We start from the raw sequence: 72,089 nt of genomic DNA, 5'->3' as shown, positions 1-72,089 counted from the left end.
AGCTGTTTATCTTGATGGGGGAGGGAGCGGTGGGGCTTGGCACATTGACGAGCAGGAGGATGTATTGTCACTGAACAGGGTCAGTGTCCAGAGGACTGTGAATGAAGGAATTTAATGAAATGCAGCACTTGTGTGCAGTAAATTCACAGAATACTGCAGAAAACCGACGGATCGAGCGTTAACTGTGGAAAGAGAAACAGAGATGACATTTTGAGAGTGATATACTTGTGATCAAGCACTCGACTTTCCAGCGCACTACACTGCCAGCGAAATTACAGCCATTCAAGTGTTTTTGAAGAAGATTCAGGTCTATTTGTTCATTCAAAAGTCAAAAAAGACAATGCGGCAAACACTCAGAGCTGGCACTGGACAGAGCAGACCGACCTTGAGGGTTTTTTCTGCTCTGATATACACCTGGGATAATGTGGCACCAGAAGGCCTCATCACAGCGGAAGGGGCCAATTATGTAAGACTGAGGTGTGGAGGATATTTTCTCTTTCAGAGGGTAGCAAATCTGTGAAGTTGTTTTCAACAGAGGGTTTTCAAGGCTGCACACATGCAAGGCTGAGAAAGACAGGCATTTGGTCACAGATATGAGGCCGAAAGGGGATTTGAGGATTAACCAAATCAGCCGTGATCGCATTGAAACTTGTCGCTGACTTGATTGGTTAAATTGCTTCCACCTGCTCAAATGTCTTTGTTGTCATTTCGAAAATGTGAACTACCATTGCAAATTAAGAAAAGCAGAAAGTTTAGAAGAGATGATTACAGTCAAACTGAGTCAACATCATTTTTGAAAGGAAAATCACACGATGACAATCTGACTGATTTCTTTGTTAGCATGACCTGCAGACTTGGTAAAGGACGATGCTCAGTAAAGTTCTTTTGAATTTGAGCAAGCAATCAATAAGGGGCTATGTAAATGTCCATTGCAGAAGAAAGGATTTCTCGGTGTTGGATAATAAAGCAGCATTGTCTGTCCGTTGTCTATTTAACAGAAATCACCGAATCAAGATTAATGAGCAGTTTTCAACTTGGAAAGATATATTTAGTGAAATCCAGATTGTTCTGTCATCGGATTTAATGTTTTATCTGACTGAATGACTTGGAGGAAGTGGCAGAGTGAAATGCTGCCGATACACAATAGGTGGGTGAACATATTGTGATAAGGATGTGGAATTTTGCAAACAGGTATCGATAGAATGAGTGAGTGGAGAAGTCTTGGCAGATGCAGTTTCATGTAGGGGCATTTTTATCTGTTAATAGGTTCACAGCTCTCCATTCAATTTGCTATGTTGCAACCCCACACAAGAGCGCAATCGCTCGCTGTTGCAGATTTTGTTGACACATTGTTACCACTGTTTTTGATCATGTGTTGGTTTCTGAGTGAAAATTGTTTCCACTGTACCGGAGGTACCAGATACACGTTTATCAGTTCAGCCGAATATACGATAAACAATGTCCCTTTCAAAACGTGAGGTTCCATTCCAACCATGCACCAACCAAAATATCCAGGGCCGTGGAATGCAAATGGCCACATGCTCGGGGGATTGAGAGTGACGGCTCAATGTCAAATCGTGCTGAAACAAAAGTAACGGATTTAGAATGCTCTGAATGAAACCGAACGGAACTCTCCCTAAACTTTTCCCAATTCACTCGGAAAATGATGCTGTTGCTGTTACGGTTTATTGACAGTAACAGGAGTGGGGTGGGGCAGGATAGTGAGGTTTTCGTGTGGCTGAGATGTGATCTGGTCGAACGGGGAATTCAAACGCCCACAGAACAGAGAGCTGGTTGATCCAGGAACTCCTTCCCATCTTCTGTTTCAGTACCAACAAAAGAAATTGCGGGAAAATCTCAGCAGGTCTAGCAGAATCTTTCAAAGGAAAATAGAGTTAAGACTTCAACACCAGTGACACTTCTTTTTCCATGTCCATCTCCCTCTGCCTTACGCGCCCTTCCTTTTTATTGAATGTCTCAGTGACTTCCAACTTTATACTCAGATCCTCTTTTATTACTTCGTCTCCAAACATTTGCCCAGTCTCTAAACTTACATCAGACGTGTTCCATCTCTCACCTCACCTCACAGAGCCCATCTCTGTGTCCGCAAGTAGTCCCTGTCAGTGCTACCTTCTCCACAGCCTCCCTACAGTCTTGGGCATCCTGACACACAGCTAGCTTACTTGCTGGACTACAAGTCCGGATCCCATCCCCCTGCCAAATTAGTTTAAACCCCCCCGAAGAATGCTAGCAAACCTACCCCCCAGGATATTGGTGCCCTTCTGGTTCAGGTGCAAACCGTCCTGTTTGTACAGGTCCCACCTTCCCCAGAATGCAGTCCAATTGTCCAAATATCTGAAGCCCTCCCTCCTACACCAGCCTTGCAGCCACGTGTTCAACTGCACTCTCTCCCTATTCTTTGCCTCACTGTCACGTGGCACCGGCAACAACCCAGAGATGACGACTCTGTCTGTCCTAGCGTTTAGCTTCCAGCCTAACTCCTTGAGCTCTTGAATGACCTCCCCACCCCTCTTCCTACCTATGTCGTTGGTGCCAATGTGCACCACGACTTCTGGCTGCACACCCTCCCCCTTAAGGATTCTGAAGACACGGTCTGAGACGTCTCGGACCCTAGCACCCGGGAGGCAACAAACCATCCGTGAGTCTCGCCCATGTCCACAGAACCGCCTGTCCGTCCCTCTAACTGGAGAGTCCCCTATAACTAGCGCTCTCCTCCTCTCCCCCTTTCCCTTCTGAGTCTCAGAGCCACAGACCCCTTCACTGCAGCTTACACCTGCAACGCTGTCCCCCCCAACAGTTTCCAAAGCTGTATACTTATTTTTTAGGGGAACGACCACAGGGGAACCCTGCACTGCCTGCTTCTTCCCCTTCCCACCTCTAACTGTTACCCAGCTACCTCTGTTCTCCGGCGTAACTATGTCCCTGTAGCTTCTATCAATCACCCTCTCAGCCTCTCGAATAATCCTCAGTTCATCCAACTCCAGTTCCAGTTCCCTAACACGTTCGGTGAGGAACAGTTGCAGAAAATAAGTTTGCTCCAGTGTATAAATGATCCTTGATTCAGAAATCAAAGATGTGAAAGGAAATTGCTGGAGAGCTGTTCTTTAGATTGTTCAGGGGCTGCATCTTGAAAGCATGTGACAGCAGTGCAACAAGCCCCTTTGCAGACCAAACCACAGCAATCGCACTAAATTTGCATCCCTAATGCTTGCTTTGTTCCCACTGATTGATGCTCTTATTTAACTAGAACAACAGAAAGCATCCAAATAAAACCAGAAAGAACTGCGAATGCTGTAAATCAGAAAGAAAAACAGAGTTGTTGGAAAAGCCATTGCTTTAAAACATCCACATCTCTTCAGTGAAACGTTTCCCCTTCATCAGCCTGGTCCTGAACGTTTTACCTCCCATTGACCTCTCTGATCTATACTGCAAGGAAAAATCCATCTCCCCGACATTCGTTGCCTCTCCCCCGACCTGTGCTCTGACTTCTTGCAAACCAGTTATGTAAGTTTGACAAAAAAAAATCACCAATTCATGCAGTTATCCTTCTGCAGTGTGAGCAGTTTTTAAAAAAAAACAAACAGCTGAATAAGTGCTGTAATACTGAATCCAGATCCTTCAACCATTCCAGCAGCTGGCACACAATTGTATATGCAGACAAATGCTGATTTCAGTGACTAAACTTGCCTGTTCAATTGCAAGCCTGGTAAACGTGACAGCCTAAACTGCGATGGAGATGGAAAACCATGCCTTCCAAATCTAAGGCGGTCTCGAAAAAGTATGTTTCATACGATATGTGACCATGATTGTGCTTCATTCAGAGGACAAGAAAGTGAAAGTAAGTTGCTGGTGGGCAGGCAGTTATGGTAAGATAACGTACAGGCCCCTCATGAAAACACCACACGGCAGTGCAGAGATTACCATTCCCGACCATAGCAATCACATACTGCCTCTCCATTATCCATATTGTTCTTTGGGTTGGAGAGTTCTTTTCAAAACAAACAGTTTTAGGAGAGGACATCAAGGAAGCTTGAATTCAAAATTGCTTGCAAATTTGGGTTACTTATTCCTGATCATTTTAGAACATAGAACATAGAACATAGAAGAATACAGCGCAGTACAGGCCCTTTGGCCCTCGATGTTGCGCCGATCCAAGCCCACCTAACCTATACTAACCCACTATCCTCCATATACCTATCCAATGCCCGCTTAAATGCCCATAAAGAGGGAGAGTCCACCACTGCTACTGGCAGGGCATTCCATGAACTTACGACTCGCTGAGTGAAGAACCTACCCCTAACTTCAGTCCAATATCTACCCCCCTTAATTTAAAGCTATGCCCCCTTGTAATACCCGACTCCATACGCGGGAAAAGGTTCACACTGTCAACTCTATCTAACCCCCTAATCATCTTGTACACCTCAATCAAGTCACCCTTAAACCTTCTTTTCTCTAATGAAAACAGCCCCAAGTGTCTCAGTCTTTCCTCATACGATCTTCCTTCCATACCAGGCAACATCCTGGTCAACCTCCTCTGCACCCGTTCCAGTGCCTCCACATCCTTCCTATAGTATGGCGACCAAAGCTGCACACAATATTCCAGATGCGGCCGCACCAGAGTCTTATACAACTGCATCATGACGTCAGGACTCCGGAACTCAATTCCTCTACCAATAAAAGCCAGTACGCCATATGCCTTCCTCACCGCACCATTTACCTGGGTGGCAACTTTCAGAGATCTGTGTACATGGACACCAAGATCCCTCTGCTCATCCACACTACCAAGTACCCGACCATTAGCCCAGTACCCCATCTTTTTGTTATTCTTCCCAAAGTGAATCACCTCACACTTAGCTACATTGAATTCCATTTGCCACCTTTCTGCCCAGCTCTGCAGCTTCTCTATATCCTGCTGTAACCTGCCACATCCTTCCTCACTGTCAACAACTCCTCCGACTTTCGTATCATCCGCAAACTTGCTCACCCAACCTTCTAACCCCTCTTCCAGGTCATTTATAAAAATGACAAACAGCAATGGTCCCAAAACAGATCCTTGCGGAACACCGCTAGTGACGGCACTCCATGAAGAAACTTTGCCATCAACTACTACCCTCTGTCTTCTTCCATCCAGCCAATTCCTAATCCAAACCTCCAACTCACCTTCAATGCCATATCTCCGTATTTTCTGCAGCAGCCAACCATGGGGAACCTTATCAAACGCCTTACTAAAATCCATATATACCACATCTACCGCTTTCCCCTCATCAACCTCCTTCGTCACCTTTTCAAAGAATTCAATAAGGTTTGTGAGGCACGACCTGCCCTTCACAAAACCATGCTGACTATCCTTGATCACATTATTCCTATCCAGATGTGCATAAATCCTATCCCTTACAATTCTCTCTAAGACTTTGCCCACAACAGAAGTGAGACTCACCGGCCAAGAGTTACTAGGGTTATCCCTACTCCCCTTTTTGAACAAGGGAACCACATTTGCTTTCCTCCAGTCTTCTGGCACTACTCCTGTAGACAAAGAGGACATAAAAATCAAGGCCAATGGCTCTGCAATCTCCTTCCTTGCTTCACAGAGAATCCTAGGATAAATGCCATCAGGCCCAGGGGACTTATCTATTTTCACCTTTTTCAGGATTTCCAACACCTCTTCTCTACATACCTCAAAGCCATACATTCTACTTATTTGTGACTCAGTATTCGCATCGACGACAATGCCCTGTTCCTGAGTAAATACTGAAGAAAAGTATTCATTCAGTGTCTCCCCAATCTCTTCCGCCTCCACACGCAACTTCCCACTACTATCCTTGACTGGACCTATTCCTACCCTAGTCATTCTTTTATTCCTAACATACCTATAGAAAGCCTTAGGGTTTTCCCTCATCCTACCGACTAAGGACCTTTCATGTCCCCTCCTTGCTGCTCTTAGCTCTCTCTTCAGGTCCTTCCTGGCTACCCTATAACTCTCAATCGCCCCAATTGAACCTTCACGTCTCATCTTGAGATAGGCCGCCCTCTTCCATTTAACAAGGGATTCCAATTCCTTATAAAACCACGGCTCCCTCGCACGACCCTTTCCTCTCTGCCTGACAGGTACATAATTATCAAGGACACTCAATAGTTGCTCCTTGAACAAGCTCCACATATCATTTACACTCTTGCCTTGGAGTCTACTTTTCCAAGCCACACATCCTAAGTCATGCCTCACCGCATCATAATTTCCCTGACCCCAGCTATAACTCTTGCCCTGTAGTACACACTTATCCCTCTCCATCACGAGAGTAAAAATCACCGAATTATGGTCACTATCCCCAAAGTGCTCACCTACCTCTAATTCTAACACCTGGCCTGGTTCGTTACCCAGAACCAAATCCAGTATGGTCTCACCTCTTGTTGGCCTGTCTACATATTGTGTCAGGAAACTCTCCTGCACACATTGAAGAAACACTGACCCATCTAACGAACTTGAGCTATAGCTTTCCCAATCAATATCAGGAAAGTTAAAATCCCCCATAACAACCACCCTATTACTGTCACTCATCTCCTGAATCACCTTCCCTATCCTTTCTTCAATGATTCTAGGACTATTATGAGGCCTGTAAAAGACTCCGAACAGGGTGAACTCACCTTTCCTATTCCCAACCTCAGCCCAAACTACCTCAGATGGCAAGTCCTCATCCATCGTCCTTTCCACCACTGTAATACTATCTTTGACAAGCAATGCCACACCTCCCCCTCTTTTACCCCCACCTCTGACCCTACTAAAACATTTAAATCCTGGAACCTGCAACAGCCAATCCTGTCCCTGTTCTAGCCATGTCTCTGTAATAGCCATAACATCGAAGTCCCAGGTACCAACCCATGCTGCAAGTTCACCTACCTTATTTCGTATACTTCTTGCATTGAAGTATACACACTTCAAGCCACTTTCCTGTTTACAGGCATCCTCCTTTGAAATTGGTGCCATGTTCCTAACCTCCCTACACTCCAGGCCCTGCACCCTGAAGCTACAATCTGGGTTCCCATGCCCCTGCAGAGTTAGTTTAAACCCCCCCCCCCCCCCCCCAAGAGCACTAGCAAACCTCCCCCCAAGGATACTGGTGCCCCTCAGGTTCAGGTGTAGACCATCCTGTTTATAGAGGTCCCACCGTCCCCAGAAAGAACCCCAGTTATCCAAAAACCTGAATCCCTCCCTCCTGCACCATCCCTGTAGCCACGCATTTAAGTGTTCTCTTTCCCTATTCCTCGAATCTCTATCACGTGGCACGGGTAACAAACCAGAGACAACAACTCTGTTCGTTCTAACTCTGAGCTTCCAACCTAGCTCCCTGAAAGCATGTCTAACATCCTCGGCACTCCTCCTACCTATGTCGTTGGTGCCAATATGGACCACGACTTCGGTCTGCTCCCCCTCCCCCTCCAGGACCTGGAAAACACGATCAGAGACATCATGTACCCTTGCACCTGGGAGGCAACATACCAAACGCGAGTCTCTCTCGTTCCCACAAAACCGCCTATCTGTGCCCCGAACTATCGAGTCCCCAATTACTACTGCTCTGCTCTTCTTCACCCTTCCCTTCTGAGTAACGGGGACAGGCTCCGTGCCAGAGACCTGAGCCCCGTTACTTACCCCTGGTAAGTCATCCCCCCCACAAGTATCCAAAACGGTATACTTGTTCTTGAGGGGAACGGCCGCAGGGGGTCCCTGCACTGGCTGCTTCCTCCCAGTCCCCCTCACTGTCACCCATCTATCTGCCATCTTTGGAGTTACTACTTCCCTATAACTCTGATCTATGACCCCCTCTGCCTCCCGAATGATCCGAAGTTCATCCAACTCCAGCTCCAGTTCCCTGACACGGTCTTGGAGGAGCTGGAGATGGGTGCACTTCCTGCAAGTGTAATCGGCAGGGACGTCGATGGCATCCCTCACCTCATACATGTTGCAGGAGGAACATTGCACTGCCTTCACTGCCATCCCTCTAAAGCTAACTTTTATTTAAAAAAAAAACTGGGTCTAAAGAATACAACAAGCAAAATTCAGCACTTACCTACTTACCACAACAGATGTTATTATTAGGTTAGAGGAGGATGGCGGGTGGGAGGCACTACCCGTGTAGTGCCTCGGGTTCCTCTCCTTCGTGCTTTTAAAGGGGGAAAAAACCTACCCAGGTAAGCTTACACTAACTGCTTCCGGGTCTCGGCTGCCCCTCTGGTCGTCGTCACTTCCCCCTGGTCCTCCCGCTCTTTCTGTGAAGAGAGAGTGAAAGAGAAAAAAAAAACACCGCTGCCCGCTACCGGTAAGTACTTTTAAAACCAAACGGTCTTACCTTCGCTGCTGCTCGCACTGGAAATGACCGACGGCTTCGAAGGGTGAGTATAAATACTCACCGCTTTCCTTCCCGGCTGCCCCTCTGGTCGTCGTCACTTCCCCCTGGTGCTCCCGCTCTTCCTGTGAAGAGAGATTGAAAGAGAAAAAAAACACCGCTGTCCGCTACCGGTAAGTACTTTTAAAACCAAACGGTCTTACCTTCGCTGCTGCTCGCACTGGAAATGGATATTCCCAGTCTCTTAAAATGAATATATTCAAGAAATATGTATCCCATCACACACTCACCCTCATCACCAGCTATAGTGTCCTATGAAAGGGGTTGAAGAATAAAATCAGTATTGATTGCAGTATCCGTCTGGATTGTAAGAAGTTTAACAAAAGCAGCTGAACTCCAGCTGCACGACTGAATCCAGAGTCTTCAACCATTCAAGCAGCTAGATTAGATGAGATTACTTACAGTGTGGAAACAGGCCCTTCGGCCCAACAAGTCCACACCGCCCCACCGAAGCGCAGCCCACCCACAGCCCTAACCTAACTCTACGGGCAATTAAGCATGGCCACTTCACCTGACCTGCACATCTTTGGACTGTGGGAGGAAACCGGAGCACCTGGAGGAAACTCACGCAGACACGGGGAGAACGTGCAAACTCCACACAGTCAGTCGCCTGAGGCGGGAATTCAACGCGGGTCTCTGGCGCTGTGAGGCAGCAGTGCTCACCACTGTGCCACGTTCCGCACGTCAATAATGCTCAATAGCTGGCACTCAATAGTAGCTGGAGGCAAATGCTCACATAAGGATTTAATTTATCTTGCCTGACCAGTTACAGGCATGGCAAGTTTGACAATCCAAACTGCTTGGGATATGGAAAATATAGTTCTCCAGGATTGTTTGCAATAACTACAAAATATGTTTGATCTTTTATGTAATTCGTGCTTCATTTGATATTATATTCTCCAAGGCAATTACTGGAGAACAAGCAGTTCCTGTGAAGTTATGTAGATATTTTCTTCTGCATCCAGGAACCATGGAGCAGAAGTTGGAAGATGATGTTCTTTCTTACACAATACCTTTGCAGTCCTAATTTTATGAATTCTGGTGAAGCCTGCTGGTTGAACTGCGAGCTGGATTATAACGCGATGGTTGGCAGTGCCAAGAGTGGCATGGTACTGACAGTAGCGAATACAGAAGTTGCTGCCTGGTCACAAACCATTATTGAAATGGCATGATCTCAGGAGCTAACAGCAATAACAGAGCGAAGGCAGGGCAACTACGTTTCCTTTGCTGTCATTAGTGATGGGTATTGCTGAGCCTGTACTAAAGAGATTTGCAAGCAAAAGCTCACTGTGGGAGTTGAGGAGCTCTATTGTTCACAACATAGACAGACATGAGTCGCTCTCAAATGGTGCCTTCATTTGCCCACCACTGACAAGATAATATAATGGTGCAGAAGGGATTGGGCTTTGCTCCTGAACCCCCCTCCACTTGGCCTGACTCATCAGAATCTTGGCAAGAGCAAGTTGACGTGGAAAATTCAGCCCTGTATGTCGAGACAGTACCAAAGGTCCTCATTGGAGTCATTGGAAAATTGGTTGCCTCGTCTCCATTTGGGGTTGGAACTCTTCAGTTGAGATATTTTGAGTAGTTTCAACAAGTATAAAGTATTGAAGAAATGAATTGGTTGCATCGTATCTCCCTTTCTTTGCTCCCACACTCCAGCCTCATTACTTTGTTTTGCAAACAGCCAATGAGGGTTTTGGGGTAATAAATCACCATCTACTGTAATTGTGCCTTGAACTAGTTTTACAAAACTAGCTGTCCATGGCTTGAAATACTGACTCAATGTTTCAGGTTAATAATGATGATTTTATTGTGGATGTAGATGTACGCTTAAAATGACTGAATAGCACTTTTCTGACTATTAGCAGACCACCTGACTATCCATACTACCAGGTCGATGGAAAATTGTACACTCCAAAATCTATCATGAAAAAAGTAAGTTTGAAAACAATATGTGATTAATGTTTTGTTTCATTCAGAGTACAGAAAATAGAAAGGAAATTACTTTCTCGGTACTCTTCAGGAAACATCACACAGCAGCGCAGGGAACACTACTCCAGGCAAGAGCATTTGCATTACTGTCTCTCTGTTATCTGCATTAGAATTAGGGCTACAGAATTTTCGTTCAAAAATATTGTATTTGGAGAGGACATCAAAGACACTTCATTGTAAGTTTGCTTGCATTTTGTTATTGAGGTTTCTAAACTCTGAATATGAATACATTCAAGAACTTGATATCCCCTTTCTGTTGCTAATCGTCATCACCAGCAACAAAGGTTTTGAAGAACAAATTCGCCATCTATTGCAGTCACCCATCTGGAGTGTGACCAGTATCACTCAAACGGCTTAATGCAGGCTGCAGTTCTGAATCCAGAATCTTCAGTCTTTCAAACAGCTGTCACACAATTGTGGGATGGAGCCAAATGCTCATTTAAATAACTTCATTTATCTTTTATGACCAATTGCAGGCATGGTAAGTGCGACAATCCAAACTGCGCTGGAAATGAAACCTATAGTCCGTCAGGAACAATTGAAGAAATTAAAGAGTCAGTTTGATCCAAAGTGCAATTTAATTCCTGATTCATATTGTATTTGGAATAAAGGTTATTGCTGGAGAACCAGCAATTCCTGTGAAGTTATGTGGATAATTCCTTCTGCACACATGCGAGAACAATGTCAAATACGCTATTCCAGGCCATAGTTAGCACATGACGGAAACTGCTGGGCTCTGCCTCCCAAGTGTGTATTTTTTCTCGAAGTCAGATTGTGGTGGTTTTTCTTAAAAACAAGCCATTTGCATTAATAATGTGAATTGTGGTGGAGCCCTGCTGCTTGGACTGAGAGCTGGACCCTGCGCTGCTGTGAATGATGGTACCACTAATGTTGGCATGCTGCTGATGCGGACTGATCAAGAAGCTGTTGCTGGGTCACTATCCCAAGAAGGAAACGGACAAATCTAAAGAGCTGGTGGATCAATTGGAGCAATAGCAGAGTGGCAAACCTTTCTGTGCCACTATTAATGTTTGCAATTGCTGAGCCAACACCCTTTGATGAGGAAAAATCAATCCTGTATGTAGAACCAAATTTCAAAGCTCTTAAATGCAGAAATTGGACAGTTAGTTGCCCTTCTCTAACTGCCATAAGCTCTTTATTTGAGACTTTTCTAGACTATGCAACACGTGAAAAGTATTGAAGAAATGGGTTTGTCACATCCTTCATTTCCATGTTCCAGCCTGAATGTCAGTGGCTTGAAATCCTGACACTCCTATTCAAGTTTCTAAAAATGTTTTTATTCTGTACGTAAATGTTTGCTTCAATTGACTTAATGGCCCTTGAAGACCATTTGCAGCTCTGAAAACATCAACTGCTGAAAGTGCAAGGGAGCTGGTGTTTCTGCTTCTCCAGAAACTAAGAAGGTCGTTGAAAAGTAAGCTGAGCACAATGTGTGACTGTCTACTAACAGCTCGCAGATCTGGCTGCATTTGTGGAGTGAAAGCAGAGTTAATGTTTTTCGTTGAATGACTCATGTTCACAACTTCAGATCTCTCTGAAGAAGGGTCACTTGACTCCAGGTGAACTCTGCTTTCTCTGCGCAGATGCTGCAAAATATGTTGAGTTTCTCCAGCAACTTCTGTATTTCTTTCAGATTGTCAACTTCCACAGTTTGTTATTTTACATTGAAAAAATTATTGACTGGCATATAATTTTTGCTCTATCGTTAGTCTTGTAAAAAAAAAACATTTTAGGTGAAGCTTGCAGTGAATGCTGCAGACCTGATGCTGGGACTGAAACCTGGAGGTTTTGGAGTATGCTAAGGATGGTATATTGCCAGCAGTGACCAATGAAGAGATTCTTCATTGATGAAGGGCTTTTGCCCGAAACGGCGATTTTACTGCTCCTCAGATGCTGCCTGACCTGCTGTGCTTTTCCAGCTCCATTCTAATCTAAAACGAAGAGATTCTTGCCAGGGTTACTCATCAGTTGACAGCGCAGCTTAGTTTCAAGAGTTGCTACACCAGTAAGAGGAGGACAGATCAACACATTTCTGAGCCCTACTGTTCATACTGATCATTGCTGAGGCTGCAAAGGTGGGCACAATCAGGGAAATGAGGGAGGAAGGCTTGAGAGATCATGGAGAGTCAAGATGTCAAAGAGAACTGGTCTATGTCAGCATGGCTTAGCAATGAGAAGGTGCCAAAGTCCCTACCTGCCATTTTCTAAATCCTACCACCTCCCAGTTAAAAGCCAGTGAATAATTGAGCATGCATTAACACAAAGTCATTCAATAATCATTTCCAGCCCTTCAATGTTCAGGCCTTCAGTTGTTCACTTCAAAGCACTGGACTGTGCAATGAGGCTAAACATATTGAAAACACATTGACTACCTAATTCTCTGCTTCCCAATACTATTACATCGACCACCTCCCCTCATCCCCATCTCTTCAAAAAGAAATGACAATGGTGTCCTGCAAACTTCTGTGCAAGTTTTAAAAAAGGCAACATATATTGCAGTCATAGCTTTTGAAAGTGGCCTTTTTTAACAGAATGTAATGTAAACAGGAATTTCTGGAAAGCCGGAATTTCCGTAAGATTCCTCTTGACAACATCTCCCAGTGCTATAGGAAACACCACCATTCCAGACTACAGCCCCTCCCAATATTTGCATTACTCCTGGTGAGTAGAGTGATTCCTCTTTTTAAAAAAAATGTTGCATCAGATCAACAGAGCCTTTTGATCGTCAGGGTTTATTTTCAAATGTTTGCAAGTTGTTTATAGGTGTAAGCCTTTTGCTTAATTTGTGCTTCATGATGACTTGTGACTGGAGACGTTTTGACAGACCAGATTGTCAGGAGGATGGGAATCAAAGTTTGCCAGATGTGAGGGCAACCATGAGGAAGCAAGTTTGATTTGATCTGATTTTGATGTGGTTTAATTATGCTTCATTTGGAATACAACAATGTGAAAAGGGAATGTTGGAGAACCTCTGACACTTTTAAAATGTTTTGTGCAATGCGACAAATGCCAGTTCAGACAACAGCAGCTATATTAACGAGGCTGCTAGACTGGCTTCCAAGGAATTTAATATTAGTGACAGAGTTGTCTTAAACAGTAGTACCACCATCCGAAATGCTGAGACGGGAAATTACTTGCTGATCAATATTGAGGTTCTGTTTCTGGCCATTGGAGCTATAGTGAAAATACTGAAGAATTGGGTTCCTCTCCTTCACCCCACCTCATCGCCTCTCTTTGTTTCTCTTTCCTGCTCATCCTCACTCCCCCACCCACCATTCCACACTCCCTCCAAAACCATTGCCATGGCCTCCAGACTTTGGTGACATTTGATGAAATATGGCTAGGGATTGGGACCAGCTCCTGGTCTCCTCGCCTTGTCTATCTACCATACAATGTCGCCAGTGAATGCTTCGCACTTTTTATAATTTAAGTTGACCAGAGGCCATGTGTATCCACGGAGTCAGGCACATTCCCTAGTAATAGTTATTTGTTTGAATCAAACTTATAAAGTGCTTTCATGGTGAATTCAATTCAGGCAGCATCACATCAACACCGTTTCACTGATGTCATCAATTAATCGAAGCCTAAATACTGAGGTCATGACACTGCTCTGGGTCAGAGACCAATAATTACTTCTGGGTTTATTATGGTCAGATCTTGCAGTAAACTCCGAATGGATGAAGAAGCAGGAAAGGAAAAGGAATAAAATTTTCTTTTCAACAATACAGCCAATACTGACTAATATGACATGAACCTTCAGTGAATTTAAAAAATGAGAAATTACTATATTCGGATTCTGAATCAAACATTGAGTTACAAATTGTGCTTGTAAGGGTTAAATTAGCAATAGTATGTGAAGAGCTTGAGTTTCTTTTTCTAAGATCAGGAAGTTAAACTTAAATCCTTGCATTTGGGATGTTTTTCCTCTGTCCTAGTGCAGAAAGTCTTTATTTGACCTCTTTACTCCCCAACCACGAGCTCCTGCCCTCACAGCCAAAACTCTCGATGTTGATAAGAAGTGCCAAATATTAACTTGGTGATCATGCATATATTTAAAATGATCTAACTGGTACTTTATGATGAGTCGCAGCTGTGAAAATGTTGACACCTCACACTGTGAATTAGGTGGAAACCTAAGTTTCTCAGAAACAAAAGGAAACAGATTGACAAGTAAGTCTGGTATAATGTCAGATTTAAATCTGCTATGTTAGGGATCCAATATTGTGAAAGGGAAGTGCTGGGAGTTGTTGTAAGATTATGTCAGGGTTGCCTCACGAAGGCATCCAATGGCATTGTGGTGAACACTAACACAGATGAGAACAATCACAGAAAACAACTGCTTGACTGGTTCAGAAATGCTTGGCTTATTTTGAGAGACCAATCTTGAATCAGCATAAAATATCCAAAGTTTTTCAATGGTCGGTTGAATTTTGCTTGTTTTTTAGTATGAAGGTCTTGCATAACCCAGAAATGGCTATAAACAATGGTGACATACTAAATAAACGGTTTACTCTTCTTTTCACCCTGTACTGTCTCTTCCACACCCCAACCCCAGCATTCCCTCAGTGTGGTGTACTGTATAAATCCTGTGGAAGTCAAAAGAACCACATACCAACACGACCACGATGGTTCATGTTGCAACTTGAAAACAAATAAAGTCCCAGCAACATTTTCCAGATCATAGGACAGCATTGCCAATACACTCCAGGGGGATGGGTGGTGAAGGCAGCAATAACTAATAACATTAGCAAGATTACAGGAATAGGATTCAAGGTATACTGCTTTGTCATTACCCCCTCATTAACTTCACCATTACAAGGCTAAACTCGGGAGCATTGGAATCTTCACTGCTCACCTGGTGATTGGTTTAATTGCAACAATAGTCAAGAAGCTCAATATGATCAAAGAGAGAGCAGTTTGATTGCCTGCCAAAAGAACTAACGTACCTAATTTCCACTCCCTTCACCATCACTGAGCTACTATGTTGGGCTACCAAGCACTTACACTCCACGGAATGGACTACAGCAACTCATTACACTTACACTGAAAGGATATTTCCTGTCTGTAATCTCTATTTCTGAAGAGAACAACGATCAGCTAAAGGTCTGTTGCACCTGATTCTCACTTTGCATGGATATCTCTGTTCTTTCTTATCACTATGGCAAAATAATGCGATTTATTAAAATTGGACAGTCATTGACTAACTTAAGAAAACTAGTCGATCAGGCTTGGAAGATTGAATCTCAAGTCTGCGATTTTTTTTGTTAAATTGCTTTGGACTTAATTCTGGATAAGGTTACTGATGTTAAATGACTGAATTTGTGCTCTTTGATGAATTGCAGTTCTGGAAACATTGTCAGTGCAAACAGTGATGGAAATGGGAATGCAGGTTCTCCTGCATCAAGTGAAGTAATTGCAAAGTACGTTTAGTTGCAGGCATGGCTAAGTTAGTCATTATATCAGAATATGACAAACAATTAGGAAATAACTGGTGAGCTGGTCGTTTGTGCAATGTTATACAACGATCAATGGTAACAGATCGGACGCAATGATTTGATCAGCTCTCAAAGAGGAACTTGCATATGTTCAATCCCATGTCATTTTACTATGTGATACTGCAAAACCTCTCCTTATGAAAATTGTAGATTCCTTTTGAAGACCTCAGTTGAAGCTGCCTCCTCCAGTATACCATTAGGCAGTACATTCCAGTTTCCGAACTATGCTGTTTTTTGTATAAAGTATTCCTTGTTACCACTGATTTATTTTGCTGATCATCTTAAATCAGTGTCCTTTTCTTCTCAAGCCTTTTTAAAATAGAATCCGCTCAGTATGGAAACAGGCCATTGGCCCAATATGTCCACACCAACCCTCCACAGAGTAACCAATCCAGATGCATTCTCCTACCCTTTACCCTACTCTATTCAAATCCCTCATCATTTTGAACACTTGTAAAATGTCTTATTTATCTTCAGTTCTCCAAAAAGAGCAGCCCGAGCTTCTTCAAACTATCCAAATAGTTGTCCAGTTGCTCATCTCTGGTACCAATTTTGTGTACCTTTTGTGCACCATCTCAAATCCCTTCCTGAAGCGTGCTGCATAAATACTAGACATGAGGGAAAAGCAGGACTGTTTATAACCATTTGTCATAATTTCCTTATTTTGCATGCCACGGTCCTATTTATAATGTTCAGAATCCTAATGATATCTTCAATCTGCACTGCCAACTTCATAATTTGTGTGCATACACACAATATGTATAAAATGCATTAAATATTAGACTGGGATCATTTAAGGAAGCATTGATACTTGTATCGAAAGAATTTAGCTTGTGTATAAAACGAACAAGGAACAATCCAGAAAACTTCTGAGCTGGAGGAGGGTTGAATTTAATGGGCCAAGAGGGCATTTGAGCACAAATCTGGGCAATGTTCAGCTTCAGCTGTACAGTACAGCTTAACATTTCCACAAGCAGGAAATGGTGGCAAATCAATACTCTAATTCCCTGCATGATGTTGCAAAGAATATGGATTATTGTTAACCCCAGTGAGAACCCATACTAAATACAGACATTTCAGAGGGGAAATAAAGATTAACGGAGACTGACAGCTAACTTTAAAACGGAATCTAAAAGTTATCGTTCGTCACAAACAGTGAAAGGGTGGCAAAAGAATGATTGGGGGCAATTATCATGAATCCCCTGTTTAAAATTCACAGGTGCAGGGGCCTGGCTGTGGTATTATGAAGAGGAAGTTCATGCCCAGTTCATGGTGAAAAAAAGTAGTTGAGACTTGGATGAGATGAAGTTTGACAGAATTTTAGAAAGGCTAAAATAAATCAAGATTGCAGATGCTGGAAATCTGAAACAAAAATGAAACTGCTGGAGAATCTCAGCAGGTTTGGCAGCATCTATGGCCGGAAAGCAGACTTAATGTTTTTGAGTCCTGTGACACTTGAACATCTCCAGCTATTTCTGCTTCATTTAGAAAGGCTGATTGTCATTGAGTGTTGGTAACTGATAACAACTGAATTGAAGACATCTGAGGATACAGAGAAGAGGAGCATTGAAACTGCCGCGGTAATATCCATAACAACCTAATCCTGTTCAAATAGAGGCATGGAATCAGAGACTGGAGAATCACAACATTTAAAATATTTTTGTTCAAAATTGTCTGGATAAATCCAGCAACCAGATTCATCTTAGTGGTGAGAAAGCTTCTAATGAACGGTAATCACAGCATCAAGCAACAATATTGGGAAATCATATGGACTAACTTTATATTCTGACGAGAAAATCTAATGTGTAACCTGTTTACCTAAAGCATCTGATGACGGCTTATAATTCTGAATCTCCAGTTTTCTTGGGTATTTAAGCCGGTTTAGAAACGTAGAAAATAGGCTCAGGAGGAGGCCATTCAAACTTTCGAGCTTGCTCTGCCATTCATCACGATCATGGCTGATTGTCCAACTCAATGGCCTAATCATGCTTTCTCCCCCTAACATTCGATCCCATTTGCCCCAAGTGCGATATCAAGCTGCCTCGTTAATTGTAGTTGAAAGTGCTTGCTTGAAGTGTCTTAATTTGTCCTTACGTTCAATTGAAGCTGAGAAACAAACATGGAGTCCAAACTGTGGACAAATTCTGAGGAAGATTAGATTATTTTAGATTACATTACAGTGTGGAAACAGGCCCATCGGCCCAACAAGTCCACACCAACCCGCCGAAGCGCAACCCACCCATACCCCTACATTTGCCCCTTACCTCACACTACAAGCAATTTAGCATGGCCAATTCATCTGACCTGCACATCTTTGGACTGTGGGAGGAAACCGGATCACCCGGAGCAAACCCACGGAGAACGTGCAAACCCCACACAGTCAGTCGCCTGAGGCGGGAATTGAACCCGGATCTCCGGCGCTGTGAAGCAGCAGTGCTAACAACTGTGCCACCGTGCCGCGCACACGCCCAAACGGAAGTTGACGAGAAAAGAAAGTGACAGTCAAAAAGTAAGTTTGATCCAATGTACGACCATGTTATGCTTCAGCATGTGTTCAGTCTCTTTCTGAACCTGTGCCAATCTTCAATGTTTTCGTCTGTATGATGTTGGATTGGCTTGATTGGAACAGCATTTCCTCAATCAATATTATGTGTAGTGAGATTAGTAATTCCCAGGTTATTCCCATATAACTCCCCATGTAATTATACCAACTCTTTCAGGTCATTTCGATTTTCATCTGGAAGTAACTCAGCAGTTTATCCCAGTTTTCCAGAACTTCATCATTGTTCAATTTAATTTGAGGAATGTCTAATTCACAAACATCTTGATTAGCTTTTGAAAATAATACATCTCTTCAAGCCACAGAATGGTCACAGAAATAGGTGGAGCAGGAAGCCATTCAGCACATTAAGCATGCGCTGCTGTTCAAAATGATGATGGCTGATTATCCAACTCAGTACTCTGTTCTATCATTCTTTGATCCCTTTAGTCCGCAAAAGAATTATTATGTTTTGGACTCAATCAATTTCTATGACAGTGAATTCCAAATAGTCACCACTGTCAGGGTGAAGAAAAGTTTCCTCATCTCAGTCCAAAATGCCCGAGCCAGTATCCTTAGACCGTGAGCCCTGGTTCGGAACTCCCCAGTCGTGGAGAACATCCTTCCTGGTTATCGAATTCTGGGCATAAACACTGGCTTGTGCTGCATCTTGTGATCTTAGTCTGGGTCATGTACGGGGAGGGTTGTTATCTGTATTGCCACACTTTGACAGTGCAAGTTAACCTCTTGCTGATAGCAAGCTGGAAGCAAGGTAGCCATTTGTTGCTAAAAAAAAAGAGATAGGACTGAGGGCTCACTGCCCATATTCAAAAGGGAAGAATGACCTACTGAGGAGAGATATTAGAAAACTTTTAGTAGCTTTAACGATGGACACTGCTAGAAATTACTGACTCCCGTAGAACACACAGGGAATCAGCAAAGGTGACCCAAAGTGTTGGTTCCTAATTACACATGTTGCACTTTCCAAATGACAACAGCCCATTGGTTGAGAGGTTTTCCTTTTTTTTAAAAATTAAAATAGTCAGCGATGTATGTCACACCTCTGGAGTAGGTGGGACAGGAATCCAAGTCTACTAAATCTAATTTAGGAACTTAAGCCTACTGACCAAGGGTAGGGAGACTATCATTCTATCATCAGAGGTCTGTTTTGTATCTCATACAGAATTGATGCAATTGCCCTTAATTGCTTCATTAATCACTGGGGATGTAAATAATAAGCCACTTGTCAGAACATTGTGTGTTGCTCAGGTGCCACTGAGTATAATGCTGATCTTTGAGTCGGAGGGTTCAAGATCTATCCTCGGGGTTAGAATACACTAATTGATACTGCCACGGCAGTGTAATCCAGAGATAATCCTGCACATCAGACGTGTATGAGGCATTAAACCAAAGCCACTCTGCACTCTAAAGGGACCCTTATTATTTTGAATTAAAGTGTTATTATGTCTGGTGGCCCGGCCAATATTTATCGCTCAATCCCGATGAGTAGACCATCTGGTCATCATCTCCTTCCTGCTTTTCTCAAGGTACACAAATTAGATATCACATTTCTGACATGTGACTACATGATCAAAAGTACTTCGGTTGTTGAATAGAACATCTCTGACTGAAAATTGGCTTTGTCAGGACCTGCATGTATTATTACTCAACTTGGCCGTTCATTTTTCACTCTCTTGACCCTCTTTTGTAAGAAAGCGCTCCTTTCCAACTTCCACCAAAGGAGAATGAAACAAAGCTCAGTGCTGTAATATTTCACTTTATACTAACATCTAGATCAAACTGAAATACCATTCAATGCAAATATAAAACGAACTGAACGGGTTTTAAAGGATTAAAACAAATTATATTTTTCACCAAAGGAGTGTATTGAAATATTTCAATAGTTCTCATTGTGTCAAGTACAAGCAAACAGTGGAGTCTGTTGCAATCTATTTTATCTTGTCTAAAGAATAGGCTGAGGAAAAGCATTGCAGGCTCTTTAAATTCGAGAATGAGGAAAGGAGTACAGTGTGGAACAGTGACTAACAGCAGGAAAATTATTCTTCAGATTAGAATAGATGTGGAGTGGGATATACTGAAATGATAGAATGAGAGAAGCTAAAGTGGGATATTGTCAGCGGAATGTTTTATAAGCTTGTTAATATCGGGTCAGTCAGAATCTTATTGAATGGTGGAACAGGCTCGAAGCGCCAAGTGACATATTCTCATTTACTGTTCATACATCGAAACAATTTTGTTAGTTACTCGAGCGGAGGTATTAAACACATTTTAAACTGTTACATGGGCACATGCTGATATTTCCGTCTATGATTCCCTGGGTTTGATAGTATGTAGTTGTCTATGGCCCCAGGGGTTCTGCACTTGTTTCAGAGATCTGGAAAGAGATGTTTAGGATACTCTGAGGTGGCATTAAGATGTTATATAAATGCGCAACTTTTCTACTCTGCTGGGGTTGAGAGGATTTTGCTCTCTATCAAACCTGTGCATCATTTGACTTCAATCTGCTTTTCTTTGTTGCATTATTGTATGGAGTTTATTCTCTTAAGTCAATAGCCTGGGCCTGGCCAAAGTTTAAGAGGTTTTTACTCACATTGGTGAGTTTCTGTATCCCATGAGGTAGATTCATTGCAGTCAGTAATGGAAAATATAGCAGATCAAATATAATGTTGTTAATTGTTATTACATTTTTTAACATGGATAACTATGTGCTGTTCTATGAACCTCAAGATTTAAAAGCCTTTTCAGTGGAGCCACTGCTGATTTAACCAATGCTCTATACTGGTGAACTCACTGATACTGAAACATACTTATGCGGAAACATACTTATGCGGAAAGTCAGGAGGCATGGGATAGAGGGAAATTTGGCCAATTGGATAGAAAACTGGCTAACCGGTCGAAGTCAGAGAGTGGTGGTAGATGGTAAATATTCAGCCTGGAGCCCAGTTACAAGTGGAGTTCCGCAGGGATCAGTTCTGGTTCCACTGCTGTTCGTAATTTTTATTAATGACTTGGATGAGGGAGTCGAAGGGTGGGTCAGTAAATTTGCAGATGAGACGAAGATTAGTGGAGTTCGGGATAGTGAGGAGGGCTGTTGCCGGTTGCAAAGGGACTTAGATATGATGCAGAGCTGGGCTGAGGAATGGCAGATGGAGTTCAACCCTGCCAAGTGTGAGGTTTTCCATTTTGCAAGGACAAATAAGAATGCGGAATACAGGTTTAACGGTAGGGTTCTTAGTGAGGTGGAGGAACAGTGGGATCTTGGGGTCCAATTTCATAGGTCTTTGAAAGTTGCCACTCAGGTGGATAGAGCTTGTAAGAAGGCCTATCGTGTATTAGCGTTCATTAGCAGAGGGATTGAATTCAAGAGTCGTGAAGTGATGTTGCAACTGTACAGGACTTCGGTTAGGCCACATTTGGAGTACTGTGTGCAGTTCTGGTCGCCTCACTTTAGGAAGGATGTGGAAGCTTTGGAGAGGGTGCAGAGAAGATTTACCAGAATGTTGCCTGGAATGGAGAATAGGTCGTACGAGGATAGGTTGAGAGTGCTAGGCCTTTTCTCATTGGAACAGCGAAGGATGAGGGGTGACTTGATAGAGGTTTATAAGATGATAAGAGGAATAGATATAGTAGACAGTCAGAAACTTTTTCCCCGGGTACAACAGAGTGTTACAAGGGGACGTAAATTTAAGGTGAAGGGTGGAAGGGATAGGGGAGATGTCAGGGGTGGGTTATTTACCCAGAGAGTGGTGGGGGCATGGAATGCGCTGCCTGTGGGAGTGGTAGAGTCAGAATCTTTGGTGACCTTTAAGCGGCAATTGGATAGGTACATGGATGGATGTTTAAGCTAGGACAAATTTTCGGCACAACATCGTGGGCCGATGGGCCTGTTCTGTGCTGTATTGTTCTATGTTCTAGGTTCTATGTTCTATCTCTCATCTGGGACAATGATGAAATAGAAACTGACTGGAACTGCAACTTATCAAGAAAACTAGGGTTCAGCGAGAGGTTGAGGCCGAAGCTCAGAATACAGAGGCACTGCAAACCCAAACACCCATTGACAGTTTCTCAAGATGAGTTATGATGTGGTTCTGCACTGTTCGTTTCTGATCTCTGTAGTTTGTGGAAAAAAATGATATCTGCTAGAAGACAACTACAAAGCTCTCTTGCGATAATGTGACACAGAATCAAGTGAAATTTGGAGTTCTCCTTATGGGGCTTCTTTCATCCTTTCAAGTGGCAGCTGAATTTGGTGATCAGGTGTCAGTTACTATCAAATTGGATGAAATCTTGATAGTGATTCCTTTATTGACATTTCCCTATCTCTGAGGTTTGCCCCATTTCTTTATTAAAGGGCCAATGTGTGTGAGATTTCTTTAGTGCTGTCCCTAGGATAGCCGTGCTCCTGCCACTGATATCTGCCTTTAAAAACAATCTGAATCTATGGTCAAATACTGGTGTCGGAACTAACCGGGGTTCCTAATAGAATGACTAATTCTTCAACTGCTGCAAACCAATATGGGCTAGATTTTCAAACTGTCATTATCACAAAGGTGCTTTTGGTGCCACATTCAGTATTCAGAATGAAAATTAGGTTTTCTGTTAGTGTAGAATTTCTCTCTATTACTTTAAATAATAGTGTGCTGTGTGTATGTGCATGTGGTTTGTTTCTATTTATTTCTGTTTCCTCAATGACATTGAAATTGCTGCTGTATAGGATCAAAGGCAAAGTATTGTCTCCACAAGGACATTGTTGCTGGTTTAACTCTGAGACCAGTGCAGAACTTTACCAGTTCATTGTAGGCCTGATACATTATAGTTAAGTGTCACCTCTGCCAGCTTATAGAACATGGACATTTGAGCATTGATGAAAATAAAGTTATTTTATTTTAGTCTTTAATATTGTACTTATCAGGACACTCTCAAGAATTCCAATGGAAAGGGAGAAAGCATTTAATCTATCTGGGTAATGAGTGCTGATTGGTAAAGGTATGGAGAGTGGACCAGGTGATGGTTGGCAGTTAACTGCCAATGCTTGTTGTGATTCGACTAAGTTGGTGATGGACATTCTCTGCCTCATTTGGCATGACAATAGCTTGACCACTCAGGTAACCTGCCAATTGAAAACATAACAAAGTTCGGTTGTCAACTGTCCATCACCATTTGACCAGTCCATTTTTCCATTGGGAACATCTCGATCAAGCATTGTGCACTTTCCAACGCATCAGAACTCTTTTCCTGTTCAGTATAAAATGTTGTTTCCCTTTAGGTCAAAATATTTCTGTATTTGCAAACAATCGTTTGAATTTGGGAACTTTTTGTTAATGGAGTATCCAACATCCAGCTGATATGATTAAAATGGAATCTAGTTTTCGAATTTGAAATGATTTAACCCCCTGACAAGCCCACTTTGTATCAGTCTGGCTGTTGAAAGACAGCTTTGGAAAGTTGTTTACTTTGGTCAATTTCTATTTAATGAATTGCTGAAACGGTGCAAAATGCATTCTTTTGCATTTACAAAACTAAGATATCTTGTGAAATCAGGAGATGTGCACAGTGCAAATAAAAATCCAATTTACTGCTGGCCTGGACAAGACTGGTAAACTTAAACTTGTACTTACAGAGAAAGAACTGAGATCCTAACTTGCTCATTATCAACTAATGTATTGAGTTTAAACTTATGTCTATCTCTACATTCTTCAAGTCCTTGATCCACGCTGACTCTTGTACCCCTTATATACACACTCTGTTCTTTGGTTCTCTGGTTGCTTTATATCTTTTTGTCCATGGGTATTGCCAAGCCCCCTTAATTAGCTGTACTTTACTGATAAACTTCCTCAGATGCCCTCTGGTTCTCATTCTTTCTTTGAAAGCTTGCTTAAAAGCCGGTTTCATGTTTTTGGCATTGGTCCTAACTCTTCTGATACATGCCAATAAACTTCTCCTGTTTGGCATTCGTTGCATCCTTTTCTCGTTTGGAAGGTCGGACTCGAATAAATATAGGGTTAAAGACAGGATTCTTGGCAGTGTGGAGGAACAGAGGGATCTAGGTGTGCAGTACATAGAGCCCTCAAAGTTACCACCCAAATGGATAGTGTTGTTAAGAAAGCATTTGGTTTTTGGCTTTCATTAACAGGGGGATCGAGTTTGAGAGCTGCAAGGTTTTGCGACAGCTCTACAAGTCCCTGGTGAGACCACAGTTGGAATATTGTGTCCAGTGCTGGTCGCCCTACTATAAGAGAGATGTAGAGGCTTTGGAGAGCATGCAAAGAAGGTTTACCAGAATGCTGCCTGGACTGGAGGGCTTGCCTTATGAAGAAAGGTTGAATAAACTGAGACGTTTCTCTCTGGAGAGGAGGAGGAAAAGAGGAGACCTGATTGAGGTATACAAGATAATGAGAGGAATAGATAAAGTCAATAGCTAGACACTTTTCCCCAGGACAGGATTGACTGGTACAAGGGGTCATATTTTTAAGATATTAGTAGAAAGGTATAGTGGAGACGTCAGAGGTAGGTTCTTTACGTAGAGAGTTGTGAATGCATGGAATGCATTGCCAGTGATGGTGGTGGAAGCAGAGTCATTAGGGACTTATAAGCGACTGCTGGACATGCACATGTTTAGCAGTGAGTTGAGGGGTGTGTAGGTTGTTATTATATTTTACATTAGGATTAAACCTTGGCACACCATTGTGGGCCAATGGGCCTGTTCTGTGCTGTACTTTTCTATGTTCTATGTTAAAGCATCTCATAAATGTGAGTATTTAATGTCCACTTTGGCAGATTTAATTGATTCTAATTGGAATGTATCTGCCAAAGCTTTAGCAAAACTGAATCAGCAAACAGATTCAAACTGTGCACACATCCACCATGTAATATTGCTGCTCCACATTAACGTTTCAAATGCACTGCTCCATTCCAAATAGCGGACCACCCGTTCCCATTCATAGAAATTTGTTTCTAATGGATGGAAGTGGTTGTTTCGGTACTTCTGCCATTTTTATTGAACTCATCTCAAGTTACACTTTAGAATTTAACACTGAGGGCAAGACTGTTTGTGTTAAGCTTTATCAATTTTGACCAGTTTGCCAGCTCTTCATGTTCTTGAAGATTGGAATGGGACTGGGTTCTATCAGCCCTCTTGGGAGAGGCTGCAAGGTCATTAGGTGGATAATAATAAGGGAAGGAAGGAGTTTCAGTGGCTCTCATATTTCCACCTCCGTAGTATTTTATTGATCCAAAATTAGGGAAAGGATGGCCACTCAGGTGGTCAATGTAGAGTCTGTTCGCCAATGCTGGCAGTTTGTTAGCAGTAGGTGGGTCCTCCATTGTGTGGGAGACCTCCTCCTGCATCCTAGAGACAGGCCTGCAGGATGTTCCTCCTAATGAAGTACCTTATGGCTCATAACAGGGCATCCCATCTGCATACTGGAACAGTCTCCTGTCCATGGTGGCGATCATTACAGGAACTGGAAATCAGAGTAAGTGAGTGAAAGAAGCCGTGAGGGCTACAGTGTTCATAACATTCCCAGGACCAGGTTAGCAGGTCCTACTGAGACCATTAAGAAGTCATTAAGATCCCCCAATTGGTGCATGGACACTGGGTTACTCCTACTCCTAGTAAGAGTACTGTGATTACTGCTGTTATAGTGCTATCAAGCAAATAGTGAAGTGTGGCCATCTGATAAAATCATTTTCATTCAGTGCTGAATACTTGAGACTTTTTTGTGAGAAACTTTGTAATTCTTCTTGATGTTCTTAATACACTTTTTGTTTCATACAATGGTGTTTTTCTACATAGGATTACAGAGGAAAAACAGACCATTTGGCACAATCAGTTCATGCCAGCGCTTATGTTCCACTCAAGATGTTTCATATCTTTCCTCATCTAAATCGCCCATTGTAATTCTCTATTCCCATCCCTTCCAAGTGCTCGCCTTGAAATACATCTAAACAATTGATTTCTACTATTCCGACTGGTCACATATTCCCCGTTCTCATCATGCTTTCAGTGAAGAGGTTTCTTCTGAATTCCCTTTTGGATTTCTTGAGGTACTGTCTTATATTGACAGTCTGCAGTTACGTTCTACCCCGTAGTGAAATGTTTTCTCTGTACCTTCTCTTTTCAAAACCTTTCATAATTTTAGAACTGTCATCCTTCTTTTCAAGAGAGAAGTGAACAGCACAACAATTCTTCCTTGATATACACAGCCAGAAACTTGTGTAGCATTCTTATAAATCTTCTCTTCACTCTCTCTCATACATTCTATAATATGTCAACTCGAACTGCATGCAATACTCTTTATTATAGTCAACCTAATTTCTATAGTGACCCTACTTTCAAATCTATGCCTTTAGAGATAAAGCTTAGAGCCTTGTTTGCATTTTTATGGCCTTTGGAACCTGTGGTGAAATTGTTAGTGACTGATGTAATTGTCTGAAATCCCTTTGTTTGTCTCCCTCACTTAGCCGTGCATCTTTGAATAAATGACCTGCACATTATTCCTACCAAGATGTAACACCTTACGTTTATCTGTGTGGATATTCATTTGCTAATTATTTGAACATGCCATAAATTAATTAATGATCTCTTGCAACTTCTTGTAGTCCTCCGAATTGGCTACATTTCAACATTCCTTTCCAATTTGGTGTCATTGAATTGCTAATTATTTTTCTCGGAATTAGATACAATATTAATTTGCCGTTTTACATTATTTTGTTTTGAATTTTTAGAGAGATGCAGTAATCCACACGGTAACTATAACAACTAAATGTAGAATGACAGATAGATGAAAAATATTACACACTCAGGACTAATTAATAGACTCTATTAACTTCAAGGTCAAAACAGGGAATTATTTTTTACACGAATGATATGGTGAGATTATCCGTAGTGCAATCACTTTTGTCCATTTTTTTTGTTGCAGTTTATTTCCCCAGGTCTTTCTGTGCTACTGGTATGAAATTGAAAAGGCACCCATCCTCCATTTTAAACTCAATGATAATAAAAAAAACAGCGTTTATATAAATTGTAACATGATTTATGAAACCATCCCTCTCGGCTTATACATATTCACAGCCATGTAGAGTTATATAGGGAGATGCTGAATGAGCTGGGGCTGATTTCCCTGGAGCGTTGGAGGCTGAGGGGTGACTTTATAAAGGTTTATAAAATCATCAGAAGCATGGATACAGTGAATAGACAAGGTCTTTTTCCCTGGGGTGGGTGGAGTCTCATCTAAACCTATACTCGTGAGTATAGGTTTAGAGTGAGAGGGGAAAAAGTTGAAAGTACCTAAGGAGTAACTTTTTCATGCAGGGGATGGTGTGTATGGAATGAACTGCCACAGGAAGCAGTGGAGGCTGGTGCAATTTCAACATTTAAAAGGCATCTGAGTGTGTAGACGAATAGGAGGGTTTCGAGGGATATGGGCCAACTACTGGCAAATGGGACTAGATTAGTTTAGGATATCTGGTCAGCATGGGCAAGTGAGACTGAAAGATCTGTTTCCAAGTTGTACATCTCTATGACTCTATGATCTACCCCTTTGCTCTTAATGTACTAGTCGAATCTCTTTGGATTATCTTTAACATTATCTCCCAAGGTTATCTCATTTTCCTTTCTTGCCCTCCTCATTTCCCTCTTTACAATGTCCCTGCACCTCTTCGGGATTCACTTGATCTTATTTCTCTATATCTAATAAACGATTCATTCTTAATCTGAACCAGAGCCTCAATATCTTTATTCCTCCAGTGTTCCCTCCTCTTACCAGCATTATCTTCATACTAACAGGAACATCACGCCTCCGAACTCTCGTTATCTCACTTCTGAAAGCCTCACTCTTGCCGGCCGTTCCATGAGCTGCAAACAGTCTACTTCAATCAACTCTTGAAAGTTTTTGTCTCATACTATCAAAATTTGCCCTCGTCCAATTAAGAACTTTAACTTATATATAATGCCAATCCTTTCCATAAATATTTTACAACTAATCGAATTATGACCCCGGCCCCAAAAAGCTCCCCTACCAACCATTCAGTCCCTTGCCCTGCCTTATATTACAAGAGTAGGTGAGGTTTGCTCCTTCTGTGATAGTTACATCTGCATATTAATGAAGAAAATTGACTTTAGCACTTACCAAATTTCCCAGGTAAGCACTTACCAAATTCCTCACCATCCAAGCTCTTAAGTCCATGGCTGTCCCACTTTATGTTCGGAAGGTTGAAATTTGCTATTATTACAATCCTATTATTCTCACGTATAAACAAGATCTTTCGACATATTTGATACTCAATTTCACTCTGACTGCTGGGGGGACTATTACAATCGCATCAAAGTAATCATGCTTTTCTTATTTCTGAGTTCCATCCACATAGCTTCACTAGACCATCCCTCAGAAATACCTTGTGTTAGAAGAGTAGTAATGTTTCACCACAAGAAAAATTGACTCCAATCTCCTTCTAGCTCTTCCTCCTTCTGCCGTACCTTTGATGGTGGGAGGGGCTTTGAACATAAATTATTCAATTTACTGGTGATGGTTAGTAGCTGAAAATAAAGATACTATGGGTGACTTGGGTGATGGGAAATATAAGGTTACATTGTATGGAAGGAAAATTCTGGATAGAAACAAGAATTTTAAAAAACGAACTCCATTCAGTGTTTGGAGTCCTTGTTGGTTCAACCTGTGCTTTGGTCTATAATGCAAAATTACAGAAAAATATTAATATCAATTTAAAATAAAATGTTAGGATATTGGAAGAACAGCTAAGAGCTTCAAAGCTTGACAGACGGCTTGTGGGAAAGGGCATGGAAAGCAGTCGGGTTTCCAGAACTTCTCATCTCTGCCTTCCGTAATCGAAATCAACCTGTGATCTATAATTTTTGAGGATTGTTATTCGTTAATATCGGTGTGTCAGATAGATCTCAGTCTCAGGGAGCGGTGACCTGCTTCTTTGTTTTGTTATGAACTCAGGGGAACATACAATAGTAAGGGGTTAAACCCAAAGGGGTGCAGGAGCAGATGATCCCCCGTGTGTACGTGCACAAATCAGGGAATGTTCCATGACACGTGGACAGAAGAGCAAACAAACCCTACTTCATCACCCTACGCTGTAGAGAACAAACACACAGCAATTATGTTAAACTGAAATAAAGCAGTCTCTTGTCTCACCTGGAATGTTGCATCTAGTTTCAGGTGCCATGTTTTTGAAAAAATGCAAAGTTATGAGATTGGGTGCGTGACTGATTAACAACATTATTCCCGGGATGATACACCTCACCAACTCTGATAAATTGAGAATGTTCTCCTCTGCTGATAGATTCCTGACTCTGTGAACAGTTGCTATGATTGGTTCTCAATTCTGTCTTGCGTCATATAGATCTCAATGGCTGAATATTTCAAGTACTCATGAGCTGTTCCTTGCCTGATCACAGCCTCTGATTTATTATTTTTGAGGGTTGCTGTTCAGTAATATCCCTGTATCAGACAGATCGCAGTCTCATTCCCTGGGATTTGACAGGTGTGGTGTGACAAGTAGATCCCAGGAATTGTGCTCCATGAGATTTATGTGTGAGAAAAACTCCAGTTCTGAGAATCCGCCCTTGGATTGTGCACGTGTTGTTGTCTGAATACCTGACTGAATGTAGATATATTTGGCTGATGAATGTTTCGTTGGGCGCTTTAGGTGGCGATTTCTGCATTACTAACCCAGGCTGCCCTGACATTGGGAGTACTTTTAGTTTAGACAGTGTAGAGTAAACTTTCAAACTCAGTTGGCTGCCTTTTATAAGATTCTGGTGGAGCCTATAAAATTATCATTAGGTGACCCGAGGCCGTGACCCTTGGTGCATAAGCGGAAATGTTCTCTAATCATTCTGCCTCTGGAGAGTTCCATCAGGCATATCGTGCGAACGATGTATTTACATTAGTGGGCTGCATGGTAGCGCAGCAATAAACTAAATGACTGGATGAAACACAACCAAACAGAACAAGTGAAAGTATTTGGCTGGGAAAGGAGGAGGATGTGGGAAAATGTATTATTACTGACTGGCCTTGAAGAAAGAATTCAGCAAACTCAAGGTTAGTGCATATTCAAACGAGATTTATTAACCATTTCAGAAAGCATTTTTATCCAAAAGTTGATGTAAAAGCTAACAGAAGTGAATATAATGGCTGGATGCCACATTGAGACGAGAACACATGCGCTGTGAGCTGGGAATTTTCTGTACTTCAGTAACAGTCACAAGAAAGGGAATACAAAGGCTCATCAGAAAGGGTAGGCAACCATTCTGAGTAAGGAACAAATAAAAACAAAACAAATGGGCTTCAAACAACTGGGAAGCTAAAAATTCTCCAACCACAACCATCTCAAAGATATCAAAGTAAAAAGGAAAATCCATCAATAATTGTCTCAGTTACACGCTGACAAACTGAAGTAATCTCACTGTTAGAGTCAGCAACCCCAGGACAGATTGGTGATTGGGAATTCAGACCTTGATAAGCAGATCAGGAAAATCATAGGGGTCCACAACTCATTCACTTAACCTGGAAAAGAGAGAGAAAGCAATGACGCAGATATTTATGATCAGGGACTTTCAGATATAATGTTTATTCAATGGCACACTTAGAGATTTCACAAAACATATTGAGCTGCTTGGCGTGAGAAAGATGTGATTATTCTCACCTACACCAGAGTGACGGCAGCGCTGTAGAAAATACTCAGGAAGAACAAGGTGATGAACGTGGAAGTTGTCCAGATGTTGCTGTTATCATCCTCATAGTCTTCAATCCAAGTGCGATCTATTGAATCTGTGAATATAAAGCCGAGAGAACGCATTTAGATTGTATATTGATCCAGATCGATCTATCTGCATCCAAGTCATGTAAATTGAGAGCATTACATCTTCATAAAGCAGTCAGGTATTTCTCAAGTGTGACTCTTATCTGTATCTATTAGTACGTTATTGACTCTCAGCAAGAAATTACAAATACTAACTGCATATGTTCTTTCTTCATTGTCCATGTCAGAACGTTTTAAATTATTTTTCTTTTCATCTATTATTTAAGGATATTATTATTTGAGGAATGCTTATTACGAATGATGATTTTAATTATATCATTATATTTTAAATATAGGCTGTGACAGCACTATAGTAGAAAATTGTGGCCATCACTGAATAAAAGTTCAAATGTGATTCTCATCTTTTGTATTGGTGACCAATTCCTTGGCAAATCATGAATATAAGTGACATCACAGTCAGGACATTGCTTCATATTTTAGTTTGTAGGATCTGTATATTTAGGAATACGTTTTTGTACGTGTGTCCCTTAATTTATTTGATCTACTGCTTGGTGTGTTTGTTTTCCCTTTAATGTTTGTGTATGTGGTTATAAGAGTCTCTTACTTCACTCTAGCCCATGTTGGAGTCTGTGCATGAATAAACATATTCCTGTTCCTTTACTGCTGGTGTGCTCATGTGTTTGTGCACCTAATATTTTGTCTTTTCACAGTGTGTAAGCATCATCATGCTAATATGCCACTTCGATGCTGCCTATGCTTATCTTGTAATGTCTTTGTGAGTGTTCACTTTTCATTAGTGCTATCTAAAATGTGTGCTTATGTGTCTGTTTCAGATCCTACATACTCTGGGTTATTTTCATGTTTATGCTGAATAAATGTTAGCATGCAATGTTATGTTTTGATGGATGTTTATATTTATATGATGATAATTGCTTGTGTGGCAATCTTTCCCAAACCATCTCCTGATCAGCTTGTTTGTGCTATTGTTTGTGGATGCTTGCTGATCCTTGTGCCCATTATCCTTTTTGAATGAACGCCCTTCTATTTGTTCATCTATGCACTTGTGTGTCTGCATGTGAGACTCTGAATTTGTGTGTGCGTGTGATATTGTATACATGCTGATCAATGTGGTTTAAAAATAACTAATTAAGCTGCTTCTGTCATCGTATGTTTGTGATTCTGAAAATGGGAAAGTAATGATATTAATGTTTATCTCTGTGCACGTACGTGCCTGTGTGAGTTGACATGTGGGAGGACATTTTTCGGAATTTGTATCTGTGTGTTCATGTGTGTATGTCTGTACGCATTGTGCTGTATGAATGTATATGTATTCATGCCCATTTGTGTGTTACCGTGTGTCGATGTTTCTCATGGTTATATGTGAGTCCTCCTGTTCATTTGTGCAAATGATTTTCTTTTGGTGTATGTGAGTTTTTGTATGAGCTTAGGTGAGTGTTCAAGTACCACTTGCATGTGTGGCTCTGTGCGAGTATGCGTGTGTGACATCTTATCTATATGCACATTTGAGTGTGCACATAAATATGTGTCTTTAGGTGAGAGCCCGTATATGTGTCATTGCGTGTGTATTTGCGATCATCTCTCTGCATCTGTTCTTATACCAGACTGTAATTTTCATTATTCTAATTTATTGTTCTAATTTTAATGCATTGCCCATAATTAGATTTGACCTTGGTGTTGCAGGAAACGTTTCCCATCGTCGTGCAGAGATAAGCGTTTTATGAGCAACTCTTCTGTTGCAGTAATAGAACTTCTGTCTATGAGAGAAAAGGCGTGAGTTCAAATCCCCACTGCCCCAGAGATAACATTTCTGAATATGTTTATTAGAAAGTATCTACTTGGGTTCTGTATGTGAAACAAAATGATATCAGGTATTCGAATACCAGAATTGATCCCATGTGCTCCAGAAAACTGAGACAAAACTATGGAATTCAAACTGGGACGATGCAAACACCAGTTTCGGATTATGGGAATCAATGTTAATCATTTGTTAACAGAGCCAAGCGTGTCTAACATGCTTCAAAGGTATTGTTTTGCATGGAAATGTTAAATCTTTGGACAGTAAGCAAGAAGCTGACTGTCCCTGTTAGCAACTGGGTTACATTACAGAGGACATCTACCATGAAAACTCTGCACAGGGAGCAAGAGGACAGACCATTCATTGTTCCCCTCCCTCTGCTCCACAACAACTTAACTGTTGATTCTCTTTGGTGTGAAAGTGAAGATACATTCTGTCAACTCATGCGCTGGCGCAAGATCCCTGGCAGTTCCCCAGAAACAAAGGTCACATTCAAACTGTTCTGCACTCTTTACGATTCGTATGTTCCAATCAAATTTAATTTTAAAATGTCTTAAATTTACATTTCCAATTGGTGCAATTTGGCAGTTTAAAACTGACATGAATTTTGTAAGAATGTCAAATGGGAGGAATCAAAAACATCAAGTTCAAAACTCGTGCCCTACCCTTGACATAAAATGGACATTGTCAGATTTTGTCACAGAGGGATTTAGGATGGATAAGGTACTTGGTGGAATCCTGCAATGAGTGAGCTTTACTCTGTCTCTGACCCAGAGTGCATCTGAGCAGGGAACATTAACTGCACAAGACACTCGTCCTAGACCTGTTAATAATCCACTTTAAATACACAGATGGAATGTAAGTCAAAGTGAGAAACAACTAATTCAGTATTTAACTCACAGCTGGAGGAAAAGAAACACTTCATTATTTCCGATCAACTATTAAATGCAACTTTGAGATTTTTATTGACATGAATTAACAGTGTCCATCAGTGCAAGTGAAATGTTTACGAAACTCGGTTTACCGCTGGATTTATCGACTGTTCTGTTGATGATCTTCAATGGAATCGCTTCATGTCCCACCACACAGGAGTAAGAAGCACCGCTGGCCCACTCCTCCGCTGTAATGGATAACAGGCTGTAGATGAAGAAGGAGGTGTTGTCGCTCTCCGCCATCACCTCGGTGTTCTTGTAGTTACTGGGATTCACTGGCTTGTCATTGATTGTCCACTTAACGAAGATCTCTCGGGGGGAGAAACCTCTCACTAAACAGGTGAGGGAGAGAAACCTCTGAGCGGAGATTTCTTCTGTTGGTGGCAGGAGGACCGACACTGATGGCTCCAGCGGATTAATCACTGCAGAATATTGGAGACAAATATAAACTCAACCAAAACATCCTGAACCAATATCACAATTTCACTAAATATTACGATAAGCCATTTTTAATTTGGGATTTATTCACTTTCGTTTTCTAAAGGAGCAGTATGGTTCAGTCTGCTCCTTTAGAAAACATTCTGTTCAGTAAAAAAAGTAAAGTTTAATGTGAAAGTTGCCTCCATGTTTCCAGCCCACAACAAGGGCATTCTGCCCAATTGTCATTGCTGATGGTGACGTCACGGCCCAGGCTTCTTCCCATTATATCTGACTTAATCAGAATGCAATATCCTTTGGTCCATCTTCTTCTTAATCAGCTACTTAGCTACCCTGCCTTCAGATGCATCATTAATGCCCCCAATGGTGTTTGTTCATTCCCAATCAAAGCCTGCCATTGATGTAACTGGATCTGATTTACACATGGGATCCTTTGTGTTTTAATCTCACCGCTCACCTTTCTCCTTGTGGATGGAGTCTCTCAGCGGAGTCGGCAGATTCTGATGGTACACCACACATTCAAAAGTAACGCCACTCAGCCAGGCTTCAGTAGAAATGTCTAATTTGCTGATCACGCTGTCGGGATTCTGTCCATGCTGCTCAGCAATCTCTGATTTCAGAGGCTTCTTTTCTTGTTTCCAGGTCACGTTGACTCCAGAAGGAAGATTGGACACAACGCAGGTTAACGTCACCGTCGCCTCCAGTAAGACTTGTTCTACTGGCGGTGGGAGGATTTTAACGGTGTTAGGGTGGCACTCGGTATCTTCTATGAAACAAAAATCAAAGTCAATGAAAAATGCCCCTTTATGATATAAACACCCAATCTTCAGATTACTTCTTCACAGGGTGAAGACACCACCTTCAAAATGGCAACTCCAACTATTGCTGAAACGATGCTTACTATTGTTGATGTATTTTGATCTGTGAAACATTTGTGATTACCTATGCCATACCCTGTGTAATTATTCCGAAAGAACACTGGCTTTGTAACAAGCGAAACCTGTGAAAAAAGTAAAATCATCAAAGATACCATTATGTAACCCATGGAATGACCATTCTTTCGGAGTTTGTCTCTCACTTCAGACCATCTATTGATACTTGTGACAAGAGTAATCTGAATATAATGAGTCCATTTCCATGCTCATAACCCTTAGTTGCAAGTGCTGCTGGTCACGTTGAATGCTAAATCACATCCCAAATTTTGGACAAATTATAATAAATAATAATTATTCTCTTTGCAGAGTTCTAAAGTGTTACAGGAGCGGTGAACAGCCATGGCAATACTGTTCATTATATTTAACGTGATCAAAAATACTTTGCGTTATTGGTGTGATGTCATTCTCGAATTTATGTCATTGTTCCTCGTGGGCTGTGTTTGGAATAGATCTGAAAACAAGACATTGAGTACAGCATTGGATATCGGGAAGGACACCTATCTCCTTAAGTCTTTCCCTCCATTCAGTTAGTTCATAACTGGTCTGTACTTTCACTTTATTTACCAAGCTGCATTTTTTCATTTCTTCATAGAGCAGGGGAGAAAAAAAAACAAACAAAAGCGTCTTAAATTAATCTACAAACGCGATGGAAATGTACACTAATTTTATAGACACCCACTACTCACCGTGTAAACATCGCCACCCCAAACCAGGCTAAATCAGTATGTTTCGAGTTCCTAGTTCATTCATCCCTATTGTAGCATTCTTAGCAGAATTTGTTCTCCTGCCGCATCCACTCATTACAGAGAGCATCTTAAAGCAGCTCAGTGAGATCACGTTTATCCCAGTTCATCAAATGTGATACCCACTTGGTCTGTGGTCTGATCCCATAAATGAAGTTAAAGAGCTCAGTATCAGATAAAAATTGATGTCGTACAATGTGCAAAGCCAACAGGTCATTCCTGAGCATGGAATGAAGCATTGAACGCATATTGATTTATTTTCAAGTAAGGGTCACTGCATATTTTAACCACGTCATTTTGAGACCCCAACATCATAAGATAGAGGATCAGAATAAGGCTGTTCGGCCAATTCAGAGTTTAGATCAGAATGATGCTGGAAAAGCACAGCAGGTCAGGCAGCATCCGATGAGCAGGAAAATCGATGTTTCGGTCTAAAGCCATTCTCCTACCTTCTCCCCGTACTAAACAAGAGCCGATCTCTTTCTGGCTTGAGTACACACAATGGCCTGGCCTCCAATGCCCTCTGCAGCAACAAGTTCCACAGACTCATCACCCTCTGGGTGAAGAAATTCCTCCCCATCTCAGTTCTATAGGGTGCAACTTTGACTTGGAGACTGTGCCCTTGGGTCCTAGTCTCGCCTACCAGTCAAAACATCTATACCACGTTCACTCGACCTCAGTCTCTCAGTATTTTCTATGTTTCAATCATATATCTATCCAATATCCCCCTCCACCCCCAAACTTATCCTTGAAGCGGCTATTAGGCAAGGATTCAGCACTCTGAATGCCTCTCCCAGCATGGTCAGGCAACAAACTATTTAAAAAAGCTCACTGTCTATATATCTATCTTCAACAGAGAGGAAACATGCTTTTCTGACTTGCCAAAATGTTGAATTATAAGCAATGCTAATGTAACACTCAAACCGAAATGAGATCCGTGGCATGTTGGGAAATGTGAAGCTGTACTGTGCTGTTTACTACGCCTGATAAATTCGTGTGTTTGATTCACATCAGAGTTCAGAATGATTTGTAGCTCTCTCAGTATGTGTCTCTTACCCTGGAGTGCGGTGATGTTTTTACTTTGAATGTTCTCTCCATGAGTGACCTGGCAGGTATAAACCGCGCTGTTGAACCATTCACCATAAGGGACCATCAGCCGACTCGTCACCGAGAAGTTCCCGTTCGCCTCACACACGGGAGACGTGAAGAAGCCAGAATCCAAGGGTCGGCCATTTTTCAACCAACTCACGGTGATTGACTTCGGACGGAACTCGATGATTGAACAGACGACGGTTGCAAACTTGCTGCTTGCGATTTCTTCACTGGAGCTCACAGTTAGGAGAAGGGTTGGTGGGAGAATATCTGGACCTTTAGGAAACACATCGCATACATTATCCGACGAATTTCATAACAAAGAAATCAGTTCTCATATATCATGGTTTCTTGTGGTTCATGGATACAAGAATCATAATTGTGCAGAGTGCTGGAGAAGCTGGGATCCACACAGAAAGATAAGCAGGACAAATGTGAAAGGCTAAACTTAGAGGACACAGCAAGGGAGTCAAGGAGGCACAGAAACAACAGGCCGGTAACATCAGAAGAAAGATAGCAACGTTGGATGGTATTCGTTTTAATGACAGAGTATGATGAACAAGGCAGACGAATTACTGGCATAAATGAAGAAATGATGCCGTTGCTATCACGGAGACATATTGAGAGCCTGGCAGGAGTGGCTATTCAATATTCCAGGATTTAGTGCCTTCAGGCGAGACAGGGAAAGATGGAAAATGATGGGGGCGGGGGTGCACGGTACAGAATGTTGCGTCTGTCGCAATTCTGACAAGAGTATTTTAGGCTGTAAAGAGAAATGAAATCATGGATACCTCCTCGAACAAAGGCAAATGGACAGTACTTCAAAACCAAAATACAGCAAACATAACTACTGGGAGAGCACGATAGACCTTACTATAGGTCCAAAAGACCAAGTGCAAATACATGGGCAAATTTCAGAGAAATGTAAATTAAATAGGGAAATGAGAAAAGAGGTTTTTAACTTCCTCAGCATAGGCTTGGATATTCATTTTGTCAAAAATTTAGAGGGAGCACAATTCTGAAAATGCCCCCAGGAGAATATTTGAACAAAGTATGTGTTTAATACAGAGAATTTTAATCCAGACCTTGCAATAGAGGGGTGAATCTGAACTTAACTTTAGGGAATGAAGTCGACCCAGTGGGTAAAACATCAATGGTGGAGCACTTTGCAGACAGTGATGGTAAATCAGTTGGATTTCAGATTGTACTGCAAAGGAATAGAAATTGGCCCAAAGTTCTGAAAAGGGGAAGGACAATTTTAGTTAGATCAGGTAATGACTTGACCAGAGTGGACTGGACGCTGACACTTATTGGTAAATCTGGGTCAGAGCAGTGTGACAAATTTAAGAAAGAGATAGAAAAATCACAGGGTGGTCATTTCCCAGGAAGCCACTGCGTGGGACCAAGAATGCAGCGGGCTCTGGACACCAAAGGGCATGGAGGGTGAGATAAAGAGAAACAAGGGAGGCTTCAGGTCTATACTGAAATCTCAAATCAATAGAAATTAGTATGGAGTACAGAACGTGCAAGGGGGAGTTTGAAAGACAAAGGAATTAGAAGAGCAAAAGGGACCATGAGAAAATAATAGCAGTCATAATAAAGGAAAATATTTTTAAAAGTTACAGGCTCATTCATAATAAAAGAATTATTTGGGAATCAGTAATGCCCATTAAGTGTTATTATTGGAGTGGTGTCGGAGGATTAGGTTGTGGTCAAAACGAATGTGTTGTGTCAGTGTTCACTAGTAAGAGGGACAATGTGGGGACCGAAATCATGGAGGAGTGTTGTGATGTAGTTTTCAGAAATTAGGACACATGACGTGATGTTCTGTGTTGTCTTGCTGAATGAAAAGTGGTTATATTTCCAGGGCAGATGAAAAGTATACCAAGCGGTTGAGCGATGCAAAGGATGAAATAGTTGGGTCGCTGACAATAATTTAGAATTCCTGTCTGGCCACAGCAGTTGTGCCAAGTGAGTGTGGATCAGCCAACATTGCACTGTTATGCAGGACGAAGGAAGGGATAAATAATGAAACCACAGATCTATCAAGCTAGTCTCAGTGGTAAGGAAACTGTTGAGTAGTGAAATTAGTTTTCATTTGGAAGATAAATCTACAATTTTCAGCAAGGTTTTATTGAGAGGAAGTCATGTGTAACAATTTGATAGTAGTTTTCAGATAGATAACTCGATGTCCAGATGATAGCAATAATCAGAGCCAATGGGATCCAAGGTAATTTGACAGATTGGATCTAGAACTGGCTGAGTGGTGGGAGCAGGGGATAATAGTCATCGGGTGTCTGCGTGACTGGAAATCTATGTCTTCTGGTGTTCTGTAGGGATTTGTGTTGATTTCTTTGCTATTTCTCTTCCATACCAATGATTGAGACTCAAATTTAGGAGGATTAACCAGTGAATTCACAGATGAAATGAAAACTGTCATGTTGGTAAGTCATGAGCATAATGGCTTTAGATTGCAAGAGGATGTAAAAGGGTTGGTTGTATGTGAAGAGAAAAGTTGCAAATGGAAATTATTCTGGATAAATGTAAGGTGATGTAATTCGGCAGAAGAATCTGTGAGGTATGACGTTTTGAATGGTGGAACCCTGGAAAGGCCTGAGGATCTTTGGTGCATGTACCCACCGATCCCCTACAGTACTGTGTTGTCTGGATAAAGAGGCTAAGAAAGTGGGAGGATATTAGCTTTTATTAGCCTAGACATTGACAATGAAGAGTGGTGAGACGATACTGGAACTTAATAAAACACTGGTTAGGCCATACTGAAGCGTTGTGTGCATATTATCGAAGGAATGTGATTACACTGAAGGCAGTATTGATGAGATTTGCCAGGATCGTGCCTGGGTTGGAGAGTTTTAGTTATGAAACTAGATTAGATAGACAGGGGTTTTCCTTGGAGCAGAGGAGAATTAGGGAGAAGATTATCATGATGTCTAGAATTATTTTAGGCATAGACAGGGTAAACTGGATGAAACCTTTCCCCTTGATGGAGAGATCAATACCTCAGGGGCACAGGGTGAAGGTTAGGCCAGGAGGTTCCAAGTGGACCTCAGGGGAAAACAAAATCAAATAGAGGGTGGTGTTAGCCTGGAGCTCAGCACATATAAGTCATGTAGAGACTGAGCCCCTCATCATAAGTATGAAGTATCCTTGCAAGGGCAAGTCACACAAGGCAATGGATCATGTGCTGGCACATGAGACTGGAATAGTTAGGTGGCTGTTATTGATAGGTGGCTGTTATTGGATGGATAAAAGGGCCTTTTTCCTGTGCTGTATAAGGTGATTCTGTGAAAATGGTTATAAATAATGCCTTGTTCATATTAATCCCAGATGCTCTGTTTATCTCAGTTCCCACAACACGTACCTGGACATGGCATTTCTTTGCTCTTGTGTGACCCGCTGTGTTGAACCTCACAGGAGATTTTGCTGGGGCAATCTACCGCTGACTCGGGCAGGGTTAACTGGCTGCTCAGGGTGTAGGTTCCCTTCTTGTTTCTCACTGAGGGGTAAGTCCTCAATCCATTCTTGATTAGCTCCCCACCTTTCTTCCAGGTTACCTTGGTGACGTCAGGGGAATAGTCCATCGCCAAACAACCAAAGATCACAGAACCGGTGTTGTGCTCCTGACAGGAGGAGACCAGGCCATAAAGCGTGGGGAGCGATGGTGTCTCTACAATAGAATGACCAATTGAGCATGTTAATTTCTGTTAATTTGACCTTATCAGTTACTCAAATGTATCCTCAGCTGTAAACGTTTGCCAGTATGCTCCCGCTAAGTCTACAGCATAACTGGAGTTTGTTTTTGGTTCCTACCAGTTGCTGATCATGATCATTGGTTCCCTCTTTAGAAACATGCCCTCGACCTTGACCGTTACCACATAATTTAGGAAGAAGAACATCCTGATCCCACCCCAGTAACTGTTTGAAGATCTCACCAACTGACACTTTCACTGGATTGCTGTGAAGAGCAGTGAAGTTTCACAAAATACAAAACAAGGAAATGCAGATACATCGAAATTCTACAGTGTGTGCAAACAGGCCATTTGGCCCAACAAGTCCACACCCACCCTCTGAAATGTAACGCATCCAGACCCATTCCCCTATCCTATTATGCTACAGTTAACTCTGACTAATGCACCTAACCTCCCAATCACTGAACACAACATTTGCAATTCCCCCAGCTTGCACATCTTTGGACTGTGGGCGGAAACGCACACAGACATGGGGAGAAAGTGCCAACTCCACACAGACTGTCACCCGAGGCTGGAATGGAACCCGAGTCCCTAGCACTGTGAGGCAGCAGCGCTAACCACGGAACCAGCGTGCTGCTCCACTAGGTACCGTGCTGCTGGTAATACCCAACAGCTGGCAGTAACCCCGGAGAGAAATCAGAGTGAATCATAGAACATAGAACATTACAGCGCAATACAGACCCTTTGGCCCTCGACGTTGCGCTGCCCTGTCATATTAATCTGAAGCCCATCCCACCTACACTATTCCATATACATCCATATGCCTGTCCAATGACGACTTAAATGTACTTAAACTTGGTGAATCTACTACCGTTGCAGGCAAAGCATTCCATACCCTTACTACTCAATGAGTAAAGAAACTACCTCTGACATCTGTCTTATACCTATCTCCCCTCACTTTAAAGTTGTGTCCCCTCGTGTTTGCCGTCCCCATACTTGGAAATCAGGCCCAGTGAGCCTTCCTCACTTATCAATGCAAGGCAGAATGTTCTCTCTGGGAGGGAGGTCACTGCAGCAGCAGCACAGGCAGGAGCTGAGCACTGGGACGGGGAGGATGGCTGTCATGGCTGAACTCATGCCAATTGTCTGGAAGTTGAAACATCTAATTTACAATTATCTGAATTCTGGAGGCCTCTGAGAAATGGAGGACCATTAAGGTTCAGAGACCTTGGAGTATTACAGCTGAGTATTTACGTAAATATGATTTGAGAAATGAACAAGTAATCTTTAACTTTAATAACGATCAAACTGACACGCAGTTCACCACCAAACCTCATCTTTCAGACTAACCACTGCACTTACTCTGTCTAGACCGAAATTTCCACTCACATTGACAAACCCTACCCTGCTAGACATCCATTCATGCCCGGAACACACAATCCCTATCAAACGAAACACATCCAAGGCAATCCATATTGGTAGTGTAGCTGAGCAGAGAGATCTCGGTGTCCATGTACTTGGATCCCTAAAAGTTGCCAGCCAGTTTGATAGAGTTGTTAAGAAGGCATATTTTGTGTTGGCTTTCATCGATAGAGGGACTGAGTTTCAGAACCACGAGGTTAGGCTGCAGCTGCACAAAACTCTGGTGTGGCCGCACTTGGGAGTATTGTGGACTGTTCTGGTCACCACATTATAGAGAGAATGTGGAAGCTTTGGAAGAGTTCAGAGGAGGTTTGCCAGGATGTTGTTTGGTATGGCGGGAAGGTTTAATGAGGAAAGGATGAGGGTCTTCAGGCTGTTTTTGTTTGAGAGAAGAAGGTTGAGAGGTTACTTAATTGAGACATAAAAGATAAACAGAGGGTGGACAGTGAAAGTCTTTTTCCTTGAATAGTGATGGCTAGCAGGAGAGGACATAGATGACAGTTGTCAGAGGTTGTTTCTTTACTCAGAGAGTACGAGGGGCATGGAGCGCACTGCCTGCAACAATAGTACACTCGCCAACTTTAAGGGCATCTAAAAGGTCATTGGATAAACATATGGATGAAAATGGAATAGTGTAGGATAGATAGGCTTCAGATTGGTTCCACAGGTCAGCACAACATTGAGGTCTGAAAGGCCTGTTCTGCACTGTAATGTTCTATATTCTATATTGCAGATGGACATATGATCTCAATTCCTTTCACTCATTTACACTCCTGCCGCCCTGCACTGGCCCATAGTGAATCTGGCCCTGACTGGACCTGACACCATCATTTTCACAACCTCTGACAAAAGCCCACTACCCAAGACATGACCTCAGCCCTTGATCACTGACCTCTCATCTTACCCAAGTCAACCTGTGCACATTGAATCCCAGCTCCTTTCGCATCTGTGCTTCACAACCTACCATTTTGCCAGACTCCGAGCTTTGCATTTTGACAACACGTCCACCTGTCACTTCATTACAGTGACCTTCCACCCCCGAAACATCCTGGCACTCTGCCCACCTCTACACTAACCAGCCTGGCATCCTGCCCACCTCTCCATAAACCAGCCTGGCAAAGACAGATCTCCTGCATTTCAGCTCAAACTACCCCTCACCTACCAAGCACAATTCGACCAAATTATCCTGTGACCATTACCATTTACCCGATGCCACCTTGCCAGACAGAGTGCATGGAAGCTTACCCAGCAGCCAGCCAACACCTCACAGCCTATCAGCCCAAACTCTCCCACATGCCCAATCTAGCCCCTCACTTGCTCACCACCTTCCAACTATGAGCCTACTCCACCATAAAGTCAGTGAGTCATAAAGTCGTACAGCACAGAAACAGTTCCTTTGTTCCAGCTCATCCATGCTCACCAGAGTTCCCAAATTAAACTAATTCCACTTGCCTGCCTTTGTCCCATATCAATCCAGACCTATACAGTTCCTATAGCTGGTCAAATGTCTTCTAAATGTTGGACCTATCTCTACATTTACCACTTCCTCTGGCAGTTCATTCCAATGTTTTGGACAGTTACAACATGAAACCCTAATTCCTGCACTCAGTGCTCTGACCAATGAAGGTAAATATGCCAAACACCTTCAACACACTAGCTACTTGAGACAACACTTTCAAGAATCTATGAGTCTGAACCCTCAGGGTTCTCAGTGTTCAACATCACTACCCAGTGCCCTAACATTAACTCTGTAAGACTCTATGAGTCTGGACCTTCAGGGTCCTGTGTTGAATATCACTATCCAGTGCTCTTCCATTAACTCTAAGTTGTGACCTGATTTGTCTTCTCAAAAAGCAACACGTCGTATTCATTTAAATTAAACTCCATCTGCCACTCCTCAGCCCATTGGCCCAGCTGATCAAGATCTCATTGTAAGTTTAGATGACTTTCACTGCCAATTATACCACCAATGTTGGCGTTACGTGCAAACAGACAAACCATGCCCCATTCAATGTCTTCATGGCTTTCAACCAATATTGCAGCCCGTTTCCCTTTCTTCCACATATCCGTAGCATTTTTTTAAGGATTAAAGGAATCTATCTCCTTATTGAAATCATTTGATGTTTTATCCTCAATCAATTTCTGTAGTGGAGAATTCCAAAGGTTCACCATTCTTTTGCTGAACAGAAAACAATCAGGTTCAATGTTATCAGTGTGTTGGGAAGACTGGTGAGCAGCAAGATTAATGATGATCCCATGAATGGAATAGCATTCTAGAGGGGCCGAGATACCTTCTTCAGCTTCCATTTTGCATGCTGATATTTCCCTTCGGCAGCATCTTCCAAAATTGTGATCCTTGAGGATAAGGGCGCACATGCTTGTAAATGCTTCTCCTGAAAGCTCTCCTCCAAATCAGACTTCAACTTGACTCTCACCTAGTTCCCTGCCCGTTTCCTCTTCCTCAATCACAGCCATGGGGCTCACTTCCTAACAGCGCTGTGAATGTGTTAATACCACACAAACTTCAGCAAGTCAAATAGGCTGATGACAACTGGTTTCTCAAGGATATAAAAAGTTTGACACTTCCACCTGTCTAGCCACCTGTCTAGAGATTCAAACAACCGCTGGAAGAATTGAAAATTAGGTTTGTGTCTACACAAGATGACATGGTTTCCTTTTGTGTGATTTGACTGTGTTTTCACTGAATGAACAGAGCTATTTCTTAATCATACAATAGGAATGAAGCTTCCCTCATTTTTAGCAAGGCAATCACACATTATATTTCTTTATTCCAAAGAAGTACAGTGCTAAATTAAAGAAATATGATGATTGGGATGTTTCAATTGGAAATTGTCAGAGATTTAAAGTTTACTTTCCTGAGCAATTAATTCCAGCCTCATTGTGTCACAGTACTCACAGGAATGTCTTTCAGAAATGGTGTCTCCCTTTGTTATGGGCAGTCGAATCAGTAAATCTGGGATAGTATTTTGCTTGTTAATCAAAGCTGTTGAAGAGTTTTAGCCAAAGGGAGACCTGTGGATTTAACTCACAGATGTACCATGATCTAAGTAAGTGATGGAACAGCTCGAGGGGCTGAGTGCCCTCCTCTTGCTCCTACCTTCCTATAATTGTGTCATTCATTAAGCTAGCACTGGCTGTGAATATTTTTAATAAAATATTTCAACAAATTAATTGTTTCACATGCTTTAAAAAAAATACTTCTGTTGATTATTTGGAACGGGATCATTGACATTCTCTATTTGAGTGATCAAAAGAACTTCCACCCACTTACAGCAGCCACTGCACTCTGGAGTGTGTTGTTACTTCATAATAGTTTCTTGTGAAACTACAGCTCGAGATCAGGGCGCTCAAATTCAATGATTCTTTGATATTTAATATCTCTGAACATTCGCAATTTGTTCAAATGTATCTTTTCTCTGAAGAACGTGTTAAATCGAACAGAACTTTTTTCAATGAAACAACAAACTTTAAATGCTTGAAAACCAAAATGAAAGACAGAAATTTCTGAAGAAACTCAGCAGGTCTAGCAGCTCCTGTGGAGAGAAGGCAAGGTTAACCTTTCGCACACAGAGACCTGCTCTTCAGCAAATTGTTTTCATGTTTTTGGCACAAGAGCTCACACCTGTTGAGATAAACAGTGATTACGTTGGCTTGACTCCTGTTGGAAAATGAATTCTTAGCAGAGGTACTGGATGGTCAGAGATAGCAATTGACGACCAACTGAAAAGCTATCACCATCTGCTGCAAGTGTTGGATTCAGCAGAACCCCCATCGTACTGAACAATAATATTCAGCTAAAGCACTGGTTTAATATAAGGTAATACGGCCTAAGCATAATCTCATCAAATATGCTTCGAAAATGATTCATTCTGGATTAGTTATAAATGATATTGTTAGAGCAGCAAGTCAAAAGCTGGGATTTCTTTGAGCACTTCCTCCATTAACCCCATCTAGTAATGCCCAAAAGCTTGTGAACAAATATTGATCTAAAAAAAGCTGCTAACCACCAAAATTCTGTTTAATATCTAAGAGACACAAGTCAGGATAGCGATTGAATAGATTTCACTGGCCTGTGTGAGTGGAATTCCAACAAACACCCAAACATGTCAATCTGCTTTCTTGCACTGAAGTAACCTGATAAGAGATGTGTTACATACCTCTCTAACAGGTTGTAAGTGAACACAGGCCACCTGGCACAGAATCAGGGACCCTACTACAACTTCACAACACAATGAGCTCGACACGATCACGGAGAACACAGCCCACCTCTTTTGACAGTACATCAACCATGTTAGTTATTAACACCTTCCATGAACCAGGGATTGTTCCAGAATGTTTGTACAATGAAAGTAACATTTCAACATTTACCAAGAATGCTTTGACTGCAGCTCCAAATTGTTCAAACTCTATGGGACCTACAGAGGAATAAAACTAGGAATTGCATTGCCATCAAATCACTGTCACTGGATTCCAACCTCGAACTCCCTTCCTCTTTCCCCTGTGAATGTTGCTGCACCAGACGGTCTACTTAGTTTGAAAAAGATTAAAATGTTTTGAAGTGTAATATGACCTTTGCCAGTGACATTAAAAGCTGATAATAGGTTTTCAAATAATAAGATGCAAAAAAATTCTGATTCTACATTGTGACACGAAACATGTCCTGCATAACTGAGGCACAAAGAAAATATACAGCATATTTCCCTCTGCCTCGCTCAATCAAATATCTCTTGTTGCCAACAACCAATTTCAAAACTCTTGCTAACTGCCTTTTGTTCCTGAAACGTTTGTTCTGATTGGAACAACTTAGTCAGGGCTCTCAATTCTGAGGCACGTAATTGAATATTGTAATTCTGGCAGATAAAAGTGGTTTTGAAGCGCGAGATGAAATTGAACTGTCTGAGATTCAGGTATCCGAACTGGACAATTTACAAATGGTCAGGACCGTTGACAAGTTAGACAGAGATAGCACTGAAACAAACTGTACAACAGAGTTAATCCTAGAGGATACATTGCTCAACTCCTCACGTCAAATATATTCACTGTAATTGAACATTCATCAGAGAAACTAACTGGTGGATTAATGTGAACGAGAATGTGTTCACAATAACATAAATAACCACTGAGTTAATAAACTTAATAAGTATTTAACAAAATTATTCAGGTGGGAAATATCGCCAATTAAAGCACAGGTCCGGAGGAAATGGATTAATCTCTAAATTATTTTTACAATTTCTTAAAACGTTCCGTGAACTGTGGAGATTTTGCATGCACTGCATAAAGTCAATACTGAATTCCAGTGTGGAAAGCATTTCTGTTGAAGGTATTAGGGCAAGGTCATTTTCTTGTTAACTGCTTTTAATGAACGAAAATGTTTAAAAATGTATGAATTGAAAACACGCTTCTGTCTGGAGTTGCCCGCTTTAGCGGATGTCTCAGTAAATGTGGGCACTGTTGCCTCACAGATCCAGGTACCCAGGCTCGGTTCCAGCCTCGGGTGGCTGCCTATGTGAAGTTTACACAATCTCCCCTGTGTCTGTGTGGGTTTCCTCCCACAATCCAAAGATGTGCATGTCAGGTGAACTGGTCATTGTATATCGTCCATAGTGTTAGGTGCATTAGTCAGGGGTAAATATAGGGTAGGGGAATGGGTCTGGGTGGGTTCCTATTCAGAGGGTCGGTGTGGACTTGTTGGGCCAAATGGCCCGATACATACTGCAGGAAATCTAATCTAAATGATTGTCACACTTAACTAATGTGAGCAGATTCCTTCCGATCGCTACATTGCAATAAATCGGTCAAGTATATTTATTAAAATAAATATTACTCTATTTTAAGTGTCTGAATAAACAATGTGCTCTGTTATCCTCTAGTTCATGTCTTGTGCAAATTTGTGAACTCTGCATCCGTCTGAACACACCGATGTAAAATGAACTCTCTGGGTTTTCAGCAAGCACTCCCATGGTTTTAAGAGTAGAGTTCCTACAGTATAGAAACAGGCCATTTGGCCCAACAATTCCACACTGACCCTCTGGACAGTAAGTAGCCCACCCAGACCCATTCCCCCTAATTTATATTTACCCCTGACTAATGCACCCTAACCTACACATCCCTGAAAACTGTGTGCAATTTAGCACAGCCAATCACCTGACCTGTAAACCTTTTGGACTGTGGTAGGAAACCAGAACGCCCGAAGGAAACCCACGCAGACACAGGGAGAATGTGCTAACTCCACACAGGCAGTCACCCGAGGGTGGGATCGAATTTGGGACCCTGGCACTGGGAGGCAGCAGTGCCAACCACTGAGACACCAAGCTGCCCTGCGAGGTCATGAGTGGAATATTTTAATTAATTCGAAATTTGGCCTTGGTCACATAATTCACGATAGCAGTTGTTTCCAAAAGAATGACTCTTCAGTTGATGTTGTGTTGTATAATGTAACTATTTATTTAAAATGCACAGATTGGGAACACCTAAAGCACTGTGCAGATTAAATAATTCAGTTAATGTTTTATTTTTATCCTGTAAATCCAGTTTAATCAGGGACATAACAATTAATTAACTCAAGTTACGTGTGAAACTTATCAAAGCAGTGAAATTGACCTGTTCTTCATAGAATGGAGCAGAATTTCCAAATGGTTTTTGTCAATGATCTTTTCCAGCCAGAAAAATATGTATGTAGTGTACAGCGGAATTGAAAGGTGTTTCTTGATTAATTATAACACAGTCATGGCATTTTTGCTCAAGAGCAAGAACTATTAGAACATTAGACTTTTCAAGTTCTATTTATATTTCTCTATGACTTGTAAACTGTTTAAAGACAGACATTGTGATTGAACTAGATAGTGGAGTTCTGAATGTGGATTGTAAAGCATGGATTAGATTAATCCTTAATTATTACTTTTCAGTAAAAATGGCGCCCGAAGGTGTCTGTTTTCCCTTCATTTCTAAAACCTTTGCGATTTGCCTTTCACTTAATAATAGGCTTTATGAAATTTAAACTCGCATGCTGATTGCATTGAATGAGGAACCTGGAGCGGTTAACATTGCAAAAAACAATGTAGAAACCAGAAACTGTTTCCCAAATATAACACATTTAATGTTACCCAACCACAGTCCCTCCTCAACAGGTCAATGATCACCAGATCACAACACGGTGTGTATGCAGCAGAACTAGCTCTGCAAACATTTTCAACAGAACCAAGAACATGGTGTAACCTCACAAAACAAACCCAGATTGAAGTCTAACAAAGCTGCTCAGAATCCAGCAAACTAATGATTAAATTGAATAGAAATAACAAGTCATAACAGCAGCCTTGTTTGTCAGGGGACTTAACACTTAAAGCTGTAACGTTTCTGGCAACAGTTCAATTTATTTCCAAACTGTACACCCTTCTGGATCGTGACAATCTTGTGCAGCGCACAGTAGAGCGGTTGAAGGCATATATTGATTAATCACTTCATTGTCAAAACAAAATTATTGAATGGACAAATATTACCACATTATAAGTTTAAGTTTGTTTCAATTACATAATCTGATCAATTCTGCAGTTTCAGATTTTAGTCCCAAATTTTATTTTGAATGAGGCTACTCAAAACAAAATTCAGTTAGTTTACAATTTTTTTTTTAAGTCAATGCATTCAAAACCCTTTTTTTTTTTCATTTCTCACACTTCGGGGTTTCTGCCTTCAGTTGTTTTTCAGACCGTTACAAATGGTTTGTAATGTTTTCAATCAATCAGAGAAAAATGTGTCATATAAGTTTAGCAAATGCAGAAATGATTCATGAAATACCAAAGAACTTCACAAATATTGGTAATGAAAACTAATCCAGAGAGTCAATCTCCTCACCAGAAAGAAAACACCGATTACAGAAAGCATGAAAATGCTGATCAATTTCACAAACTGAATAAGATCCAATCAACTCAATTCAACAGAATCAAGGAAAATAAAATCAGAATCCAATCAACTAAAAACAACAGATTTGAATGAAACATAATCAGAATCCAAACAATTCAATTCAACAGAATCAAATAAAACAATTTCAAAAGCCAATCAACACAATTCAACAAAACTAAGTAAAAACAAAGTCAGAATCCAATCAACACATTTCAAAACGAATCAACTAAAACAAAGCCAAAATCCAATCAACTAAATTCAACAGAATCAAGTAAAACAAACTCAGAATCTAATCAACAGAATGCAATATAGCACCGCAAGAAAATTTTATGACAGTTTCTAACCTGCTTGTCATCAACAAAATTAACAAAATAAATGAGAAAATATCATCAGGGTAAGAACATACATTCAATAAGTGAATAATGATATTTTGGCATATTTTAATCATGTTTAGTAATATCTCCAACATCTTTGAATTCTTAGCGTTTGTTGTTGATAATAAAATTCACAATCAGGATGTCACTGACATTGAACATTATTTGTAGCTGACTGATTAAGAGACATTAGGTGTTTCAAGTAACCCAGCCACACAGAATGCTCATCTGATCAAAAAGAGATACACCGAGTAACTGACTCCATCATCCCCATTGTAACTATTTGCTGAGCCTTAACTGAAGTCTATAATCAGTCTGAACAAAAATCAATCCGAACCAAACCAAACTCAGCACAGAATCTGAATTTCATTTAATTCAGAAATTAGTCACATGAATAGAAAGTTTTTAAAAAGTCACTAAGAAAGTTTAAGGGTCTTACCTGAAGTCACTGTCACCATGGTCCCTTGGCCCCAGTATTCAAGATAGTCACAGTGTTACATTTTCTGGACTGGGTCACACAATAACTAGCTCTGCATAAAACAAATCAAAAATCTACCATCATTTTAAATTTTCAGAACCACAGGCAAAATAAAGTCACGATAAATCTTCATCACATAATTGCGCTAGTGAATTCTGATCATTCTTGATAAATTTTAATACTGTTTTATACTTCACAGAGTAACACATGAGCTGATTCTCAAAATCCCCAACTGGTGTATCGAAAATTACACAACACTTTTACAAATTAAATAGTGATAGTGGCATTAAACCGCACAGAACTAATACTGCAAGTTAACACTGACTAGTTTCAAACAATGGAGGCTGAATAGGTTTTTGTATTGATCATAATTGTTGTGTCACCCCAGTTATATCACTGTGAGACACGTTGTGTCAAATACTATGACAGACTGTAAACTGTAAAATGCAGAGAATTTCTTCACTTCCTAGAAAGCAGTGATTCAGACACCTCTAAAAATGATTTGGTGCATTATTCCAGCTTTTACAAACGTCATTGCATTCAATGTCCTGTTTTCTGATAGTCATACAGTGAATGCTGTATTCAGGGACTTTCCTTTTAAATGGAGAAATACCAAGTGAAATGCATCCATTGTGAGTAAATGGGAAAATATAATTTGTTTGGTAGGATTTTACTTTAGTTGATTCATTTTCCCTTTAATCGGTCAGATACAATAGATGGCAGCAATTAAGCTGACTACAGAAAAGGTCCTTGAGTTCCCAGTTTCATTTACTGGAAGCAGGTGGAGTTTCTGCAGTGGATCAAAGATATTTTGTCTCACTGTTGACCAGTTTGTGGAAAGCCAACTGCAAACCATAACCACCACCTCCGCAAAAAACAAATCAACACAGCAACAATGCTGGAGAAAAGTATATTTTCAGTTGTGTAACTTGGAGAAGTAGTCACTCCTCTCATTGAAGGAAATATTCGCAGAGCCTCAGACGCAACCTTAACATCAACAGTTCATTCAAGGATCACTACAGCACTGTTTAGTATTGAGAAAAATTGATAAATAGTCATAGAGTCATGTAGTGATACAGCATGGTTACAGACACTTCAGTCCAACCAGTCCATGCCAGTCATAATCCCAAACTAAACTAATCCCACCTGTGTGTACTTGGCCCATATCCTTCCAAACATTTGATATTCATTTACTTATCCAAATGTCTTCTAAAGGTTGTAAGTATCCACCACCAAATCATCCCACACACAAACCATTCTCTGTGTCAAAGGTTGTCTCTGATATCCTGTTTAAAATTGTTCTCCTCTCATTGGAAAAACATGTTCCCTATTGTTGAAATCCCCCACCATAGGGGAAAATACGCCAATGTCTTAGTCAAAAATTGAAAACAATCCCAGCTCCAAACATTTACAAAATATCACTATGGATCTTCCTCGAGTCCAAAAAAGATTGTCCCCTTTGATCAATGATTTGTAAAATTTACTCGCGTATCTACTGTGATAGACGTTTTCAAACAACTTCTTAAGTGCAATTTTTTTTCACATCAATCGGATTAAAGTAACATTTCGTGCGCTACCCCCCACACACAAAAGAAAAACAAGTTTGTTAACACGAATTGCTCTGAGGAAGTCTACGATGGATTATTTTATCAAACAAAATCATTTCCAATGTTGTGAGCGCTCGTCTATCTTCTGTGCAATGGTCTGAATTTTAAGTTGTGTCTGACTGCAGATGAATCATTTGGGGCCTTGTCGGAGGTGAGGGGGAGGTGTGGGCGCAGGTTTTGCACTCCTTGTGGTGGCAAAAGAAGGTGACGGGGTGGGGAGTGGGCTGGTAGAGGGGCATGGACCAGACGAGGGACTCGCGGAGGGAATGGTGTCTCTGGAATGCAGATAGGAGAAGGGAGGGAAATATACCCCGAGTGATTGGGTCTGTTTACAGGTGCTGGAAGCAGCGGAGGATGATATGATGTATGCAAGGTTGGTGCGGTGGAAGATGAGGACCAGGAGGGCTCCCTGTTGCGATTGGAGGGATGGGGTTCAAGGGCATCGTCGACCTCATGGGAGAGGAAATTGCAGTCTTTGAAAAAGGAGGTTATCTGGTATGTTTATGGTGGAACTGGTCCTCCTGGGAGCAGGTGCGGTGCAGGCAGAGGTATTGACAATAAGGGATGGCATTTTTACAGGAGGTTGGATGGGAGGAGTGTAGCCCAGGTAGCTGTGGGAGTCAGTGGGCTTGCAGTAAATGTTTAGTCGGTCACTGGAGATAGAGGTGGAGAGGTCTCGGAAAGGGAGGGAGGTGTCCGAGATGGTCCCTGTGAAGTTTAGGTCAGGTGGAAGGCTTTAGTAAAGTTGATGAACTGTTCAATCTCCTTGTGGTAGCATGAGGTGGCGTTGATACAGTCATCAATGTAGCGGTGGTAAAGGTGGGCAATGATACCAGTGCAGCTGTGGAAGATTGACTGTTCCACATATATGACGAAGAGGCAGGCATAGCTGGGGTCCATACAGGTGTCCATGGCTACCCCTTTGGTTTGGAGGAAGTGGGAGGATTGAAAGGAAATGTAGTTGAGCTTGAGCATGTACTGCTTGGGTTGGCGTGACAGGAAGAAACGGAGGGCTTCGAGGCCGACATCATGGCGTTTGGATGTGTACAGGGCCTGGACATTCTGTTCTCTCTGGGGATTATCAATCGCTTGCAGTTATTGTGGAACTGCAAGTGCAATGGCTGGGAACTCGGAGAAACCAATGTTTCAGTCTTCTGCTTGAAGCACATTTTGACCAGAACATTTAAACACCACAAAGCTCACTGTAGGAAATGCCAGGGCTGCAACTTTTAATAATATTTGAAACTTTGTTAAAAATAGGGATTTTTAGTCATAGTTTCTGAAATAACCAAGAAAATAATTGACCGTTAGAACAAGCTCTTTCAAAGAGAGAGGATTTGCAAAGTTTGAAACCATACAGTGCTGTGGTTTATTTGAATTCAATGTCGGTCAGAATTAGATACAGCCAAGGTGATCTCTCCATATATTGAGTCTGTTGATTTGACACACTGAAATACCTGTCTGTACAAAACTGTATTATTTGTTTAGTTGATCAAACTTTCGGAAACAGATCATCAGAATGTATTCGGCTGGGAAGGTGATGGATACAGAAGACAGAATCAAAAACTGGGAACATTAAATCTGAAGAGAGAGTAACAAGTTGTACAAGATCAAAGACATGATAAGGTGCATGTCGTTATGTCCCAGACGTTAATGAATCGAATGAGCTTGTTAGATGGTCGAGAGACTCGTCCAGTGATGTCCTGGAATCAGACCGTGAAATAGAGATCGAAAGGTCGATTTGCAAATGTCACTTCAATGTGATCGCTTCATACTCTGTGTCCTGATATAGGCCACATTGGCAGATGTTTCCGCCAGATTGCATCCCCTGGGTTTATTTTCTGATCAGAAGTGAGATGTGTGGCTTGCTGCTGGCACATAGAAACAGGAAGTTGTGCGCCAGCTGAGAATGATACATCAGGCGCTACTTTCCGTATTATCAGCACAAAGTCTTCCTGCCTCTGAGGGTGAACACACACTGACAGTGTTAAGAACAAACACACATTGCTGTTGGTCTCAACATTGTATTCAATTCCATTCCCATTTCCCAAAATGAAACAGAAGAAATGACTTGGTGCTGGATCCTTTGATGTTTGCAGCGTATGTGAACGATCTAGTCAAGAATGTAGCAATTGTGATCAGTAAGTTCAAAGATGAGGTGAAAAACGTGTGGTTTTGCAATTAGTGAGGAGGAAAGCCAGTGTGACAACGATGGCCTTGCCTGTCGGAGAGAAGAATTGAAACCAGAACATTATATCCTAAAGTCTGTGAAGTAAAGCATTTTCGAGACTAACAATTTAAGCGAATATACGATGCATTGTTGGAATCTACACAATACAAAGGATCTTCTGTTGTGAATATCCACATTATGGAGTGGGGGTTGGAATTATAGTCTGGAGATATTGTGGCTAGACCATTCATTCAGGAAACAGGGGTCTGAGCCCACAGTGCTGCCACATCAAGTCGTAATTAAAGTTGATAATTAACCAACTCATTGAAGGAATAAGCTCCACAGATATTCCCTTGCTCTGCTTTGGAGAGCACAACACATCAGCGCAAAAGTTAAGGCTGAAGTATTCACAGCAATCTTCAGCCAGAAGTGCCAATTTTCTGATCCATCTCGGCATCTTCCATAGATCACCAATATCACAGATACCTGTCAGCAGGGAATTCGCCTCTCTCCATGTGAAATCAAGGCACTGTTGGGCGGGGGGGTGGGGGCGGGTGCAGGGGTTACTGCAAGTGCTACAGAGCCTAACAAAATTCTGGCAATAATACTGATGACTTGTGCTAGCCAAGCAATCCCGGTACAGCTAAAACACTGGCATGGACAATGTGGAAAATAGGCCAGGCACGTCCTGTGCACAGAAAATAGGTCAAACCACCCTGGCGAATTACTGCCCCATCAGTCCATGCTCAATCATGAATTAGATGTAGGAAGCTGCTATCAAGCAGCACAAGCTCAGCAATAACCTGTGTAAATGTGGGTTACGCAAGGCCTACTCAGCTCATGTCTGAATTACTGACTTGATTTAAACATGGACAAAGAACTGAATTCCAAAAATGAGGGGAGAGTGACAGCCCTTGACATTAAGGTCACATTCGACAGAGTGTGATATTATGGAGCCGAGCAAAACTGAGTTCAATGGGTATCAGGTGACAACCTCCCTGCTGCCTGCAGTCATACCTCACACATTGAAAGATGGCTTTGCTTGTTAGAGGGCAGTCGTCTCAGCCAAAGCAAATCTCTGTTGGAGTTCCTGAAGAAAGTGTCCTTGGCACAATCATGTTCAGCTGCTTCAGCAATGACCTTTCCTCCATCAAAAGGTCAGAAGTGAAATCTGCATTAATCTCGCACTTTTTTGTGACTCCTCAGTCCACATTCAAACACAACAAAATTTGGAAATTTCCAGACTTGAGCTGACAAGTGGCACATAGCATTCACACCACAAAACTGCGAGACAATGACCATTGACAATAAGAGACAACCTAATCAAAACCCTTTGACATTCAATAGTGTTACCATCACTGAATCCCTCACCATCGACACCCTGGGTTTTATTGTTCTTCAGAAATTGAGCTGGACACTCCACATAAATACAATGGTTGTACGAGCAGGCCAGAGGCTAGGAATACTGCAGTGAGTAACTCACCCTCCCGACTCGCAAAGACAATTGACTGTCTAAGAGACAGAGGTCAGGAGGCTAATAGCACAGCTCGCCCCTTGCCTGGAGAGGAACAGCTTCAACTGCACTCAAGAAGCTTTGCATTGTCCAGGACAAAGCATCCCACTTGATCAGTACCACATCCACAAGCGTCCATTGCCTCCAAATCTGATTCTTAGTACCTGCCATATGATCTATCTAAAATACTACACTGCAGTAACTTAGCCACTTTCTTAGACAGTACCTTCCCACAACCACTTGCATCTCGAAGGACAGGAGCAGCAGATACAAGGGAACAGCACCACTGTAAGCTCCTCTCTAAAACACTCGGCATCCTGACATGGAAATATGTCACCGATACTTTACTGTAATTGGGTCAAAATCTGGAATTCCCTTCCTCAGGCCATTTTGGAACATATTATTTCAGAAAGGCAGCTTACTGCCATCTGCTGAAGGACACCTACGGACAACTAAAAGCAACCACCATGTTCCAGGAGTCAATAAAAAAATCATTGAAGCTAACATGACAGTTTGATAAAGTGGTTGAGGAGGAATTATGAGTATGTAATAAGCAATCAAAAGGTTTGGAGTCAAGTTCCAGAATCAGTCCCTACCATGGTAGCTTCAATTAATAAAAGAGTATGAAATGAAAATGCTGGAATAATGAACGATAATCACAGACCTACCAAAGGTTTGAAGCATGTTACATGGTTCAGTATTGTCCTTCAGAGGAGGTCGTCTGACCTTCCTACCTGGCCTGCCCTACCCGTTCAACAATAAGGTGATGGTCCTTTCCTGTGCCGAACCTCACTAAGAAACCCATCCGGAGAAAGTGACGACTGCAGGTGCTGGAGATCAGAGTTGTGAGTGTAGTGCTGGAAAAGCACAGCAGGTCAGGCAGCATCCGAGGAGCAGGAAAATCAACGTTCCAGGCATAACCCCTTCATCAGGTATCCTAATGAAAGCCTCATGCCCGAAACGTCGATTCTCCTGCTCCTCGGACGCTGCCTGACCTGCTGTACTTTTCCAGCACTACAGTCTCGACTGAGAAGCCATTTGGCTGCAATAAAGCTTCTTAAGAAAGATCAACCATAATTAGCTGAGCAAGATGGCAGGCCTTCAAAAAGGTAGCTGATGACCACCTTCTTGGGATATGTGACTAACTTTTTCATAAGCCAGTGAAGAATTCAAAAAAATGCAAATTATGGTGAGTCAGGCTCTTCAGACAGAGTGCGGTACACAGTTTAGATTGATGATTGGATGCAAAGTCTCCTGTGACGTTGCTGTGAACAGCAGGAGAGTTCTTGCCAGTATTGCACTCCAATATTTGTTCATAAAGTGTCAGATTGATTGCATTTCTGTTTGTGACCGCTTTCTGTGCATTCCCAATATTAGGATCACAGCGGTGACACCATGACACCAGTATTCCCAAACTCCAGTTTGATGCTGAATGGACGGGGTTTGGAATAGCAGGGTGAAATTTGAATTCAAAGAAAGCCTGGAATCGGAAAGAAAGCCAAATGGTGACCATGTCACCCGAGTCAATGGGAAAAATACAAAAACAGCTGGTTCACGAATGACAAGGCATCTGTCACCTTTCCATGGTCTGGCCGACATGAGATTCCAGACCCACTGTGTTCTGAAGTGGCTTTAGCAAGCTATTGAATGGGCAGTTGGGGATAGGGACTCATTGCTGACCCTTACCAGAAAGTAATATATGTAACAAAACCTCACAACAACTATATTAATTAAATGTAATTGTTACGCAGTTCCTGATGTCATTTCAAGTATTTCACGTGAATATTCTAAAATGCACTTTGAGTGATGTTGCACCATCTAAACGGACTACAATATAAATTAGTGGGACATTCAGAGTAGGAGAAAGTGAGGAATGCAGATGCTGGAGATCAGAGCTGAAAATGTGTTGCTGGAAAAGCGCAGCAGGTCAGGCAGCATCCAAGGAGCAGGAGAATCGACATTCCGGGCATAAGCAACACATTTTCAGCAGCGACATTCAGAGTAGATCCAGTTCAACATTGATGTTTAATTGCAGAATTTTCAGCACTGAATTTTTAACCTAAATTAAAGTTTTAAATTGTGTTTATCATCCAGAAATAAATAAAATCTGTTGCAATTCGTCTTCATAAATTTGTATTCACTTCTGAAAATGGTCAACATTCTTAAAATAAACTTGTTTCGATTTGAATCTTACCAACAAATCACTTCTTTCATCTGGCTTTGCTGTCACCATCACTTCCTTGAAACCAATTAAGCATTTATGTAAATAAACACAGAAATAGAATTCTCAGAATAAATTACAGAACAACAAAACCCCAATTTATATTTCCCCACAAGCACAGCACACGAATTGTGGAAAAAGTGCAAATAACTCAATGGATTCCAATACTAATTGATGTTAGGACTTTTTCATACATAATTTGTATAATTGTTGAATGACAGAGGTATCAATTGTCATGTTTAGTCAAAAAAAACTATAAGTCAGTGATACATTGGCACAGCTAATATTTCTGTCTCTCTTTTTCTCTCTTCTCGTCCTGCCTCCCCCCATTTTTCTCTATATCGGATGCCTTGTTTTGCCTCTCCACAATCGGACAACGTTTTCCTTAATAACATGAAGCCAACACCTCACCAACATATGCTCTCAGCCAAATTCATCCATTTCTTTCCAGAGATTTGAGTCAGTACAACCAGATTTTCTCAAAAATCTGTCTGAGTATTGAGTGATCTGGAAATGCTTGATCGGAAAGACTTTACTGTGATAGTGTTTTCATTGTAACTCAGCAGTATTATTCTTGGCTGAGGAATGTTTAATGGTTCAGTGCAATGCATATTTAGTCTATAATTAACTTTTACTGCACATCTCATGGAATGTTTAATATTGTAGAGGGTAATTTATTCTGTGTCGACTCTGTGTTGTACCTGCTCTGGGAGGGTTTTTTTTAGAGAATCCTGGATGCAGCTCTACACTGTGTCTAAACCAAAATGTATTTGACATGTTTGCATTGGACAGCACAATATAGAGGGAGATTTACCCAGCACATTACATGAGCTGTACAATCACAGAAAACATTTGATGTAGCCGTGTAAAGGGGCTTGAACTCCTACACTGTCATTCTGATTTTGAAATGCTTGATACCAGAATAAAAAGGGAACAATACTATGCATCAAAACTTTGTTATACAAGTAGATTGTCATTTACAAGCACAGACATACATACACACATAAGCAAATCATCTATGAACAACCCTTGCAGTGTTTAATGGATGAGCGCTGAGAGAGCTTTAATATGCAATGTGTGTATTCCAGTGTATACCGACAATGTGCTTGATATGGTAGTTTAAATGTAGTTTTGATCTGTCTTTAACCTTTTCTGTGACAGCTGTGGTTGTGTTTGACAAATATTCAACAGAACTGGAGGACTATAAATGCAGTCACTGCATTAGAGGCAGAATGCAATGCCATCAAACAGGGAGAAAGGCGATCCCTGTGTATTTTCATGATGAGGAGGGATTGAAGCAGCTGGGCTTCAAACATGAAATGGAGGTTAATTTACATGACGTCGAAATAATTCTGGAAAGAGTAACTTAGAGCAAAGGTCAATGATAGGGAGCCAGAAGCAGCCGGTTCAGTCAATGGGGTTTGGTCTTCCAAACACTGACATCATGGCTGAACTGATAATCCTCAGCTCCACTTTCCAGCGTTTTAACTGTAAGCATTGATTCAATTACCAAATCAAAATCTGTCCATTTCAGCCTTCAAAATACTGAATGACCCAACCTCGACAGTCTTCTGTGGTAAAGAATTCCACAAATTCTCTACATTCTGGGAGACAAAATTCTCTTCTGCCTGAAATTTGTGACCTCTAATTTAGACATTCTACTCCCTGGTCCGAAACTCTCCCACATGGGGAAACAACATTTCTGCATTTACACCATCAAGTTTCCTGAAAATAATAGATGTTTCAGAATGTCAGTACTGAATCTTCTATGTTCCAATGAGTATAGGCCCAAACGACTCAATTTCTACTCTCAAGACAGTCCCTCCATCTTCAGGATCAGTCGGCTAAACCTCATGTGGATTGTTTCACATTCCAGTGTACCTTTTGTTTGTGATATGAGTCCCAAGATCAGGTCACAGTATTCCAGCTGTGGAAAGAATACAGCTTCTTTTCAGTTTTAACAAACATTATAGTCAGTTTTAACAAACATTATGCAGATATCCAGCACTGAAACAGACCCTTCGGTCCAACTGCACTGACCAGATATCCCAATCTGACTAAGTACCATTTGCCAAACATTTGGCCAATCTTCCTCTAAATGTTACCTGTTCATACATCCATCCAGGTGCCTTTTAAATGCAGTAATTGAACTCGCCTCCACCAATACCGCTGGCAGCTTTCTCAATACATACACGTGAAAAGGTTACCCCTCAGGTTCTTTGAAAACATTTCTCCTCTCTTACTGAAGGGAAAAGAAAAGCCCCAGCCTATTCAGCTTCACCTTATACCTTAAACACTCCAGTTCCAGCATCATTCTTGGAAATCTTTTCTACACCCTCTCAAGTTGCACAAAATCCTTCATAGAAATGGTCAGTCAGATTTGTCTGTAATAATTCTAAATGCGGCCTCACAAATGTTCTGTACAGCTGAGACATGACATCTCGACTCCTACACTTAACATGATGACCAATGAATGAAATCATGCCAAACACCTTTTTCCCCACCCTGTCTCCCTGCAACTCCACTTTCAAGGAATGATGCATCTGCACACTTTGGTGTTTTTGCTCGCAACACTCCCCAAGGCCCAGCCATTAATTGTATAAGTCCTGCCCTGGTTTGCCTTACATAAACGCAACATCTACATTTATTTAATGAAGCATGGGTTCATGAAAGGCAGGTCATGTTTAACTGATTTATTGGAATTCTTTGAGGTTATAACGAGTGTGGTAGACAATGCGGAACTGGTGAACGTGGTGTACCTGGATTTCCAAAAGGCATTCAGCAAAGTGCTGCACAAAAGGCTGCTGCATAAGCTAAAGATGCACAGTGTTACGGGCAATGCATTAGCATGGACAGAAGAATGGTTAACTAACAGAACGCAAAAATTGGGGATAAATGGGTGTTTTTCTGGTTGACAATCAGTGGCTAGTGATGTGTCTCAGGGATCAGTGTTGAGACTGCAATTGGTTGCAATTGTTGGGATTGCAGTTGTTTACAATGCTTCGAGATTGCTTCGAGTTCGAGACCAAGTGTAGTGTGTTGTAGTTCACAGAAGCCACTTAAATGAGTGATAGAGTAAAGTGTGCAGAAGGATATAGACAGGCTAAGTGAGTGGGCAAGGGTCTGGAAAATGGAGTACAATGTTAGTAAACGTGAGGTCATCCATTTTGGTAGGATTAATAACAAAGTGGTCTACTTTAAAATGGTGAAAAATTACAGAATGCTGCTGTGCAGGGGGACCTGGGTGTTCTTGTGCATAAAACACGAAGGTCTGGTTTGCGAGTCCAGTAGCTAATTAGGAAGACAAATGGAATAATGTCCTTCATTGCCAGTGGATAGAGTTTAAAATTAGGACTTTCTGCTGGAGCTGTATAGGGCGCTGGTGTGGCCACGCCTGGAGTACTCTGTACACTTTTCATCGCCTGACATGAGATGGCACTGGGGTGGGGTTTGCTGAGGAGTTTGACTACGTTGATTCTGGAAATGAGGGGGGTGGCCTATGAGGAGAGATTGAGCAGACTGTGATTATACTCATTGGAATTCAGAAGAATGGGGGAGGGGATTGTAAAATTATAAATGGGATAGAAAAGACAGACACAGGGAGGCTCACAGTTTGTGAGAAGATTTGTAGCTTGGGTGCTCGTTGTTGTGGTTCTGTTCGCCGAGCTGGGAATTTGTGTTGCAAACGTTTCACCCTCTGTCTAGGTGACATCCTCAGGGCTTGGGGACCTCATGTGAAGCGCTTCTGTGATGTTTCCTCCGGCATTTATAGTGATTTGTATCTGCCGCTTCCGGTTGTCAGTTCCAGCTGTCCGCTGCAGTGGCCGGTATATTGGGTCCAGGTCGATGTGCTTATTGATTGAATCTGTGGATGAGTGCCATGCCTCTAGGAATTCACTGGCTGTTCTCTCTTTGGTTTGACCTATAATAGCAGTGTTGTCCCAGTCGAACTCATGTTGCTTGTCATCTGCGTGTGTGGCTACTAAAGATAGCTGGTCAAGCCAACGTCTTCACCCAAAGGGTTGTGAATCTCTGGAATCCCCTGCCTACTGAAGCAGCTGAGGCTAACCTGTTGAATGTTTTAAAGATGAAGATAGATTTGTGAACAGTAAAGGAATGAAGGGTTATAGTGAGCAATGGGTAAGTGGAGTCTCAGTTCATTGAAAAATGATCCACGATATTATTGAAAGGCAGAGCTGACTCATGGAGTCAGATGGCCTACTCCTGATTGTATTTCTTATGTTCGGATGTTGTTATGTTCTAACAGGCCTCCAATTCAAAACGTAATGCTCTCTAACTACTAAATAAAAACTGAAAAATCTGTGGATGCTGTGTATCAGAAACAAAAGCAGAAACTGCTGGAAATGCTCAGAATGTCTGGCAGCATCTCTGGTGTGAAAGGCTCACCAGTTTATGGTTCCCTTGCTTTTCCATACAACTTTCTTCAATAAAGCTGCCACATTAGTCACTCTCCAGTCTTCTGGCATCTCATCTATGATTATCAACAATACAAATATCTCGGCAAGTGGTCCAGGAATCTCTTCCCTAGCTTCCCACAAAGTTCTGGGAAATTACTAATCAGGTCTCCAGGATTTATTTCCATTTTTCTACTTTAAGACCTCCAACACCTCCTTTTCTGTAAAATAAACTCATTTTAAGATCACATTATTTATTTCCCAAGTTTCTTAGCTTCCATACTCCTGTCTACTGTAAATAGTGATACAAAATATTTGCTTAGTGTCTCTGCCATCTCCTGTGGTTACATGTAGGAAAGCCATGTTGATCTTTAAGGCCTGTACTCTCTCCTTAGTTATTCTTTTAAACTTAAAATAATTTTAGAATCTTTTCGGATTCTCCTTAATTCTATTTGCCAAAGCAATTTGATGTCCCCTTTTTTCCCTCCTGATTTCCTGTTTAAGTATACTCCGACTGCCCTTATATCCTTCTCAGGATTACTCCATCCCAGCTGTCTATATCTGATGAATGCCCCCTTCTTTTTCTGGACAGGAGTTGCAATGTCCCTCATCATTGAGCTTTTCCCATGCCTTACCCTTCACACAAACAGAAACATACCATCACTGAACTCTCATTGTCTCATTCTTAAAGGCCTCCCACTTGTCCGCCGTCCCTTTACCTGTGAATAACCTCCCCCCCCCCCCAATCAACTTCTCAAAGTCTAATACCACTGAAACTGGCCACACTCTAACTTGAAACTTTCATTTTTAAATCAATTCTATCCTTTGTCATCATTATTATTAAACCAATAGAATTATGATCACTTTCCCTGAAGCGTGCCCCTGTGGACACCTCAGTCACTTGCTCTGCCTTGGTTCCCAACAGAAGGTCAAGTATTGCGACCTGTCGAGTAGGTGCATCCACATATTCAATAATAACGTTTTCTTGTACACACTTAACCAATTTCTCCACATTCCAAGATCTTAACACTACCCCAAACTCTGTTTGGAAAGTTAAAATTCCCTATCATTATCCTTTTTTCTCACAGATAGCATAATCGCTTGTAAATTTCCCACTGACTATTAGGAGGCTCATTTTACAATCCCAGCAAGGTCATCACCTCTTTCGTATTTTTAAGTTTCATCCAGAAACCTTCACTGGGCAGTCTCCAAGAAATATCCTCTCTACATCCAGCTGTAATGTTCTTTCTAACCAAAAACACCACTCCATCTCCTCTCTTGCTCCTCTGTCTATACACTCTATAGCATCTATATCCTGGAACATTAAGCTGCCAGTCCTGTTCATCCCTGAGCCACATTTCTGCAATGGTAATGATATCCTTGTCCCACATTCCCATCTATGCTCTATGTTCATCTGTCTCACATGTCAGGCCTCTTGCATCAAAATAAATGCAGTTTAGCAGTCTAACCTCGCTCTTGCCAAACTGATGTCTGCCTTGACCCCTAGAATTGCTCACCGCATCTCACCTCAAACATTTCTCTTTACTCACTATCTTGTTGGTCCCCACCATCCCCCTTACTAGTTTAAAACCTTCAGCATACTTTTAGCAAATTTCCCCACAAGAACATCGTTCCCCTTCCAATTCAGGTCCCCCTTATACAGGTAATTTCTATCCCTGAAGAGATCCCAATGATTGAAAAATGGGAATTCTAACCCCTGCAGCAGCTCCTCAGCCACACATTAGCTGCTCTATCTGACTGTTCCTAATCTCAATATTCCATTAGTTTTTAAACAAACCCCAACATGACATTTGCCATCTTTATTGACAGTTGAAATTAAAAGCTAACTTTTTGTGGTTCGGAGATGCAGACTCCCAGTAGATTTTTGAATTCAGTCTCTATCTTGCCCGTTAAAATGCATAACTTCACTGTTTATGTCTGTTCTCATTTATTTCATCCACATTACATTATTATGCAAAGCTCCTTGTTCACTCTCTTGTCTATCTGTATGCCTCCGCAAACTTCTTTTTGTGTTATACTCACCACTTGTCTCCGCTCCAATTTTTGAGTCATTCGCAAACTTGCCTACAATATATTCACTTGCCTCATCTTAATCATCAAAATACTTTGTAAGTTTTTTTTTTGTCCCCAGAACAGATTTATGTGGTACTCCACAGATTGACATTCTGTAAAATAAAACTCTTAATCAAACTTTTCTGATTGGGATTTCAAACATCCTCTCTCCATGTTAATACAGTACCTCCAAAGCCAAGGCTCCTATCTTATTCAGTAATCTTATGCATGAGTGCTATCAAACATCTTCAGAAAATCAAAACATGTTACAATTATGGTTTCCTCCATTTTCTCCAAGAATTCCGATACTTTTATCAGGCAAGATTTCCATTTTGTAAAGCCATTCTCAGTTTTCTGCTGTAACATCCTTTTTTAAAGACTCCACCATTTTTTTCAATAAATGATGTTAAACTAAGTAGCCTCAGTCAATCTTTTGTGTGCCTTAACATTTTATGAGTGAAGGTGTTGGGTGAAGGATCTACTATCAGCCCTCACTTCCAACTGCTGGAGAAGCACTGTCATTGCATCTACTGTGAAAATCTCAACAAAATGTATCTATGTTCATTTACTGAGAAAGCAATTCCACAAATGTTCTAGCTCATCACCTTCGCTGGCGGTCTCAGATTTTACGAAGCAACTCACTGAAAGTCGACAAGGCTAATTAGCAGCAAACCAAGATCAATATTTGAGCAAAAATATCTCAATTCCTGGTCACGGATTTTTGTTCATCTCTTTTTAGGACATTAGCTTCGACAATGTGGAATCTGTGTGGGTGGAGCTGTGAAATACCAAGGGACAAAAAACATTAATGGATGTCATACAGAAACCCCCAGACTGCAGTGGTCATGTTGGAATAGTATTAAACAGGAAATTAGCCAAGCATGTGATATGGAGACATCGGTGATCATGGGTGATTTTAACCTGCATCTAGATTGGACAAATCAAATTAGCCAAAATGTCTACGAGGGGGAATTCCTAGCGTACATATGGGATGGTTTTCTTAACCAACATGTGGATGAACCAACTGGAGAGCAGGCCATCTGTGACTGGGTACTGTGTAATGAGAAGGGAATCATTGCCAATCTAGCTGCGTGAGACTCCTTGGGGATGAGTGACCATGACATGATACAGCTTTTTTATCAGGATGGAGAGTGAGCCAGCTGATTCTGAGACTAGGGTGCTGAATTTTAATAAAGGAAACTATGAAGATAAAAAAGGCATGAGTTGGCGTTGATAGATTAGTGGAAGTTGCTCAAAGATGTTACAGTAGATAGGCATTGGCAAATATTTAAGGAAATCATGGGGGAGCTGCAACAACTATTTATTCCTGTCTGGTACAAAAGCAAATGGGTAACAGGGCCAATCCATGGCTTATAAAAGAAATTAGATAGCATCCATTTGAAGGAAGTAGCATAGAGATTGGCCAAGAAAAATAATAGGTCTGATGTTTGAGAGCAGTTTCGAATTCAGCAAAGAAGGACCTAGGGATTGATTAAGATGGGGAAAGCAGTACAAAAGAAAGTAAGCTTGCAGGGAACATGAAGACTGACGCTACAAGGTTCTACAGTACGTGAAGAGAAAGAGATTGATGAAGACAAATGTAGGTCCCTCCAGATGGAAATTGGGGAAATGTATAACAAAGGACAACGAAATATCTGAGCAATTGTATACGTACTTTAGTTCTGTCTGCACAAAAAAATGACAGTTGTACAGGAGGTTGGTAGGGCTGCAGTTGGAGCATATGTTCTGCTTGGTCACCTTGCTCGAGGAAGGAAGTTATTAAACTGGAAAGAGTGCAGAAGAAATTTATAAGGATGTTGCTCGCACTCAGTGGTCTGAGTTATAAGGAGAGGCTGAACAAGCTAGAACTTCTTTTCTTGGCAGTCTAGGAGACTGAGAGGGGATCTTATAGAACTGTACAAAATTATGACAGGCATACACTCAGTCTTTTTTGCCAGGGTTGGGGAATCGAGGATTAGATGGCATTAGTTTAAGGTTAGCGGGGAAAAGTACAAAAGGGAACCTGAGGGGCAATTAGTTTACACAGAGGCTGACACGCATATGTAATGAGCTGCCAGCGGAAGTGGTTGAGGTGGGTACGTTAACAACATTTAACGGCATTTTGACAAATACATGGATAGGAAAGGGTCAGAAGGATGTGGAGCAAATGCAGGGAAATGGGGTTAGCATGGGTGGACAATTTGGTCAGTATGGACCAGTTTGGGCTAAACGACCTCTCTCTGTGCTGTAGGACCCTCTGACTCGAAGATACAAATCAAGTACCAGAAATCCTGGAGAATGCAAGATTTAGTGAGAGGGAAGAACTGAGGGAGGTCAATATTAATAGAGAAATGCTGCTGGGAAATTGAGGGGATTGAACCCGATAAATCCTCAGGGCCTGATAAATCTACATCCCAGATTTTTAGAAATAGTGGATGCTTTGGTTGTCAGGATTCATTAATTTTTGGTACAGTCCTTGCAGATTGGATGGCAGCTATTGCCACTCCAATACTCAGAAAGAGAGGTACAGAGAAACCAGGGAATTATAGACCAGTGAGCTTCAGATCAGTAGTGGGGAAAATTATCAAATCCTTTATCACGTACTTTATGGCAGAGCATTGAGAATGCCGTGGCAAGATCAAAGAGAGTCAGCATGGATTTATGGTGGGGAAATCATGCTTGCCAAATCTATTGGAATTCTGTGAAGATGTAACTATCAGAGTCGACAAAGGGGCACTGGTCAATATGGTATATTTGGGCTTTAAGAAAGTGTTAGATAATGTCCCACTTACGACATCACTGTACAGTATTAATGCGCATGGGATTGGGGTAGGTGTACTGAGATAGATAGAAAACAGATGGGTAGAGAGGAAACTGAGTAGAGCTTAAGGGTCCGTTTCAAATTGGCAGCCAGTGGGGTGCCACAGGGACCCCAGCTATTAGCAGTTATTTTAATGATTTGAATGAAGGAATAAAATGTAATATCTCAAAGTTTACAGATGATACCAAGTTGGATAGGAGGGTGAACTGTGACGAGGATGCAGAGACCCTATGGCATGGTCTGGACAGATTCGTTGAGTGGGCAAATCAATGGCAGATGCAGTTATTTTGGATAAATGTCAGGTTATTCAGTGTTGAAACAAAAGCAAGGTGGTGGATTACTACCTGTCTGGCTGTAAATTGGGAGAGGAGAGTGTGCTTGTGCATCAGTCGCTGAAGGTAAGCATGCGAGTGCAGCAGGCAATAAAGAAGGCAAATGCGATATTGGCCTTCATTGTGAGATGTTTCAAGCACAGGAGCAGGGAAGTGTTGTTACAGTTTGTGAGGCCACACTACAAACACTGTGTGCAGTTTTGGTCTCATTTTCAGAGGAAGGGTGTTCTTGCTTGGAAATAACATACAATGATAGATTGTCCAGTTTAGGATTGTATTTGCTGGAATTTAAACGAATGGGAGTGGATCTCATTCTAACAGGACGAGACAGGGAGGATGCTCCTGATGGTGGGTGTGTCTAGAATCAGGGGACACAGACTGAAGATTTGGGGTGGATCATTTAGGAGAGAGATGAGGGAGACATTTCTTCACCCAAAGACTGGTGGGCCTGTGGAATTCATTATCACAGGAATTAGTTGATGCCAAGACATTGAATGCATTGAAGATGCGGCTCAATATAGCATTTAAGACAAATGGGTTCAAAGGGGAGTAAACAGAATGAGGTTGTTGAGTTGGACGATGAGTCATGATCATGATAATGGGAGAGCAGGCTCAAAGGGCTGAATGACCTCCTCCTGCTCCTATCTTCTATTTTTAAGAGGATATTGCCCTGAGAAAACCATGGACAGTATTAGTGCTTCCCCATTAAACTCAAAATATCACTCATCCTCCCACCGGAAAAATAATATGGAGACATAACCTCTCAAATTTCAATGACACATCGCCTCCCAAGTGTCAAGATGTGATGATTGAACTGCAGCTTTGCTCATTCTTAACACAATATGTCATTTTGTTCTGTGATTGTGTGTGTGTCTGCAATTCTGTGTGTGTGTGTGTGTGTGGTGGTGTGTTCCTGTGTGTGCATGTGTCCGTGTGCGTGTATCTGTGTATGTATGTGTCTGTCTCTGTGTGGTTGAATGTCCGTGTGTGTGCGTGTCTCTATATCTGTGTCTGCTTGTGTCTCTGGATGGGTATATGTCTGTGTGTGTGGTATCTGTGTGTACGCGTGAGTATGTGTGCATGTACATTTCTGTGTCTGTAGCCATGTGAAGCACATCATATTTCCTTGAAACTACTTTCTTTGCCAGAGGCCACCAGCATGCTCCAGTTGCTGGAAGGTGCTCTGATGTATTGCAGATTGCGTGCCTCCATGCAGTGTAACTTTGCTGCTTGATGAAAAGACTGATTCATAAGAGACATTTCCATCGCCAATTTCTCACTAACAATTACAGAATGTCATTATGAGTTATTGTCTTTAGTTTGAGCGTCTAAGGTCACCCTGATAGCTCATGTCAAACCAATGGAAATCTTCCCATTCATTTCTCTCAGCCAATAGGGACTCTCTCCATGTATAGTCGATGTTCAGGGCTGTCATACCATTCTTCAGCATTCCTGAAGCAGACCCTTTGGTCCATCACTAGCTGCCTGGCTGTAGGAATCTCACCATGCAGGAAGTAAATTCACATGTCACATGCTTGCATTCTGTTGACATGCCCAAGACACACTTGTTGGATGATTTAGGGACTCTCCATTTGAGAGGACACAGAATTCAAGAAGTTGTCATGTCACCTCCAAATCTCAGCATTCCAACTGGGATACCCTCACCCACATCTCAATTCAACTCAAGAAACTCTGCATTTCTCTATACAACAGCCTTTTCACTCCTCCCTCTGCATGTTCCAGGACCACAAAACGCCTTGCAAGGGCATCCGTACCTCTCAGATTATTCCAGACCAGACATCCAAGGGAAAAGGAGCAAGAAAGGACTGCAGCTCAGAGTCAAAAAGATTGGCGCTGAAAAAGCACAGCGGGTCAGGCAGTATATTCAAGGAGAAGAGTCAACGTTTGGGGAATCAGCTTTTCATGGAGTGTCCTGCCAGAAACATTGACTTTTCAGTCATCAGTGGAGACTATTGTTGGGACAAGGTTTACTGTTCGAATTGGGCAGTGAAAAGTTAGTTGTCACTCTAATAGAACGCCATAATACAACATTCTTGTGGATGGATTATCTCATGCTCTAAATAAAATACAATGAACATCATTGTTATGTGAATCATGAAACAAATTGGAGAACATTAACAAACTGATAACAAAGTCACAACGCCACCAGTTGACACAGGAGAAGAAAACAAAGAGTACAGTTAAGCAAGTTCAAGCAGAATGATCAGAGACCAGATTTGATTGAATGGCTGAGACAAAACAAGAACAGATGACGAACAAATGGATATTTTCAGTTCAGAGAAATTACCTGAGCTACAACGGAAAGATGAAACACTGAAGCAATATATTGAAAAGCATATACAGAAGTAAAATCTGAAAGCATTCCCAAATGTTACTAACCTAAATATGATGTCTTAATGAGGACATGGAGACGATCACATATTCAGACAGATGGGAAAGTGGCAGAAATTCATTACCAAGAGCTTATAGAAAGGAGGTGTGGCATGTAGAACCTGAGCTACCTGTAGGTCATTGTGGAAGTGAAAAAACTCACCAAAATATAAGAACATTGTTACTGGACTAGACTGCATTTAGATGGAGTTTAAAGTTAATAGAAATATCATACATGTCATGCACCTGGAAAACCGCAGGCAGGAATAAAACCAGCACCTTAATACCCATACCTGCATTTGAGGAACCTTTTACAATTCTTTGAAGAGATGACAAGTAGGTTAGACCAGGGAAACCCAGTGGATGTCGTCTACCTAGACTTCCAAAAGGCCTTTGATAAGGTGCCACACGGGAGGCTGCTGAGCAAGGTGAGGGCCCATGGTGTTCGAGGTGAGCTACTGGTATGGATTGAGGATTGGCTGTCTGACAGAAGGCAGAGAGATGGGATAAAAGGCTCTTTTTCAGAATGGCAGCCAGTGACAAGCGGTGTCCCGCAGGGTTCAGTATTGGGGCCGCAGCTGTTCACGTTATATATTAATGATCTGGATGAAGGGACCGGGGGCATTCTAGCGAAGTTTGCCGATGATACAAAGTTAGGTGGACAGGCAGGTAGTACTGACGAAGTGGGGAGGCTGCAGAAGCATCTAGACAGTTTGGAAGAGTGGTCCAGGAAATGGCTGATGGAATTCAATGTGAGCAAATGTGAGGTCTTGCATTTTGGAAAAAAGAATACAAGCATGGACTACTTTCTAAACGGTGAGAAAATTCATAAAGCCAAAGTACAAAGGGATCTGGGAGTGCTAGTTGAGGATTCTCTTAAGGTAAACATGCAGGTTGAGTCCGTGATCAAGAAAGCGAATACAATGTTGTCATTTATGTCAAGAGGGTTGGAATATAAAAGCACTGTTGTGCTACTGAGACTTTATAAAGCTCTGGTTAGGCCCCATTTGGAGTACTGTGGCAAGTATGAATCCCCACACCTCAGGAAGGACATACTGGCACTGGAGCGTGTCCAGTGGAGATTCAAACGGATGATCCCTGGAATGGTAGGTCTAACATACGAGGAATGGCTGAGGATCCTGGGATTGTATTCATTGGAGTTTAGAAGATTAAGGGGAGATCTAATAAAAACTTACAAGATAATACATGGCTTGGACAGGCTGGACGGAAGGAAATTGTTTCCGTTAGGCGAGGAGACTAGGACCCGTGGACACAGCCTTAGAATTAGAGGCGGTAAATTCAGAACTGAAATACGGCGACATTTCTTCAGCCAGTGAGTGGTGGGCCTATGGAACTCATTGCCGCAGAGTGCTGTGGAGGCCGGGACGCTAAATGTCTTCAAGGCAGAGACT

General features: G+C 41.7%; 1 gene segment (V, D, J or C); it reads right to left on the bottom strand.

Moving 5' to 3' along the window:
• Positions 1-34,037: 34,037 nt before the first annotated feature.
• LOC148136787 (Ig heavy chain C region-like) lies at positions 34,038-51,163 on the bottom strand. The segment is given in 5 exon segments: positions 34,038-34,450; positions 34,924-35,232; positions 37,201-37,512; positions 40,616-40,921; positions 51,096-51,163. Coding segments are annotated over 5 exon segments (1,338 nt in total).
• Positions 51,164-72,089: the final 20,926 nt, after the last annotated feature.

Source organism: Chiloscyllium plagiosum, unplaced genomic scaffold (assembly GCF_037043375.1).
Source record: "Chiloscyllium plagiosum isolate Xiang-an unplaced genomic scaffold, Cpla_swu_hap1 HiC_scaffold_45, whole genome shotgun sequence".
Lineage (NCBI taxonomy): Eukaryota > Metazoa > Chordata > Chondrichthyes > Orectolobiformes > Hemiscylliidae > Chiloscyllium > Chiloscyllium plagiosum.
Note: the sequence above shows the minus strand (reverse complement) of the source record. Positions and strands in the feature narration are given on the sequence as shown.